General features: G+C 43.2%; 1 protein-coding gene across 1 annotated transcript; it reads left to right on the top strand.

Annotated features, from left to right (window-relative positions):
* Positions 1-35856: 35856 nt before the first annotated feature.
* On the top strand, positions 35857-65002 carry AGO1 (argonaute RISC component 1). Its single transcript, XM_036747065.1, has 19 exons — positions 35857-35956; positions 43102-43285; positions 44400-44520; positions 45090-45271; positions 45777-45913; positions 46557-46691; positions 46881-46968; positions 47665-47812; positions 51264-51383; positions 51838-51960; positions 52207-52340; positions 54046-54230; positions 57444-57603; positions 57723-57813; positions 59053-59247; positions 63036-63170; positions 63574-63675; positions 64099-64298; positions 64805-65002. Exons 1-19 carry the CDS (start codon positions 35932-35934, stop codon positions 64911-64913), a joined length of 2574 nt encoding a protein of 857 aa, XP_036602960.1. The 5' UTR covers positions 35857-35931; the 3' UTR covers positions 64914-65002.
* Positions 65003-71921: the final 6919 nt, after the last annotated feature.

The following is a 71921-nucleotide window of genomic DNA, read 5'->3' as shown; positions in this document are numbered from 1 at the left end:
GGTCCTTGTCATCTTAACCCTGGATTATTGCAGTGGCCTGCTGTTTGGTCTCCCTACCTCCAGTTTTCCACCATTCCAATCCATCCTCCACTTACCCATCCTCTTCCTAAAACAGATCAGAGCATATCACCACCCTATTCAGTAAATCTCAGTGGCTCCCTGTTACCTCCAGGATCAAATGTAAAACATTGTTTGACTTCTAAAATTCTTTATAATCTGGCCATTTCTTACCTTTTCAGTCTTCTTATACCTTACACCCCTCTGCATAGTCTGTAATCAAGTAACCCTGGTTTCCTGTGTATTCTTTGCATACAGCACTGTATTTCTTGACTCCAAGCACATTAACTGACTGTCCCCTATGTCTAGAGCTCTCTTCCTCCTCATCTTCATCCCTGGCTGCCTGCAAATGTCAGCTAAAGTCCCACCTTCTGCACAAAGTCTTTCCTACTCCTCTTTAAACAGTGCCTTTCATCTGAGACTGTCCCTAATTTGTCCTGTATCTATCTGTTTGCATATTGTCTCCCCGTTTGGACTGTGAGTTTCTTGAGGACAGGGACTGGTTATTGTTTTTGTTTTACCTTTGCATCTCCAGTGCTCAACACAGTGCCTGGCACATAGTAAACACTTAATAAATTCTAGTTGACTTAATGACTAAAGAGCTATCACTGACTGACTGGAAGAGTCCAGAGGTTCTGAAAGTGGGCAATACCGCCCTCTTGGGGGGTGCTGGAACAAGGTGGGGCAGTAGTTGCCTCAAGTACAATTGGAAGGTGTTGAATAAAAATAAGGGGGCAGTGGAAGCATAAGGAAAGAAGAAAAATTTCAAAAAAACATTCATACATGTTTCATCTGTTGTGTAAGAGACTTAAACTCATAGTGATTATATTATTTTCTAAATAAACATGTAAAATGAAAGTTATAACTGACCAGTGGTCAAGTCTGCTGACAAATCTTAACAAGCAAGTGTTGGCAGGCAAGCACATTGTCGGGAAGTCCAGCATGCATCAATATGATACTATATGGTTATATGACACAATATGGAATCATCAAAATTTCAATGCAGAAAAATCCCAAAAATTTACAATAAATTATTACATTTAAGATGCATCATTTTTAAAAAAATTATGTTTTTTAAATGATGTAATTTTTTTAAAAAAACATTAAAAGATAAAAGAAAGTAGATTTCCAGGGGGATACTTTTTTTTTAAAAGGGGCAGGAGGCCAAATAAGTTTGGGAACCTCTGATCTAGTCCTTGTGAGTTGCTCAGAAAGTATTAATGCCTTGCTTTTTCCTCACACAAGGCCCTCCATCTCCAACTCTATGCATTTTCACTGGTTGTCTCCCATGCCTGGAATTCTCTCCCTCTTCACCACCACCCATCTTTTCTGACTTCCTTCAAGTTTCAGCTGAAGTCCTACCTTCTGTAAGAAGCCTTTCCAGATCTGCCTGATTATTGGTGCCTTCCCTTTGTGAATTTATCTCCAATTTATCCTGTATACACAAAACTGTTCACATATTATCTCCCCTATTAGACTGTGAACTTCTTGACAACGGAGACTGTTTTTTGCCTTTCATTATCTCTCTAGTGCTTATCACCATGCCTGGAATGCAACAAGCACTTAATTAATGCTTAGTGGCTGACTGATTTGAAGTGAATAGCTATTCAGCAGTCCCACAAAATTGTCTTTACCTCTCAGACGAGTATAATAGGAATAATAGATAATTGATTTATATTGTACTTATTAATGCACACTTAAGACTATTTCGTGTTTTAAGTGTAGTGAATATTCTTTAGCCTACTTTCTCAGAGCCAGGATGGCATATCCTTCCCTCATTATTCTAGGATAGGCTGAGGGTTTGGAGTTCTATCTTTGATACACTTGATCAGTTACCAGCTGTATTTCCCCATTCTCAGAGGTCATGACCATCGACTTTGTTCCATTTAACCACCTACCATGAAATGAATGCTTTTACTAAGAGAGAGTTACTTCAGCAATACAGCAAAAACAGAAACACAAACAGAAGCCCCCAATACCTCAAGTACATTCTCTTCCCTATGCCACCTCAGTCACTGGGTGTAGAGTCAACTCAAAACTTAGCTTAGATCCTAGATAACATTGATCCTGCCAGATTCACATCCAAAGTCATCATCTCTGCTGGATAAGTCCTTGTCTCAGGAACCACTGGGCTGGGTTCCTGAAAAAGTCATTTCTTGCTCCTCAAAGCATTGATGCTGCACTACCTCAGAAACTCAGGCCATTGAACACCATGATGCCAGGGTATCCTCCAGATCTTTCAAATCTTACAAGGTCATGTAGGTACCAGTCTCCATCACCTAAAAGGGAAAAAATTTAAGAGACCAAGGACCAAAGCCATTTCACAGGGCCTTATAGCTTCAGAGAGGAGAAGGTCCCATGGCCAATAGTAATTGTCCCTCACCAAATTCCGCGTTTCATACGTTTGGGCTGCAAGCCTCAGGAGTCGGTGTTTCTCCGCCCATGGCATTGCGCTGCCTCTCCTCGTTACCACAGACTGCCGTCCTGTGTTGGGAGGCCTGGGGATCTCCACCGGTTTCGGGTGCCCAGCTTTCTCCCAGCCTGTCTCCCACGTGGATTTCCCGGCCAGCCGCTTCCGCTTTGGTCTGGAGTAGCTCCGCAGCCGAGCACTCTCCGAGCCTACAGATTCGTGCCTTCAGCCTTTCACACTCTCCCAGCTCGGAGATTTGCCCCACGCAGACTGCTCGGGGTTTCTGACTCTCTCAAATCTGCTCAAATTCACTTTTTTATGAGAATCTGACAGACCTTGTGAGAGAGCTCTGGTAAGACGCTGCCTTCATGCAGCCATCTTGGCTCCGCCCCGTCCCTCACCAAATTCCATGAATAAAGGTGTCACCAAATGCTTCCAAGAAGAGGTGCTTGAAACTGAAACCTTTTTGAATGCCTTTGCAGCCAATCCAAGAGCCTCATCTTCAACACATGGTTAGCCAAATGGAAACCAATTACAGAATGTCCATGCATGCTCCACAGCCTCTTGAAGGTACTTCCTTTATATGTCACCATAATTCCTCCAAAAGCAAGCTTCCCAGGTTTTCTGTGTCAGATAGTTGTATCAGCTGGGCAAGCTTATGGGTTCTATACATGTACCAGGTCCCAGTTATATGAACATTTCTTTCATTATGGAAGAAATAAATAGCTATCATATACCTAATATCTATACATTGAATGTATGTACATAAACATACAGTTCTAGATATATCTATATATGTATATCTGTTCTAGAATGGACTCTGTTAATCCTTCTGGGAGAATAATAGATATAAGCCATACTTCAGCTTTGTGACATTTTTCCCTAGAACTCTACTCCAGGATGGGAACGTAATGAGTCAGAGCATGTAAGAAAAGCCTGAATCTTTTTGTAAGGGACAGGCTGCCCCAAGGATGAATCCAGGCTCTTTGTGAGTCTGGAGCTAGAGCTACCTCTGTAGGGATTAGGTGCACCAGTAGCAAATACATTCTAGAATTTGGCCACGAATCACAGTTAAACTCACTGGCTGGTAGTTGTTTTTGTTTTTTTCAGATTCCATTCTCTTCCCTTTCTTAAATCAGAACAACATTTGCCCATCCCCAGTTATTCAGTGCCTTATTTTTTTTTCAATTAACAAAAATCAATTTCTTTTCCTCTCACCTCCCCTCCCCATTGAAAGAAAAATGAAAACCTCCTCATAACAAGTATACATAGTTAATCAAAACAAACTTTTAATTGGCTATGTTCAAACATACATATATGGATACATACATGTGTGTGTGCATGCATGAACCTGGCTACACTACTTTGAGACTTCTCTAACTGACTTGCCCACCAAGCCTCCACCTTAGGTACCTGCTAATCCCCTTCCACTCCCACAACTCTTCCGCTTCCTTTTGTGTGTTGTCTTCTTTCATTAGATCGTAAGCTCCTTGAGATCAGAGACTATCTTTTTGGTGTATTTTGTATTTGTATCCTCAGTGCTTAGCACAGTGCCTGACACACTATAGGTATGTAGTAAATGTTTATTGATTAATATGTATGTAAGTTTATGTGTATATATATGTATATAAAATTCTGCACCCAAGTCCATCACTACTCTATCAGGAGGTGGGTGATATAGTTCATCACAAGTCCTTAAGAATCATGGTTGATTTTGTATTGATCAGGGTTTTTAAGTCTTTCAAAGTTTGTATATCATTCTCCTAGTGCTGCGCACTTCACTTTGCATCAGTTTGTTCAAGTCTTCTCATGTTTCTCTGAAACCACCCCTTTCATTCTTTCTTATGGCATAATTCCTCAGCTGACACTCCATTAGTTTCCATTTCTTTGCCAGCACAAAAAGAACTACTATAAATATTTTAGTATATGTGGATAATTTTCTTTTTTCTTTTATCTCTTTGGATTATAGATCTTGGAGGGGAGTATTGCTAGGTCAAAGAGTATGAACAGTTTAGTAACTTCTGGGGTTTGCTTTTCCAGGTTGCTTTCCATAGTGACAGGACCAGCTCACAGCTTGACCATGAGTTTATCAATATGCCTATTTTCCCATAGCAACCCCTCTAACATTTTTCATGTTCCTTTTTTTGTCATTTTTGCTCATCTGAGGTTGAAATTTAGAGTAATTTTCATTTGCATTTCTCTAATTATTAGTGATATGTAACTTTTTTTATTTGACTACAGATAGTTTGGATTTCTTTGGAAAATGTCTTATTCATATCCTTTTACCAGTTATCAGTTGAGGAATGACTTATTCTTATATATTTGAATTAATTTCTTGTATATCTTAAAAAGAGACCCATATCAGAGAAACTTGCTGCAAAGATTTTTCCCCAGTTTCCTCTTCCCTTCTAATTTTAACAGTATTATTTTGCTCACACAAAAACTTCTTAATTTTATGTAATTGCTCCTCTCAGTAACACAAGGTGCAGGCACAACTCCAAAGGACTCACGATGGAGAATGCTATCTACATCCAGAGAAAGAACTATGAAGTTTGAATGCAGATTGAGGCACACTTCATGCTTGCCTTTTTCTCTTCTCTTTTGTTTTTGTTTTTGAGGGTTTTTTTTGGTTCTGTTTCTTCTTCCTCATTATTCATTCCATTGGTCGTAATTCTTCTCCGCAACTTGACTAGTGTATAAATTAATTCAATGCGAAGTCATTCGTGGTAGTTATATGAGATTCCATGCCGTCTTGGGGAGGGAGAGGGAATGGAGGGGAGAAAATCTGGAACTCAAAATTATGTAGAACCGTCTGTTGTAAACTAAAAAATAAATTAAAAAAAAAGATAAGAAAATAAAAAAATAAAAAAAGATGATGCTTTGGAAAAAAAATTTATGTAATCAAAAATTGTCCATTTTACTTCAATGGTCTACCATATCTTTTTTTTGGTCTTAAACAATTTTTCATCCATTGATATGAAAGATAATTTCTTTCTTGCTCCTCAAATGTGTTTTTGATGTCACCCTTTATGTCTAAGTCATATAGCTATTTGAAGCTTATTAGTATATAATTTGAGATGCTAGTAATATCTAGTTTCCACCAGTCTACTTTCCAGTTTTCTCAGATTTTTTTTTATTACCAAGTCTTTATCCCAGTACTTGGGGTCTTCAGGTTTCCCATACATTAGGCTACTAGGTTCATTTGTTTCAATTCAGGTAACCCTGAGGAAGGATTGATGAAGGTATATTGGATTCCTTCCCAGGCAAAAGCAAACTTTTCTTACTAGTTACAGTCACAGGAATACAGAAAAAAAGCATTGGCAAAGTTAACAGCCTCAGACTCCTTACCAATAAGTGCTACCAGATCCTTTTTGCATATTCTTGCTGTGTTAGGGCAAAGTATACCTCTCTTGTTAAATGTTCAGTGATTTTAGAGTACCTCATTTCATCACAAACCTAAACTAAAAGGCTAGTAGTGTTATCATGCCTTCAATATTTGGTAGTCTAAGCAGATTGCAAAAGCCCTCCTTGTTGTGGATTGGGAGTCCTCCTTCCTGCTCAGGCAAAGGGATTAGCTTGGTGAGTGCTGGAGGAGGCTGCCCAAGAGGGCAAAAAAAAAGTGCCAAGTCCAACTTTCCCTGGATGTCATTGACTGTACTTGAATTCTCTCTTGGACTGCTTGCAGTATTTTTTTTTTGACCTGGAAGCTCTGGATTTTGTCTGTGACTTCCTGAGAATTCATAGGTTTCTTTCCAGAGATGACTGGTGGATTCTTTCTATTTCTACTTTGCCCTCTGGTTCTAAGAGATCTGGGAAGTTTTCCTTCACAATATCTTGAAATATGATGTCAAGGCTCATTTTTTGGTTGCAGATTTCAGGTAGTTGAATGACTCAAATTATCTCTCTTTGATCTGTTTTTTAGGTCAGTTGTTTTTTTACATGACATACCCTACCATACTTTATGTAGCTCCATACACTCTAGAGAAGTATTTCAGGTCCCCTTCAACTAGTGGACTTCCTTTTCTCTGGGATGGTCCAGGGAACTCCTTCCCAGAAAAGGCTTGGGGAACCAAGTAGTGCTAATGTTGGAAGGTGGCTTGCTCTCTAATAGCATGAGAGAGGTGAAACTGGTTGCTATATAACTATGATGGGTGTATATTTAACTGAAAGAAAGAATTACCACTAAGTTGCCTCAGCGGTAATTCCAAGTCATGGCATAAGAGTGAGGAAGAATTCTTATTTGGCCACTGTGGAAGAAGGGGTAACCCCTCCAAAGAAGCCTCTAAAAGGGGTAAAGTTTTTTTTTTGTCATTCTCCTGACATGGCTCTTGGGGAGTGGGAGGTTTTAGAAGGTGGGCCAAGGATTACTGAGTGGGTGCCAGTACAAGGAGGGTCTTGGTATCAACTTAGAACCCAGGATAGATAAAATGCAGGCTGCTTACAACCTTAGCCTATTATAGGCTAATGTAAGATGCAAAATTGTTGGCTGGGCCAGAAATGTCCATGCAGTCCATGCAGTAGCCTTGGTACTCTCAGAGCTGCTCCTGTTCTTCATCACCACCTCACATCAATAGAAGTCTGAGAGACTATACTGGAGGTACATCCTCTGTGCTGTGGCTCTGGTGTTCTCGGTGCTGCTCTGGTTCATAATCGCCACCTTGCATTAGGAGACCCACCATGAATTTCAGAGATGTGGTCACACCCACCAAATGGACTAGACAGAGACTTTGGAGTAAAGGGGAAGGAAAGGCTTAGGATTTCTGGGTTTTGTACTCTGTATTTTTGTTTTGTTTGTTTCTGTTCCCCTTTTCCTTTAGCACTGCCCACATTAGGAGGATTATCCAATAAAAGACTTAAAACTTAGACTTTCTGAAGGGGTAGGAGACCTAGGATTATTGGATCTTATTCTCTTCCACATTTTCATTTTGTTTTGTTTCTGTTTTGGCTTTTTCTTTTTTGCTGCCCATTTTAGGACTTTCTAGTAAAAGACAAAGAATTTCCAAAGGGGACAGGGGAAAGAAAGGCCTAGAATTTCTCTCTTTTGTTCTCTACATTTTTGTTTTGTTTTCTTTACTTTCTTTTAATTTTTTTTACCTTTCCCCCCTTTTCCCTTTCTTAGTACTACTACCCCTGACACAAGAACTAGCCAGTAGAGACCCTGTAAACATTTAAATGGTGGAAAGTCCTCTAGAAGATCCTTGGGACCTTGCCACCAAGGGATGGTATGTGATAGGACACTCACTCAACTTCTTTCCTCCAATGCACAACATGGGGTGGCTTTACCTGAAAGTAAACAAAGCTTTTCCAGGGGCCTGATTAACCTCAGCTTCCCTTACACAGCTTCCTGGTCATCAAGGGGCATATTAAGTCCCAGCTGTATGTAATCTGGGCCTCTCACACCTGGTGGGTGCCTAAAACCATTCAAGTCATCACACCCTGATGATAATACTGACCAGACATGTTTCCAGATGAGGGAGGCCACATCCAAAGAAGCTAAATGTTCCTGTATCTTTGTTGTCTAGTCTTTCTGTGTTGGAGTAAAATACACCTTCTTTGTTAAATGTTCTATAACTTGCGAATGCTTCATTTTGTCCCAACATGGACACTGAACTAAAAGGTGCTGATTTTTTTAGCCATGCCTCCAATACTTGGACATAAAAAAGATTATGAACCCTTGCTTTATGCTATCTTGTTTAGTGACCTTATCAGCTCCCATGGTTTCAGCTACCATCTTTATACAAATGATTCCCTGGTTTGTGTGTCTAGCCCTAAACTCTTTCCTGAGCTCTAGTCCTGCATTAGCAACTGGGTCTTGGATTGGAAGTCCTCCAGGCATCTCAAACTCAACATGTCCAAAACAGAACCCACTATCTTTTCCTTAAACCCTTTCTCTCTTCCTAGCTTTCCCGTTATTGCTGAGGGTGTGACCATCCTCCCACAGACTCCCAGGCTCACAACCTAGTTTGTACTCGAATCTTGTCTTCTCTACCATCACAACATTTCTTACACATATCACATCCCCATTAATACATTTCTTCTTGACTCACTCTTCAGACTTCTTTATCTCCTTGCACCTCACCACCATGGATAAACCTCCCCTCTGAGACTTGATCTCCTGATTCGTGATTCCCTAGCCCAGGTAACCATTTTTTAAAATTCAAATTAAAGGTTTTCTACTACCAAGTATTTCAATTTTCAATTATTTATTTATTTTTCTCACTTTTTCCTTGCCACCTCCTACCCCTGGAAATGAAAAAATAAAACAAAACCCTTGTAACAAATATGCCTTGACAAGGAAAACAAATCCTGACATTGGCCATATTCAAAAACATAAGGATTATTCTGCAAATTGAGTCCATCACCTCTCTGTCAAAAGATGATCTCATTCTTCATCACTAACTAGTGGTCTAGAATTGACCATCGTATCAATCAAAGTTCATTTTTACAATGTCATCATTAAAATATAAATTGTTCTTTTGGTTCTGCTCACTGCACTTAACATCAGTTCATACAAGTCTTTCTAGGTTTCTCTAAAATCATCCCCTTCATCATTTCTTATAGCACCATAGCATTTCATTACATTCATATACCATAACTTGTTCAGTCATTTCTGAATTATCGACACTTCCTTAGTTTCCAGTTTTTTGTCACTACAAAAAGCTGCTATAATATTTTTTATACATAGATCCTTTTCCCATTTCTTTGATCTCTCTGGGGCATGGGTCTTGGGGTTTAATTTGTATTTCTTTAATATTAATGATTTAGGGCATTTTTTCATATGGCTATCGAGAGCTTGGATTTCTTCCCTTAAGAACTGGCTCTTCTTATCCTCTGACCATTTATTAATTGGAGAGCAGACCATAATTTCTTGAGATGCCCCAGCCACAAATTGAAACTTGATTAACTCTTCAGACTCTTTCCTCATCTCTTCTCACAAGTGAAGTGGCATTGGGATCCTTCTCCCTCACCCATTTGCAGCATTTTTTATGTATTCTTTTCCCCTATAGGCAGCTAGGTGGAGAGAGGCAGCTAGACACCATGGATAGAGTGCTGAGTCTGGACTCAGGAAGACCTGAGTTCAAATTCAGCCTCAGACACTTACTAGTTTTGTGATCCTGGGCAAGTGACTTAACCTCTTTCAGTCTCAATTTCCCACCTTGGTAAAATGGGGATATTGATAGTTAATTACCTCCCAGGAGTGTCGTAAGGATCAAACAAAATAACATGTACAGCAGTTTGTAAACTTTAAAGTACTACAGAAATGCTAGCAATCATTATTATTACAATATAAACTTCTTAAGGTTAAGATTGCTGTGTTTGTATTTGTATCCCTAGTGCTTAACAGTTCTTGGCACATAGCAAGCATTTAATAAATGCTCTCGGTAACTAGATAGTTTATCTTCTTTTAGGACTTATATCAAACTCCACTACCTGCATTTCCAGTCCCACCTCAACTCCCATTTCTCAGTAAATTCCCCTGCGCTTACTTTCCATTTACAGTGTGCAAGTGTGCATGTAGGTGTCTATGTGTGCATGTATGTATGTATGTATCTATCTATCTATATGTATATACATACATAAATACATATGTGTATATATACATATACATACCTATATAAGATAGATGTGTAACATATGTACACATATAGATATAGATATATACCTTCTTTGTACATAATTTTTTACATGATGTATTCCCTATTAGAATATGAGTTCCTTGAAGGCAGGTACCATGTTTTTACCTTTTTTCATATCCCCAGGGCTTGACACAGTGCTAGGTACACAGTGAGCTCTCAATAAATGCTTATTACCTTGTTGACTCACTAAAGTCTGGAAAGAATAAGCACAAAAGAGGCATAGATAGCCATGTGCTCATTGGCATATGGGGTGCAGGTGGGAGACAAAGACCATTATTTATTCTCTACCAGATTCTTCTGGTGGAGCTTGAACCATCATTCCACATTCTTAGAAACCAGAAAGGAAGAGAGAGGCAGAGGGCTTGTAAATTGTTTTATATACCTACTGAGTCATCAGTCTCTACAGCTCAGCAGCTAATTAGAGAATTCATCGTTTTTCACAGCAACCTCCTGAATCACATATATCCAGAAAAGAGGCAAAGAATACCTGTGCACACAATCTCCTAGTACACTAGCTATACTATTATATGTGTATAGACAGCTGTCTTGTATGTTGGAACTCCCTGGATGCCTAAGATTAAAGAATAGAAAGTTTGTAAATTATGTGGTATCCTCCCAGGTGTATGAGTAATTAAAGTTTCTTCTTTTAGTGGCTATCATTCTCATTCCCATTCCTAAATCGACCTCAGCTTAATGGTAGTGTTTAAAACAACAATAACAACAACCCAGCAACCTCAAAAAACACTGACTTGAAGTTATGGTTTTGTGAATGAATGGAAGGAAAGAAACTTCTGCATGTCTTTCACATCACTTGAGGCTAGTTTTTTCCAACAAAATCTAGTGTTAGATGATTATACTGAGTGTGGTTTGTTCTTAAAGATCTCATCTGGAGTGCTAGGGCGTTAATCAATTTTTTCTCTGTAATAAGCATTTTGCCTGAAACCAAAACCAAACTTACAAGAAGTCATCAGCAAAGACTTCCTGTGGATTGGTGTGTATGTGTGGAGGGGAGTGAGCAGTAGGTACTAAGGTATGGATATTCAGGTATTTTGTTGTTTAGTTGTGTGAGTCTTGTCCAACTCTTCATGCCCCGTTTGGGGTTTTCTTTTTTTTTCCTTTTTTAAAAAAAGTTAATTATTTTATTTTGTTTTATTTAGTTTGCAACACTCAGTTCCACAAGTTTTTGAGTGCCAAATTTTCTTCCCCTACCTTTTCCCCCTTTCCCCCCAAGATGGCATGTGATCTCATATAGGTTCTACATATACTTTCACATTAAACTAATTTTCCCAATAACCAAGTTGTAAAAAAGAATTATAACCAATGAAATGAACCATGAGAAAGATGAAACAAAATAAAAAATCAAATCAAATTTAATTTAATTTAAAAAAGAGAGAGAGCAAATAGTTTGCTTCAATCTGCGTTCAGACTCCTTAATTCTTTCTCTGGTTGTGGATAGTCTTTTCCATCATGAGTCTTTTGGAGCTGTCTTAGAACCTTGCATTGTTGAGATGAGCCAAGTCGATCAAAGTTAGTCATCACAGAAGCAATGTGTCTGTGATTGTTTACAATGTTCTCCTGGTTCTTTTTACTCCTTTCATTCAACATCAGATCATATAAGTTTCTCCAGGTTATAATGAAGTCCATCTCCTCCTCATTTCTTATAGCACAATAGTATTCCATTACATTCATATACCACAATTTGTTTAGCCATTCCCCAACTGATGGGCACCCCCTTGATTTCCAGTTCTTTGCCACCACAAAAAGATCTGCTATAAATATTTTTGTACATATGCTTGGCTGTATTGGCTTTGTCTGTACAAAAACTTTTCAATTTAATGTAATCAAAATTATCCATTTTGCATTTTGTAATGCTGTCTATCACTTGTTTAGTCATAAATTCTTCCCTTCTCCATAAGTCTGACAGGTAAACTATTCCCTTCTTTCCCAAATTGCTTATAGTATCATCCTTTACATTTAAATCATGAACCCATTTTCTTTTTAATTAAGATCTTTTATTTCTAGTCCACAACACTCAGCTCCACGTGATCCTGAGCTCCAGATACTCTTCCCCTCCCACCCCCGCCAAGATGGCATGGAATCTGACATATCCTCCACATATAACCTCGCGTTAAACTCATCTACACAATAGTCAAGTTGCAAAGAAAAACCATGACCAATGGAATGAACCATGAGAAAGAAGAAACAAAACCAAAAAAACAAAAACAACAAAAGAGGAGAAACAAAAACAAAAGAAGAAAAAAAAAGGAGAGCAAACAGTGTGCCTCAATCTGCATTCAGATTCCACAGTTTTCTCCCTGGATGTAGTTAGCTCCCTCCATCATGAGTCCCCTGGAGTTGTCCTTAAACCTTGTATTGCTGAGAAGAGCCAAGTCTATCAAGGCTAGTCATCACAGAATCAATATATCTGTGGTTGTGTACAATGTTCTTCCGGCTCTGCTCTGCTCACTCAGCATTCTATCATGAAGTCTGCATCTTCCCCATTTCCCACAGCACAATAGTATTCCATCACATTCATACACCACAACTTGTTTAGCCATTCCCCAATTGATGGGCATTCCTTTGATTTCCAACTCCTTACCACCACGAAAAGAGCCACTAGAAATATTTTTGTACATATGGGTCCCTCTCCCATTTGCGCGATCTCTTTGGGATACAGCCCCAGAAGTGGTAATGCTGGGTCAAAGGGCATGCACATCTCTATAGCCCTTTGGGCATAGTTCCAAACCACTCTCCAGAATGGCTGGATCAGTCCACAACTCCACCAGTAATGCAACAATGTTCCAATTTTCCCACATCCTCTCCAGCATTTAACATTTTCCTGTTTTGTCATTTTAGCCAAACTGACAGGAGAGATGTGGTACCTAAGAATTGTTTTGATTTGCATTTCTCTAATCAGTAGTGATTTAGAGCATTTCTTCATATGCCTATAGATATCTTTAATTTCTTCCTCTGAAAACTGCCTGTTCATATCCTTTGACCATTTCTCAGTTGGGGAATAACTTGTATTCTTATAAATTTGACTCGGTTCCCTGTATATTTTAGAGATGAGGCCTTTGTCAGAGACACTGTTGTAAAAATTCTTTCCCAGTTTTCTGCTTCCCTCCTAATCTTGGTTGTACTGGCTTTGTCTGTACAAAAACTTTTCAATTTAATGTAATCAAAATTATCCATCTTGCATTTTGTAATGCTGTCTATCACTTGTTTAGTCATGAATTCTTCCCTTCTTCATAAGTCTGACAGGTAAACTATTCCCTTATCTCCCAAATTGCTTATACTATCAGCCTTTATATCTAAGTCATGAGCCCATTTTTTGCTTTATTTTGGTATATGGAGTAAGATATTGGTCTATGCATAATTTCTGCCATATTATTTTCCAGTTTTACTAGCAGTTTTTGTGAGTGAGTTCTTATCCCAGAAGCTGGACTCTTTGGGTTTATCAAAGAGTAGATTCCTATATTCATAAACTACTGCATAATACTGCATAAACTACTACACCTAACATATTCCACTGATCCACCACTCTATTTCTTAGCCAGTACCAAGTAGTTTTGATGATTGCTGCTTTATAATACAGCTTAATATCTGGTATGGCTAGGCCTCCTTCCCTAGCATTTCTTTTCATTAATTCCCTTGATATTTTGGACCTTTTGTTCTTCCAGGTGAATTTTGTTATTATTTTTATCTAGCTCTATAAAATAATTCTTGGTAGTTTGATTGGTGTGGCCCTAAATAAGTAAATTAATTTAGGTAAAATTGTCATTTTTATTATATTGGCTTGGCCTAACTATGAACAACAGAGGTTTTTCCATTTATTTAGATCTGACTTTATTTGTGTGAGAAGTGTTTTGCAATTGTGTTCATATAGTTCCTGGCTTTGTCTTGGCAGGTAGACTCCCAAATATTTTATAGTGTCTACGGTAACTTTAAATGGTATTTCTCTTTCTATCTCTTGTTGGGCTTTGTTGGTATTATATAGGAATGATGCAGATTTTTGTGGGTTTATTTTATATCCTGCAACTTTGCTAAAGTTATTTGTTATTTCAAGTAGTTTTTTACTTGACTCTCTATGATTCTCTAAGTATTATCATCATATCATGGGCAAAGAGTGATAACTTAGTTTCTTCTTTGCCTATTCTAATTCCATCAATTTTTTTTCTTCTGTTATTGCTAAAGCTAACATTTCTAGTACCAAATTGAATAATAGGGGATGATAATGGACATCCTTGTTTCACCCCCAAACTTATTGGAAATCCATCTATCTTATCCCCATTATATATAATGCTTGCTGATGGTTTTAGGTAGATACTTCTTATCATTTTAAGGAAGACTCCATTTATTCCTATGCTTTCCAGTGTTTTTAATAGGAATAGGTGTTGAATTTTATGAAAAGCTTTTTCTGCATGTATTGAGACACTTGTATGGTTTCTGCTAGTTTTGCTGTTGATATGATCAATTATACTGATAGTTTTCCTAATATTGAACCAGCCTTATATTCCTGGAATAAATCCTACCTGATCATAGTGTATTATTCTTGTAATAAGTCGCTGTAATCTTTTTGCTAATATTTTATTTAAAATTTTTGCATCTATATTCATTAAGGAACTTGGTCTACAATTTTTTTTCTCTGTTTTGGCCCTTCCTGGTTTAGGGATTAGTACCATATTTGTGTCATAAAAAGAATTTGGTAGGTCTCTTTCATCACCAATTTTCCCAAATAGTCTATAAAGTTTTGGAATTAATTGTTCTTTAAATGTTTGATAGAATTCACATGTAAATCCATCTGGCCCTGGAGATTTTTTCCTAAGGAGTTCATTGATGGCTTGTCCAATTTCTTTTTCTGAGATGGGGTTATTTAAATATTTTATTTCCTCTTCTGTCAATCTGGACAGTTTATATTTTTGTAAATATTCATCCATTTCCCTAAGATTATCAAATTCATAGGCATACAATTGGGCAAAATAATTGCTAATTATTCTTTTAATTTCTTCCTCATTGGAAGTGAATTCACCCTTTTCATTTTTGATGCTGGTAATTTGGTTTTCTTTTTTTTTTAATCAAATTGACTAAAGGTTTATCAATTTTATTGGTTTTTTTTTCATAAAACCAGCTCTTAGTTTTATTTATTAGTTCAATAGTTTTCTTGATTTCAATTTTATTAATCTCTCCTCTGGTTTTCAGTATTTCTAATTTGGTATTTAATTGGGGATTTTCAATTTGTTCTTTTTCTAGCTTTTTCAGTTGCATGCCCAATTAATTGATCTCCTTCTTCTTTATTTTATTCATGTAAACATTCAGAGATATAAAACTTCCCCTAAGAACTGCTTTCACTGCAACCCATAAGTTTTGGTATGTTGTCTCATTATTATCATTCTCTTGAATGAAGTTACTGATTGTTTCTATGATTTTTTGTTTGATCCACTCATTCTTTAGGATTAGATTATTTAGTTTCCAATTAGTTTTTAGTCTATCTTTCCATGGCCCTTTATTACATATAATTTTTATTGCATCGTGATCTGAAAAAGGATGCATTGACTAGTTCTGCCTTTCTGCACTGAATTGTGAGGTTTTTATGCCCTAGTACATGGTCAGTTTTTGTGTATGTGCCATGTACTGCTGAGAAAAAGGTATATTCCTTTCTATCCTCATTGAGTTTTCTCCAGAGGTCTATCATATCTACCTTTTCTAAAATTCTATTCACCTCCTTAACTTCTTCCTTGTTTATTTTGAGGTTAGATTTATCAGATTCAGAGAGGGGGAGGTTGAGGTGTCCCACTAGTATAGTTTTGCTGCCTATTTCTTCCTGTAACTCGTTTAATTTCCCTAAGAATTTGGATGCCATATCACTTGGTGCATGTATGTTTAGAAATGATATTATTTCATTGTCTATGGTGCCTTTTCGGAGGATATAGTTTCCTTCCTTGTCTCTTTTGATTAGATCTATCTTTGCTTTTGCTTTGTCTGAGATTAGGATTGCCACCCCTGCTCTTTATTACTTCAGCTGGAGCATAATATATTCTACTACAGCCTTTTGCCTTTACCCTGTGTGTGTCCCCCTGTTTCAAATGTGTTTCTTGTAAACAACATATTGTAGGATTATGGTTTTTAATCCATTTTGCTATCCACCTCCATTTTATGAGAGATTTCATCCCATTCACATTCACAGTTATGATTACTATCTGTGTCTTTTTCTCCATCCTATTTCTTCTTCCCCCCATTTATGTTTTTATTTCTCCCTTCTCCCTTCCCCTCCTCAAAAGAGTTTTGCTTTTGACCACTGCCTCCCTCAATTTTCCCTCCCTATCCACCCCCCTCTCTTATCTTGCCCTTTTCCCTTATTACTTTTTCCTTCCCTTCTAACTACCCTCCCCCATCCTTTCCCCTTTCCCCTCCTACTGCCTGTAGGACAAGTTAGATTTCTATACTTAACAGAGTACGTTATTCCCTCCTTGAACCAAATCTGATGAGAGTAAAGCTCAAACACTGCTCTTCTCCCTCCCTTCTTTCCCTCCCCATAATATGTTTTTGTGCCTCTTCATGTGATGTAATTTACCATTTTCTACCTCCTCCTTACCTCTTCTCCCAGAACAATCCCTTTGTACTCCTTAAGTATTTGTTATCATCACATCAATTAATTTATACTCACATCCTCTGTCTATGTATATCCCTTTAAATTGCCATAATAACTATACCATTCTCAAGATCAACACACACACACTCACACACATATAACACATATAAAACAATACAATTCTCTATAAGAATGTAAACAATTTGCCCTTATTGAATAACAAATTTTTTCCCCACTTACCTTTTTATGTCTCTCTTGAGTTTTGTATTTGAAGATCAGATTTTCCATTGAGCTCTGGCCTTTTCATCAGGAAGGTCTGGAATTCCCTTATTTCATTGAATGTCCATCTCTTTGCCTGAAAAATTATGCTCAATTTTGCTGGGTAGTTGATCCTTGATTGTAGTCCAAGCTCCTTTTCCTTTCAGAATATCATATTCCAATCCCTCCGATCTTTTAATATAGAAGTTGCAAGGTCCTGTGTGATCCTGATTGTAGTTCCATAATAATTGAATTGTTTCTTTCTGGATTCTTGCAGTATTTTCTCTTTGACCTGATAATTCTGGAATTTGGCTACAATATTCCTTGGAGTTTTCAATTTGGGTTCTCTTTCAGGGGGGTGATCAGTGGATTCTTTTGATGACTATTTTACCCTCTGGTTCTAGGACCTTGGGGCAATTTTCCTTGATGATTTCTTGGAAGATACTGTCCAGGCTCTTTTTTCATCATAGCTTTCCTGTAAATCTAATTCTTAGATTATCTCTCCTGGATCTGTTTTCCAGGTAAGTTATTTTTCTGGTGAGATATTTTGTTTTCTTCTATTTTTTCATTCTTTAGATTTTGTTTGACTGATTCTTGATGCTTCATAGAGTCATTAGCTTCTACTTGACAAGTTCTAATTTGCAACAAATTATTTTCTTCATTTAGCTTCTGTACCTCTTTTTCTATTTGGCTAATTTTACTTTCCAAGGCATCATTTTACCTAATTAGGTTCTGAACCTCCTTAACCATTTCATCAATTTTACTTTTTAAAGATTTGTTCTCATCAGTGAATTTTTTTCCATTTTTTCTTTTACTTCTCTCATTTCATTTTAAAATCCTCCTTGAGCTCATCCAGGCATGCTTTTTGGGATTGAGACCAGTTCATATTCCCTTTTGAGGCTTCAGACGTGGGTATAGTGTCAATGCTGTCCTCTTCTGAATTCATATTTTGATCTTCTCTGTCTCCATAATATGACTCAATGGTGTTTTTTTTTTTTTTACTTTTCCAGCTTGCTTCTTCATGGTGGTTGCCTTTTTCCTGGCTTTTTAAGTGGATCTCTGCTTCTGGAGCACAGAGGGCTCTGTCCCAAGCTTCTTATTCTGGGGACTGGGGGCCTGGTTACTGGCTTTGTGTGCTGTGGCCTCTGGTTTTGTCAGCTAGAGGCTATATAATGCTGCTGCTCACCTGGTGCTGAGCTGGAGTTGGTTGGTGTGTGCCAAGGATGGAGGCCCAGTGAAGTCTTTGAGTTTCCCCGGGGTCACAGTGTGAAGTGTGGGGGAAGGGTGGTCTGGCTTCTGAAAATCCCCTCTTCCCCTAGGGCTGAGCTATATAGCACAGGTGGTCTCAGTCATTGGTCTGTGCTGGTGTCTGCCAGTTCCCCTGGCTGTGCAAAGGCACATCTGGGGTCCTGGTGTTGGCGCTTTCCAGCTCCACCCCCCTGGGGCTCAGGAACTTCCGCTGGTCTGCTGAGGTGGGGCCTGCTGGGATGTCTCCCTTCCTACATTGATCTCCTTCCACCACCACAAGAGGGGCCCATCTCCCCAGCCTCCAGAGCCATAAGAGTGCTGAACCCCCACTTGTGGCTCCTCTATTCTAGGGTTTTTCTCAGGGCAGTAGTCTCTGGGTAAGGAAGGGAGGGATGAGAGCTGTTTTACTCAGTCATCATGGCTCCCAGAAGAAGGTGAGTTTCATACCTTTAGACTGTGGGCTGAAAGCCTCAGGAGTAGCTGTTGCCATGGTCAGAGGCTCTGGGCTGCTATCTGGGGTTTTCTTGACAGAGATACTGGAGTGGTTTGCCATTTCCTTCTCTGGCTCATTTTACAGATGAGAAAACTGAGGCAAATAGGGTTAAGTGACTTGCCCAAGGTCACACAGTTATTAAGTGTCTGAGGCCAAATTTAAACTTAAGGAAGATGAGTCTTCCTGGCTCCAGGCCCATCACTCTATCTACTGTACTACCTAGCTTTCTCTTAATAATTACTTGATTCTGTGTCCTTGAAATGTTAATGAGGAGCCAAATTGTCCAAAGTCTGGGCCTTTTTTTGTTGGGGTGGGGTGGTAGGGCAGAGATAAGTATGTACCTAGTTACAATCAAGCATTTAATAAATAAATAGTGCTGGGCACTAGATCAGGGATTATTAACCTTTCTCATATCATATACCACTTTGTCAGTCTGGTAAGCCTATGTACCCCTTGCCAGAATCATCTTCTTGAGAGCATACAATAGAATACAAAGGATTACAAAGGAAACCCATTACATTGAATACGGTCAAAATACTTTTCTTTTAAAAATAACCTGATATGCTTAAACACCCCATGTTAAGAACCCCTGCACCAGAGAAAGGTCTGAGATCACTTACCCAAAACTGGAGGACTCAAAGCATGATCTCCAACCCTACTTGGGAACCTCAGAGTCTGAAGCATCTAAGAAAAATTTTAAATCCTTTAAACCAAATTAATTTTATTTTTAAAAATATGTGATATATAGAAATATCTTTGTGTGTATATACATATACATATACACATCTTTATATGTGTGTGTGTGTAAATTTATATATTTATATACCAATATCTAGATTAGATAGATAGATAGATAGATATCCCCTATGGCAACCCATTCATACTCAGAATCCTCAGGATAACTATCCCAGTTTCAAGGTACTATGTGGCTCCACATAAGCTTCAAAAATGTATTTCCTTGTCTCTGGTCTTTTGGAACTGGCAATTAGTTCAAAACAAAGTCATTTAATGAAATAGCATAGTGAGGAAATTTACAATAAAATATATCACCCATAAATGTAGGGCATATGCTCACAAAAATATATACAGCATCAATGGAGAGAATGAACATAGGGTTTCTTTATTTTATTTTTTTAACCTTATTTTTTTCTTCTGAATTTAACAAAAAACAGTAACACATCCATATACAAAGTAGAATAAGAAAAAGAGAATTGTATATAAAATTGTAGATCTCTATTACACATAGCTTTGGAGCAAGTTGGCTTCATTTTATTTTCTTTTTGTCTTTTCTTTGTATCCCCAGCATTTAGCACAGTAGCAGGTACATAGTAGGTACTTAATAAATGTCTGTTGACTTGTTTTTAAGGTATATAGTATATGGAACATGTTACTGTCAAAGCTATCCTTATCTATATTTCCTTCTCAGCTTCCTTCAGTTTTCTTCTATATATTTTATAAATACTTCAATAGTTCTCCTTCTACTTATCTGACCCCTCCTCAATATTCTTTGCTTGATCTTCATTCAGGTCACACGCACTATCCATGGGCATCCCCCAAGGTTCTGTCCTGGACCTTCTTCTCTCCTCCTCCATACTATCTCCCTTAGTAAATCCATCAGCTTCCAAGGCTTCAATTATCACCTTTATACAAATAGTTCTCAGATGTATTTAGCCAACCCTAACCACTTTTCTGACTTCTAGTCTTTAATTGACTATTGGATGTCTTGAATGGAATGTTCTATAGACATCTTAAATTCAACATGTCCAAGAAAGAACTCATTATCTTTCCTCCCAAATGCTCTCCTCATCCATTTTCCTAACTTTCTTTTGAAGAAACCACCATTCTTCCCATCACCTGGGCCTCCAACCTTGGTTTCATCCTTAACTACTCACTCTCATTCAACCCAAATATACAATATGTTGCCAAGGCCTGTCAACTTTACCTTCATAACATCTCTTACACTGCCACCACTCTGGTGCAGGCCCTCATCACCTCACACCTGGACTATTGAAATAGCCTGCTACTTGATCTCTCTGCCACAAATCTCCCCCCACTAACCTTAAATAATTTGTCCCTAGGATGGGAGTTTAATGAGTTGAAGAGTGTAAGAAGAGAGAGCCTAACCCCACTCTTATTGGAAGCCCAGGTTCCCCAGGACTCAGCCAGGTCTAGCCCATATGCCTGGGTCCAGAGAAGAAGTACCTTTTAGTAGAGAAGGAAGTGGACACAGTATATATATTTATATATATAAAATGTGTATGTGCAAGTATATGTATATAGGTATATATACATACATGCACACACATATACATGCATACATACATGTATATTATACTCTGTCAATATATGTCTATTTGGCCCCTACTCCTAATATACCCACTATCTGTCCAGCCCCTTCCAAGTGATAGTGAAATGCCAAGGTACGGGGAATAAACTGTAGGAAGAGTTCCATGAGTAAAAAGAAAAATAACTGATAACTTTCATTTTGGACAAATGCAAGATCCTATTTAATTTATATAGTCTTTAGAAAATAAACAGAGGTGGACTATATCTATGTAACCCAGCTAAGACCCAGGAAGACTCAGGAGGAATAGATCAGGTGTGTGGGCATACATTTTCCAAAGTTACTGGTTTTCACTTCCTTAGGGCTTGAAGGGATTTGGGAGCTTGAGTAAAGAGAGCGAAATGGATAAAGAAGAGGGAGCAACCACTCTGGAGCTGTTGTGTGACAAAAAATGTGGTACCATCCTGGTGGCTGCAAGCAGGGCGAAGTGGAGGAAAGAATACTGAAAGCATGCACAAAAGTAATGGGAGACATGAATTACATGAAAGTGTCAATATAGCTATGTCACCCAGATTTTCAGGCCTGGTACATTTTGCGCCTATGGTACCATATAGAAAGAAGGAAACTCCTAATTGGAGAAGAGAATGCTGATGTGATGCTGCATGCCAAACATAGGTGCAGAGTTGGTATAAGTGTTTTTGAGGAGACACATTTTTAAAGAGATTTACATGTGGTTCCAGACATTCTTTGAGACTTACTCCAGTGGGGAGAAAGACTTTGGAAGCTGTAGACATGTAGGAGAGTCCAAATCCCCAATATATCCCTGATTTCTATCTTTCCTCCTTTAGACTTTGGAGACAAAATTTCCCCCTGGGTGAGATCAAGATCTCTCTTGGTTCAACTTGAGGTCCTATCACACGCTCATCAATTCATTTGCTCCTATGTATTTTATGGTGTATTTCATTCTGTTTAATTTCTCTATTTCAGTTTGCTTTTTGATTGGATAAATGGGATTACTTGATATTTCTTATTTGTGATAGCATTTTATATAACTACAAATAGTTAAAATGGTGGGAAAGAGTCAAACTAGTGAGAGTAAGCTAAGATTTAGAGACCAGGGAAGTGGCTCTTGTTTCAAATCTACTGTATCCCTAGACCAGCAATATATAGAGTACACAGATATAATTCTAGTTCCCTACTCTCAGAGACTAGAGAAAAGAATGTCCAGTCTTGTGGCCCTTCTCCTGTTCTCCTCAAGGCAGGAATAGCACTCTCCTTGCAAAAGGATTGGGCAAGATTCCAGAGATACCTATCAACGCCTCTCACAAGCTACATTTATATGTAAATACATATCCTACATTGGTATACACATGCACACACACACTCCTTAAGCCTAATGGTATTACTGTAGTTAGAAGGACACCAGAAGAATATGAAGAGAGATTGATGAAAATATTGGATTGCCTAAAGAGGCTATCAATTACCAAGTGGGTTCTCCAGAGCCTCTGTCAAATGCATGGGCCATATTCCATGTGTGTGAGTACCACCTCCCTCTCCAGAAAAGGCAGAAGTGTTCTTTAATTGGCCACAAGCATACAACCTAAGAATTTTCTAGGATTTGATATCACAAATTAGTAAAGAGCTATGCTGCTAACCTGCTAAATCAGTGAATGATCTCATTTGTGGATATGTGATAGAAGAGAACTATATGCATTAGGGCAAGAAAGATTTTTTTTTCTCCTGAATTCTCTGAAGCCATTCAAAGATTGTTGGATAGAGCAGCATGACAAGCTTTCAAAGGTTTGGTCACCATCTATCAGAGTTGATCAACATCTATGCAGATCTGAGAAAGTCTTTTATGTTGCATATCTATTCCAACCTGGAGGAATAGTCTTGTACCAAGAGAGAAATCAATAAGCAGAAATTGGTTGCATTCACTAGCAGAGGATTTGTTGACCATGAGATTACTGTCCCATACACAACCTAGAGCTCTTGGCTTTGGTGCAGGTTGTCATTAAATAGTTCAAATCCCATGTATATAAAACTAAATTTGAACTAAAAACTAAACTGAACTAAAAACATTAGGCTGACATATTTTGACTTGTACCAGGTTAGATACTATTTTCCAGAACAGGACTGTAGCACTGAGTATAATTTCAGCCTACACTTAGGCTTAGAGAAGAGTAATGTGGACACAAATGCTCTCCCTTGAAGATTATATAATACGAAAATATGATAATAACTACAGAAGTAATGAAAGCTGTATGTGATGCCCAGGAAGTCAGGTCTAAATCACATGGAAGTACAGTTGATATTTTTAGACTTTTGCCAGACAGCATTTTAGTAGTACATGGGAACTTTATTCCAGTTGTTCATGGATGACTGAGCAAGTGAGAGCAAATGGCTGGTGAAGATCTGTGAGAAGAGATACAAGACAAGAAGCAAAAGAAGAGAAGCTAAAGGACTAAAGTTCCATTACCCAAAAGGCACTTACTGTTTAGACAGAGCAGAGATTGGAGCTATGCAGCAGCATACTGGTCTCATACATGGTACCAGAAAGAGATTGGTGTTACTCATGTGCATATCATTCTATGGTCATGAAAATATTCCATGATGACAATACACATGTGGGTCAAGAAAGAACCCTAGAGATAATAAGAAACAAATGTTATTGACCCAAGATGGCAGCAGAAATCACAAAGAAGTATGAGATCTGTGCCTGATATGTTGGAACAAAAGCACTACCTGTTTGTGCTTCATGTTTAGGGAATGTAAGTCCTAGAAGTTGTTTGCATTGACTTTTTAATTTTCAATTGTTTTAAGGGAGAGGAAGAAAGAAAGAGAATAAGCATTTATATAGCACCTACCATGTGTCAAGCACTATGCTAAGTGCTTTACAAATATTATCTAATTTTATCCTCACAACAATCTCCCCCCTCCCCAAGTAGGCATTGTTATTATCCCATTTTACAGTTGAAGAAACAAGCAGAGGTCACACACCTGGTATGTGTCTGAAGCTAGATTTGAACTCAAGGTTTCCTGACTCCACATTCAACTATCTATCCATTGTGCCACCTTGCTATAGGAAGAAAATAAGCCCTGTCTTAGTGGCATACTAGAGACTTCCATGAACTAGAAGAGGAACTCAGTAGAAGGACTTTGAGAACAGCATAAGGGGCAGCTAGGTGGCACAGTGAGTACAGCATCAGCCCTGGAGTCAGGAGGACCCGAGTCCAAATCTGACCTCGACACTTGACATGCTGGCTGTGTGACCTTGGGCAAGTCACTTAACTCCAATTGCCTTGACTTCCCCCCTCCTAAACAAACACAAACAAACAAAACAAGAGTACAGCACAAATCTAGTATAGAAACATAGGAAGAAACTCCCATGTCTATACATTTTCTGATGCACATGCTTTCTCTGATTCTCTCTCTCTCTCTGTTTGTCTCTGTTTCTCTCTGTCTCTCTCTCTGCCTCCCCCAAAGCAAAGCAGCTGATAAATTTTTGACTTGTTTTGATCATATAATCATCCATCTAAGGGCATAGGAATTGACAAGGGAAACTGATATTCTGGGACCTAATTCTGTCAAAGAGAAAACTGGTGGATGAAGTTGAAAGGACCACTCCATCATAGAATTTCTAATAGAAAAATGAGAGGAAAGTCATATATAGTTTGGCATGAACCCTTGTTTAGGGGAATGTAGATATCAAAGGGTTCTGAAGAATAGCAAGATCCAATGGCTTAATATTTTGAAGGGGAAGTTATTCAGTAGAGATGAGAAGCTCTCTCAGACATAAAATTTTGAAAATACCAATTATTCCAACGAAGGAAAAGAAAAAAGGGAAATTGTTGAAGAACAATGAGGGTGCCATCATAAAGAAGCTCCGATTTTTAAAAAGATGTGAGTACTGAGCTGATAATGAAGAGTACCAGGAGGTGAAGCCCAGTTGTAACCAGTCTGCAGCTTCCAGCATTATAAAAACCTTACAAATTCCCAGGACCCCAAGCAGTATGAGGAAGCAGAGACAGAAGTGACCCTGAAGACCTGCAGAGCAGCAGGACTCAGACTCTGCTTCTATCACTGTCTCCCTGCCCCCCAGCCATCACCGCCATGGCCAAGAGAAGGATTAAAGAAGATTGTCATGGGAGATAAGACCAATGTTAAGGATGAACCATGAAGGAGATTGTCAGGGTTATCTACTGAATTTGCACCATCTGAAGCCAGAAATGAAACCCAAAAAGATAACTGCAAAGAAGGGAGAGAAGTTAACCAAATTGGGGGGACAGGGAGGAGGTTGATGCTTGTGAAAATGTGAACAACATTGCAGAAAATGGACCAGGTACATGTAACATAGAATGATCTGGCCCCATTCTCTCAGGACCAGACTTCTATATCATCCTCTCAGGATTCTAAGATACCCTAAAGGGGTTGTCTCTCTTCTCTAAATGCCATTGGCTCAAGCCTCCATCAGTTGTCTCATTGGTAAGGGGCCAATGACCAGGGCCCCAGTTCCTTTTAACCATTAATATCATTAACTTTACCAAAGTGTATTTATTTCAAAGACATAGCCAGAACACACATACAAACATTTTCCCTCATACCTGTAGGACACCAAGTATACTCAGCTTAATTCCTTGGTAGCACTGATTCCACCTGGTACATATCCAAAGGCAGCATCTTTGCTATATAGTCTTCTTCTCAGCTTCTGCTGGGTTGGGAACCCAAAGGTCCTACTAAAGATTATTCCTAGCTCCTCTGAGCTTCTGTGTTAGACTGGATTCAATACTAGGCCTGGGCTCCTACTTCTAGATCTCTGTGGCTTGCACTTTTTTGGTGACTTTCTCTGTGGCTTTTCACCTTTTGAAACTCCCAAAGTCAGACACTTCACTCCCTTCACCAAAGGAGACCCCATGATCTCACAGAAGGTAATAAGACTTAAAGGGATCATTGAATGAAGCCAAAAAGCCTTTTTGAATTCCTCTGCAGCAATGAGGTTCTTCTTCAAAACATGATTAGCTGCGGAATGTCTATGTATGCTCCACAGTATATCTCTCTCTAAGGCACTTCCTTTACACGTCATTACACAGGCTTCCCAAGTTTTCCACGTGGAGAGAGTCTGTCCTAGGCTTTCTGTTTGTGCACCAGAACCCTGTAACACACATAAAGCTGAAGATGCTGACAATGCCAATGGATTTGTATGAATTTTTGATAAATATGTACTTCTGGTGACTGTTGAGTTTAAAATACTGTTTTAATCAAGTTTTATAAAAACACAGAATTTGATTTTCCTTTTTTGTTAAGCCATGTTGTTAGCCCACAAAATGCTTTGTTGTTTTGGTGGAAGGGGCAAATATCACTAATAGGAATGCTCAGAAGCTGGGCTGAAATGGAAGGGGATTTGTTCTCCCTGTAGTTTTTGAGAGTGCTTCTCTTGAATTGCAGGGCGGGGAGGGGGGGAGGGAGGGTTCCAATACTGTCATATAAACACATCAGATGCATTGGTATAAACACTGATTCTTCCAGCTTTTCTGGTGGGAATAGGAGAAGGAAAGTTTACAAATTTGTACTTCTCCTTTCCCATCTGCCATCAGCACCATCTTTAGTTTTTCACACACGGGGCCTATTAGGGCCTGCCCCCCACCACCCCATTCCCCTCTCTCTTCTCACCTCCTAAATCAATTATATGTATGTGTGTGTTTATATATATACCCACATATAATATAGACATACATATGTATATGTGTATATATATACATATATATGAATATTTCAAATGAGATAATATTTATAAGGCACTTTGCCTGGCATATAGTAGATGCTATGTAAATGCTTATTCCTTTGCCTTCCCCTTACAGGCAATCTGGACTTCAACAATGGCCCTGAGATGGGCACAAGAGACACAATTCCTTTTATTGTGGAGTCTTTTTTTTCCAATGAAGACTTCTGTACTCTTCATTTTTCCCCCTCAAAGTCAGGGGTAGTCTTGTGAAAAGTTGGGAAACAACATATCTTCCTTGTGAAAGCATCCACCTTCACTCGAAACTTTTCCCATTTGAAGTATAAAACGCTCTTCGTTGAGTTTCATAGTAGCTTCGCATGGTAGTCCGTGGAGGAAAGGAGTTTGAGAGTTATTGTATCCTGTTGTTGCCAATTGTAACCCAGGTCCTGCCTGAATTACTGTGTTTATAAAAAGTATCTTTAATAAAGGAGGATACGTCTGGCTTAAGGAATAAAAAGACATTGTTGCTCTTTTCCCCACCTCAAAACAGGCGCAGCTGCCGTTCTGATGGACAGGGAGGAAACCTCAAGAGCCAGCTTCCAATCACTATTCATTCATCCATTGAGTTCCTTAACTGGTTGCTGAGCTGGAAAAGCTGATGACTGAGGGTGTGACAACTGATGAAAGAGGGGGCTTCTGACCAGCAGCCTTCTTGCCTGCGGCCCTCCAAGTGACAAGATGTGATTTCATAAAGGGGTATCATTAGTGCAACACAGTAGCAACAGGCACCATACTCCCTACTCGGGAGGGAGACTTAATAATAGCTAACATTTCTATGGTGTTCCTTAAAGCATACTCCTGAGTTTACAAAGTGCTTTATATATTAACTCATTTGATATTCACAACCATCCTGGGAGGTAAGTGCTATTATTATCCCCATTTTACAGATGAGGAAACTGAGGCACAAAGAATTTAAATGATTTGCCTAGGACTGCACAACTAATAATTGTCTGAGGTAGGATTTGAATTCAGTTCTTCCTGACTCTAAGTGCTGCACTCATTCCACTGTGTCAACTATATGTCCACAACTACTTAGGTTTATATAGGGGCCTTTGGTTGCCTTTGCCTGTCTAGTATATTTCTTTTCTGTAGCATCTATAGACCTTAGGGAAGTCAAATGGGTTAATATATAAATTGGAAGGCTTGCAAAAAACTGTTTGATGTCCCAACAAAGCTTGAATATTAGCCTCCCAGCTTGCTATACTACTAGTAAGAGGTTAATACACTGAATCCTATTTAAATTGTCCTGTTAATAAGGCACATTGTGATTCTCTTATGCTTACTGTTGCTTTCTAAATGATTCCACCTTTGCCTGATTTATATTATATATTGGGTACTGTTTTTACTTACACTCTTTTGGGGGGAAACCCTAGAATAGAGACAAAATTAGTAAATTTTTTCAGTCAGAAAACTGGGGTGGGAGTGATGAGCCAATAAAAATGAGAATGGAAAGCCTACTTTATCTGTTGGGAAGTCAGTCTCCCCCAGCAATGAAACCAAATAAATTATGACTAGATAAACAGGTACTGATGCAGGTCACTAGCCCTGGGGCCTGAGGTCAGTGGTGTTTTAGCTTCTATATATGGAAGATAGAATGCACAGAAGATGGAAACAATCCCAAGTAACAGCACAAATTCAAAAGAAAATGCAGATATGACCCTTTATGGATTGTGTTGGGAATGCAGAAATCCCATAAGGAGCTAAAGCTGGTGACGAAAACAACAAACATTTCAGAATTTTTTTGCAAAAAGGAAAGAGTTGTTTTTGTTTTGTAGCTATGTTGGAAGCAAAAGAAGGAAAAAAATATTGGCTAACAGCTGCTCCAAATGGATGTAATGATGTTATCAGATGATGGTGAGATATAGCTGAACTACTGAACTCTGATTTTAAGTCCATTTTCTCTGCCAAAGAGAATCTTTGAATTGGAAAGAACAAGACAAGAAAGATTAGCAAACAGTGAAACCTAAGGTAAGTGAGGAATTCGTTTGTCACCAGGCCTAGATAAAGAGTACTGAGAATATTAGCCAATGTGGTTTCTGAATAGCATCACTGGTGAATTTTGAAAGATTTTGGAGAATGGGGAAAGTACTCTGGGACAAGAGAAGGGCACAGCATGTGAGCCCTTAAAAAGTAAAACAAAACTCACTAAAAGCTAGCTAGGCTATTCATGAAGAACAGGCTGTCCACTAATGCAATGTAAAGAAAACAGATCTACAATAACAGTATGCACAGTGACCACAACAACATACACAACCACCACAACAAAGCCCAGGGGGAAAAAACCCACTAAAATACACTAGAATTCAGATGTGTGTAATGACCAATCTTGACTCCAGGGGACTGATGGTAAATCATATAATCCCTCCTCTCAACAGAGGTAGTTAGATGGTACAATGGATAGAGCTCTGGATCTGTGGTCAGGAAGACCTCAGTTTGAATCCAGGCTCATACACTTACTACCTGTGACTCTAGGCAAGTTAGTTAACATCTGGCTGTCTCGATTTCCTCATCTGTAAAATGGGAATAATAATATAATAATAATAGCTATCTTCCATGGTTGTTATGAGGAGCAAATGAGATAATATGTGTAAAATGCTTTGCGGACCTTAAAGCACTAGCAGCTGTTATTATCAATGAAGAGTTGTATTACCAGTGAGAAATGTTGCATGCGCTATCAGAAATGGTTCCTGAATTGATTTGTTTTGTTTAACACTTTGTTGTTGTTACATGGCATAGTTCTATAGGGGAAGGGGTTATGGAGAAATGATGATGATATTTTAAAATGAGAGATATCAATAACACCATTTAAAAGAAAAAACAGGTCATACCAGAAGAAAATCGATTCATTTCATCACACACTCACACACACACACACACACACACACACACACACACACACACACACACACCTTTTTTATCCTGAGTTTAACCATCATAGACATTTCCATATACATATAACAGAAGAGAGGATTTTTAAAAATAAATTTTTATTGAAATATTTTGCTTTCACATCACCTAAATTTCTCTCCCTTTCCATCCCAGGAAGCTTTCTCATATAACAAAGAATATTTTTAAAAGGAAAAAGAGGAAGAAAAAAATCAGTAGAACTATTTGATACATTGAAAAAGTCTGAAAATATATGCAATGTTTCATGCCCATGGACCTTTCACCTCTGCGAAGGAGAGGAGGGAGTGATAGAAGTCTTTTTCTATCTCTTCTTTGGAGTCAGTCTTGTTTTTGCTATTTTTCCACATTTACCTTTGATCGATTTGTGGCTGTTCTGTCTTCAAGGTTGTAGTCCTCGTGTATGTTGCTTCTTTTTGTCTGATTACTTTGCTCCATATTTCTTATAAGTCCTTTTTTGTATATTCATCATATTTTTAGGCATCCAAGTGGGGATAGAGTAATGGAATTGGAGTTTAGGAAGACTTAAATACAAATTCTGCCTCAGACATTAGTTTGTTTGCTGTTTAGTCATGTCCAGTCCTCTCTGACTCTTGTGACCCTGTTTGGGGTTTTCCTGGCAAAGGTACTGGAGTGGTTTGCCATTTCCTTCTCTAGCTCATTTTACAGATGAGGAAACTGAGGCAAACAGTTACGTGACTTGCCCATGTCCACACAGCTAGTAAGTGTCTGAGGCCACATTTGAACTCAGGATGATGAATCTTCCTGATTCCAGGCCTTAGTGCACTCTATCCACAGTGCCACCTAGCTACCCTGGAAAAGAGGTGCTATGATTATCCTCATTTACAGATGAGGAAACTGAGGCCAGAAGAAGTTAAGTGACTTGTCAAGAGCACCCTGCTAGTAAGTATCTGAGGCCAGATTTGAACTCAGGGAAATGAGTCTTCCTGACTCCAGGCCCAGAGCTCTAGGAGTTTACCCCTGGGCAAGTCACTAACCTTTCTGTGTCCTAGTTTTCTCATCTGCAAAGTGGGAATAACAATAATACTTATCTCCTAGGGTTGTTAGGAGGATCAAATGAGTTAACACGTGTAAAGTGCTTTGCAAATCTTAGAGTGTAACATAAAAGCTAGCTATTATTACAGTCATAGTTTAATAGAGCACAATAAGAAGTAAGCACAGAAAAAAGGTTGTATAAGAAACCGTGAGCTTTTAAAAAAAAAAATAAAGAAGTATAGATATGTTAAATTACATCATGAAATTATAAAATTGCTTTATTTGTTACCCTTTCTGCATTTCTTTTTATTTTTTAATTTTTATTTTCAGTTCCAAATTCTCTCCCTTCTCTCCCTTCCTCCACTCTCTTTCCCATCCATTGAGAAGCAATACCCTTTATACATATGAAGTCACCCACATTTCTTTTAGAATAACATCATTTCCTTCAAAAAATTGTATTGACATAGTTTGATTCAATACATCTTATAACTAATTTTTGATAGGACAACTAAACCAGTAGGTCAGGGGAGTACTATAAACAAAGTATACTTTAGCAAAGGGTAGAAGTCTGCATTGTATTTCATCACCGTGGCAGCTGGAGGTACACTGAGGATTTTCACTGGGGAAGTAAAGTCTGAAAGATATTGGAAATGGTAGTATCCAAGTGTATGCTTGGGGGTAAGGATGAAGCTGTGTAAGAGGTGAGGAAGACGCGCTGAGATTGTGCATGCTTATCACATTTGCATGCTAGTGGTTAGCTTGGCCCTTTGCCTTTGCCTTTTCTTTCATTAGCCTTTAAGAAGACCTTCCAGTCTGTTATTCAATTCTGTTGTCAGGCAAAGAGGAGAGAGAGACAGCTTCTACCGGCCAGGTAGCTGCTGACAGGCTGCTGTTTGCTGCTGTCGCTGTAACTGATTACCGCTGCAGCCTGAGCTCAGAGTGGCGGGAGAGCTGGGACTGTTCCTGGAGAGCAGCGCTGTAGGGGTTCCTGGGATAGAGATGAGAAGACATCTTGGAAGTGAGATAGACCGACCAGCCCGGAGAGGTGAGCACATAGGGAGAAATGGACTGGGATCTGTTATGAAACCTTATTGGCTGGTGGGAAGGCCAGGCGACCAATCCTAATCCAAGCCTCCCCACTCCCCTCTGCTTCCCTGCTTTCTCTGTTCCAGTTTAGAACCTGGAGCCAGGGCCTAGACAGCAGCATCACAACGCACCTTCATTCCTTTTCTACAACCTGTGGCTGAGGGATGAGGGATTAGGAAACAAATGGGCCAAGTGTTTCAGTATAGGAGCATTTAATAGTTTCCTTTGCAATTTTATAAATATCTACTACATTATGTGGCCATGTAAAACTGTTTTCTCATGTAATATAAAGGTTAGAAACTGAGCTTTTCCCAGTAATTTGTATGCTATGTTTCCCCAATTTCTGGTCTAGATTTGGAACCTAGTTAATGAAGGTTTCCTTCTTATTTGGCCCCATGAAACACATGATTTGCTTGGCAGGGTGGGTAGTTGGCATAAACTAAAAGATATTAGTATATGTCTCTGTTCTTCAGTGCATGGATTACAGATACCTTGAAAAGTTCACTGGGCTGGTAGTTTGGTACAACACCAAGTGATGGGGAAATTCTGAACTCTCTTATTTTATAGCTAATAGCAAACTGGCACTTTGTTTTCCTGAGGGTCCAAGGAAGGAAGGCCACAGCTGATGTAGGCTGCTGTGGCAACAGTAGCATCTCAAGCCTCATCTGGAATACCCGTCAAAAACTGCTATGTAACTCAACATTTTTGTCAGTGACTTAGAAGAAAACATAGACGGAAGGCTTAGCAAACTTGCAGAAAACAGGAAGCTTTGTGGGCCAGCCAACATAGTGGATGACAGAGTATCAATCCAAATCTCTGAACAGGCTAGATCAAGGGTCTGTATCAAACAAGGTGAAAGTTAAAAGCACATAAAGTCCACACCACTGTTAGAAAAGCATTTGACAAAATCTCCTATGTTAGACATACAGATAAGGTGGAGATATTTGGTTTGGATATCATTATGGTTGGGAGAATTTGAAACTGGACAAATGATTGGCCCCAAAGAATTGTAACGTATGGCTTGAAGTTAACTTGGAGGAAGTATGGCCAAAAGAAGGTGGCAGGGTGGTGAAAAGTCTGCTAATGACAAAGAACTGGAAAAAAAAGAAATAGGAGATAAAAGCTGTCTTCAAGTATCTGAAGGGCTGTTACCTAGAAGAGGCATATTTAGGCTTAATGTAGGAAGAAGCTTCTTAATTAAGAATGAACTTCCTTGGAAGGTAAAGAATTTTATCTCTGTTCAAGAAAAGTCTAAATGACCATTTGTTGGCCATGTTATAAGTGATTCTTATTCAGATATCTGTTAGATGGACTCTGAGATCCCTTTCAAGACTGGGATTCTAATCACTCAGACTCAAAGGGGCTAAGTCACTTGCTCACTATGGAAGTGACTGTGCCAGTTAGTAGCAGAACCTTGACCCAGGTATTTTGGCTTCTAAACACCAAACAAACTGGTCTGTTTGGTGTTTTTTTCTTTTCATGTCAATGTTAAAAAAAAAAAAGATTCTGCCAAATAGAAAGCAATGTGTATGAAGAATTCAGAGAAGCATGAGAAGACATGAACAGATGCCAGGGGAAGTAAGCAAGGTTAGGAAAGCAATATGCATAATGATTGAAAAATCAATGAAAGGAAAAACAAAAATGAAATGGAAGTGTGATTGTACTTTCCTTCTCTATAGATATGGAGGACTCAGTGCAGAACTTTGGATGTACTCTCAGAGTTGGTGAATATGTTAGTCATCATCTTGCTGAGCTGCTTTTTTCTCTGGCTTTCTCGTTTTTTTTGTTTTTTTTTTTACAAGGGACAACTTTCTGGGGAGGCAAGAGGAGAGGGATAGAATATATTTGGAGGCAAAGATAATGTAAAAAAAGATATCAAAAAAAATTTAAGGTTCTGTTAAAGCTCAAACTGGGCTTAGGAAAGGAAGGCTTTTTGGGTGACATGCCCAATCCAGCGGTTGTGCCCCTTAGTGTGTTCATTGCAAATACCATGTTACCTGGGATGGTTCTAGCTTCCTTTTCTCAGACTACTGGTGGTACTAATACCTATATTCCTTCTGGCATTTTTGAATCAGTATCTTTTCATCTATAATATTTTAGTCATTGTTAGTTTTTCTTTTATTTGCCAATTTCTTAGATTTTACTTTTTCTGAAAAATAATTTTCTTTGAGTAGAGCCATGAGTTAGCCATAGCTAACTTTTTTTTTTTAATGCTGAGGCAAACATCACAAAACATGCCCTGACGTCAGCCTTTTGGACAAACACAAGTGGTGGCTAGGTGTCAAAAACCCTAGGACAAAATCCTGGGATATGGCAAGGAAGCTCTACCACAGGTTGAGCTTGCCATCTGGTAGCTTTACATTTTAATTAATTCTTGTTAACTAGGTGCTAAGCTAAGTATTTTCTAGCTGTTAAAGTAACGTAAGTGCTGTTAGCAACTGGGACTAAGTCCCAGCCACCCCACCCTAGTTATAGCTCTGCTTTTCTGCTAATCCTGCCTCTTTTTACTGGCATTTCTACTGCAGTTTCTGAGGGGATATTTAGGAGCAAAGCTTTCTCTTGTATGACTTATCACTTTGCCATCTTCAGTGAAGTCCTAATTAATTGCCTTTCTCATTTTGCTTCTTGGGGTTTGCAGAAGTCTAGTTCTTCTGTAAAGAACCTCAGTGAATATCTGGTCTAACCTTCTTTACTTCTACAGATAGGGAAAGTACTGAGAGAGGTAATTTGCCTAAAGTACAGCTAATGAGTAGCTGTTCTGACCATTTCACTTCCCTGCTCAAGAAACTTCAATGGCTTACTATTTCATATATGATAAAATAAATGCACGCATTTGATATTTAAAGCTATCTAGCTACAGCCTACCTTTCTAGACTGCCTTCATATTACTCCTCAGGTATTCTGCATTCCAACTAGAGTGGCCCACTGGATGTTCCTCATACAGGACACCTCTATTTTCCATGCCCCTGCCTTTGCAGAGAATAATCTCCCCCCCCCCCTTCTTGGAATGTTCTCCTTCCCCTCTGCCTCTTGGAATCCCTACCTCCCTCCAAGGCTCAGCTCAAGTACCACCTGCTACAAGAGCTCTTGTCTAATTTCTCCAGTCGTTAGTTTCACTAAGTAACTTTGTATTTATTTTTATATATTTTGTATTCACTCATGTGTGCGTATGTTTCACATCCAATAACAGTAAACTTCTTGAAGGCAAGAACTATTTTTTTTTGCCTTTGTGTCCCTAGACCTATGAATACAGTAGGTGCTCAATAAAGACATTAAATTTAATTGATTTAGTAGAACTCAGCTCTCCTTCCTCCATAGTTCCGTACTCATTTCACTCCATTGCATTGTTTGGTGTTGTAATAATGATAACTAATCATAATAATACATTTCTCTTGTGCTTTAAGGTTAAGAAGTGCTTTTATCACTGCAAAATAACCCCCGGGGAACAGGCAGTGTTAATACTATCTCTGATTTGCAGATCAAGAAATTGAGGCTCAGAGACTAGTTGACTTGCCTCACTTAATAAAGTTCCACTTAAGATCAGGCTCGGCGCAACTGCGTAAGTCTGTAGCATCCCTTGGGTGGGTGGGAGTGCTGGAGGTACAGTTGCCCCAGGCTGCCTCCGTCAGACAAAAGATTCTGGGCTACAGAGCCAGGGAGAATCCTGGCCCCGGGCCAGTGTTACGCTCTCGGCTTCCAGACTCCCCCTCCCCCATGCTAGTCTAGCAGGGCCCCTCCCTCGATGGGAGAGCCCTGGGGTGCAGATGCAATCCCACCTGCTCAGCTGCGGAGCCTGAAGCCCAGAGCCCAGAGCCCAGAGCCGCGAGCCTGGCAGTGGGCTCGGCGTGTAGCGCCACCGACTGGGCAGTAGGGGGCGCGGCCACTCGGAGAGCCTTCGCTCCCTCCTTGCTCCACTGGCCTTTGTTGCTGTAGGAGAGACGGGCTTGACTTGTTCCCGTCCACCCTCTCGGCCCCGGGGCGGGCGCGCCTGCGCACTTAGGGCTGGCCGGCTGCTTGCAGGGAGAGCTTGCAGCAGCGGCGGCGGCGGGCGGGAGCAGCCGGGGTGGGGGGGGGGGAGCGGAGCCCGGCCCGGGAGCGGGAACCACGGGAGCGACGGAGGCCCGGGCCCCCCCACGCCGTGCACCAGACTCTCTCCCAGCCGCTTGACCTACACACGGGTATATGGGATGGAAGCGGGACCCTCGGGAGCAGGTAATGGCCTGTTTGAGGGGAGGCCTGGGTGCCACGGGGGGGCGGGGGCGCTGTATGTGGGTGAGTGGGGGTCTGTGTTACTAGAGAAGGGGAGGAGGACTTGTGGGCATGGATGTGTACATGGCTGGGGGGTTAGGGGAGAAAAGGCCTGTGCACCTGCGTGGGGGGCTGTGTGCATGGGGGGCAGTACGTCTGCAATCTGAGGAGGGGGTCTTGTGTGCCTGGAGGTGTCGGGGGAGGCTTCCGTGCACCTGCGGAGGAGAGGAAATGCTTGGATTTATGGGGAAAGGGTTTTTTGAGGTTCTGAGACGTGTGTTCGTGGAGGTAGGGGGAGGATCGAGGCCCGGGGTTCCCGAGATGAGGGTATCTCCTGGCTGCAGGGGAAACCCTGTGTGCACATCATGGGGAGGGCTATAATTATGGGTTTTGGTGGTACCTGAGGATTGTTGGGGTTTCCAGGCCCGGGGAAATGGGGGACACCGAGGTGGAATGGGGGACATCACTCGGGCTCAGGAGAATTTGTTCGTAGTGCTGGGGCGGGGGATCAGAGAACTACGGGCTCAGTCTGAGCAGAGGGATGAGCCTTCGGGGAGGGGGGATGCTCCTGGTGTTTGGGCTGCGTTGGGGGAAGGGAAGGGAGGCCGCGATTGAGGCTGGGGGTTTGGATGGAGAGCGGGCTCAGGATCTTGTGAGAGAAGGAGGCTCTTGTGTTCCACAGTTGAAAAAAGTGGAATTGGGGGAGGGGGCCTGAGGTCTGGGGGCGGTGGAGAGAAGTGGTGAGGGGTGAGGAGGGCCCCCCCAGGCGCTGAGCATGCGCAGACCTAGGTTGCGTTGAGTAGGTTTGGGGTCCGGGTGGGGTGGGGGCGGGGGCGGCAGGGGGAGGAGACCCTGTCTCCGAGATTCCATAGGCTGTGGGATTTGGGGGAGTTTCCCCCTTCCTGGATCCTAGGGACGCCTTACGTTTGGGGTGGCCAGCATAGCTCCTTTCTCTGCTGCATAGGAGGAATTGGAGGGGCAGAAATGTGAGAGTTTCAAGGCCTAGAAGCTGATGTTGATTTCAGTCCCTGGAGACAGATGTGAGGGTTCAGCGGCCTGGAAATTGACATTGATTGGGTGGGGGCGAGCACTAATAGATGCTGACACTGGTTTGGGGAGGGTCCCTGAGATAGAAGGAACCTAGCCCTGGAATATTGATGGGAAGGTGGAGTGTGAGGTTGGGAACCGAGGAGAGAGAGCCTGTCTGGCCCCCGGTTTGCCTTTAACATCAGGACTGATATTCCCTGCTGGGTTTGATTTGTTGGAAGATTTGGAGAATGCCCAGGTCCAACCCCCTCCCCTCCCATTGAGGAGGTGTGTGAGGTTTTGGGTTCTTCCCCACCCCCCACCCCCTTTTGGTATGTGGGGGAGAATCAGGAATTTAAATCCGTGCACAAAGCCTGGTACGTTTGGAACGTCTTTGGGTGTCAAGATTTCAGAACATTAAAAAAAAAATCCCTTTTCCAGCCCTGCCTTCACTAAGGGTCTGTGGAGTGAGCCAGCCGGCGTTCTCCCCTCCCCCACCCAGAGCAGCTGTCAGGGGCCTGGACACAAAACAATCCAGGCCCCTGCTGCCTGCTGCCTCCCACTATACACACTTTGGGGGACTAGGGGAGGATGGGGCTGTGGGCCAGAGATGGGGAGTGTTGCTACTAAGTTAGCCCCATTGTGGGTCAGTTTTTGTTGGGGTGGTGGAGATCAGCTTCACCAGCTAATTTTTCATGATTAAGAAGAAATGGAGGAAACAAGAAATGGAGGGAAACTGAGGCAAGTCAATCCAGAAGTTGAAAATGCTGGAGTCTAGATACCCAGTGAGGTTTGGAGGCTATCCAGTTTTTTTCTGTTCCCCAAACTAGGTGGCCATCAGGGGATTAATTTGGGGTGGGAGAGGGATTAAGGTTCACATATAATATTTCATTTAGTCCTCACAACCACCCTACTTGTTGAGGTAGGTGCTACTATCATCCCCATTTTATAGATGAGGAAATTGAGGTTGAGAGAGATTAAGCGACTTCCCCAGGATCACACATAGGGCTAGTCAATAGTAACTCCATCTCTCTATCCCTAAAGTACTTTCTCAGCAACAGCCTTATGGATCAGGATAAATCATTTCTTACCACAACCCCCTACAGTTTCTGTAGCAGCTACCATGTGAGGAGACTAAAAATGATGACTACTGCCACCGTGGCTCCTTGGGTGCTTGTTTCAAGGGAGCTTTAAGCAGATACCTGACAGGGCGGACTGCAGGCTGTTGATGGGGATTTTCCCCCCTCTAGCCGCATGTTCCCCATGTAATAATAGGTGACATTTATGTAGCACTTTTAGGCCTGTCGTAATAGTAATAGTTGATATTTATGTTAATGCTTTAAAGTACACTACACAAATTATCTGAGATTCATGAGAACCTGTGAGCTCCATGTTAAAGTATCATTACCCTATTTGGCAGATGAGAAAGCTGAGGTTCATAGAGGTGAAAGTGACTTGCCCGTGATCACAGGGCTATTAAGTACCCAAGGTAGGATATGAACTTGGGTCTTTCTTGACTCCTGCATTGCTACATTGCTGCCCGTATTACTGAATTTTAAGCAATTTTGTAACACTGACAGTTTCAACTTAAGTGGCCATTTTTGGGGGGGCAGTATAAGTTTTGTATCTATTTTACAGATGAAGTTGAGGCTCAAAGGAGTTAAGTGACTTGCTGGAGATTGCACAGCTAGAACTATCAAACAGCAAAGGCCGATATTTACCTTAGGTCTCTTATTTCAGATCCTGGGACTCTGTTTACTGTGCCCCACTACCTTTACTCCAGAGAACCATGACTCTTAGTTGGTCCTGGTGGCCAACTGATTTGCAACAGGCTAAATGATGTACAGAGTAGATGCTTAATGTTTGCCTTGTGGAATTGAAGAGGGGACCTAGAGCAAAGGGCCAGTGACCTAGACCTCTTTCTTCTCTTGGTGTAAAGTATTTGTTTTTTCACCTGGCTAGTGAAGTCAGGTGGAGTGCCCTTTGGAGGTAGCTGGACCTATGAACAGTTGTCTCAAATACTTATCCTTCCTTAGAGCAGTATTGAAATCAATTGATATCCAATCTGGGTAGGGCTTCTGATTTTTCCCCTAAGTTGTTACTTGGAAAAGCATCCTAGACAAGTTGTCAATGAGGTTCTGTTTGAAGAACCCCAACTTATGAGGGAACCACTTAGTCTAAATGCCCCAGATTGGGGAGAGCTAGAGCTTGATCCTCACCCATTCAGCCCCAAGGACTTTTCTTTCCTGTTTGGGAGGAAAGGATGGGTAACTGAAGCACCCTTTGTGGCACAAGTTTGCTTTGTCTCCTTACTCCAGGGTTTCTTTTCCTTCTGGGGGGGAAGAGAATCAATGCTTTCAGGTTCTTGGGCCTCTGCATGTCTGTTTCTCTTTGGGCCTATGTCTGTACCCAGGCATGTTTGTGCATGTGCCCATACATGTCTGTGTCTTTATACATGTATGCACACATCTGTGTTTATGGATGTGTGTCTGTTGGGGGAGGTGTCTTAGAGTAGGCACTTGATTTATGATTGTTGGTTGATAGATCAATTTGTGCAAGGTGATTCTTCTTCAGGCTTCAGCATGATCTTATTCAAACTGTCATTCCCAAGAAACCCACATCTAACAAATGTCTCTAGTGTACATAACCAACATTTGATTTTCTTTCTTCTCAAAATCTCTAAGCACTAATTCTGGCCCCCATCTTCACTCAGATATATTGCTCATATCAGGAGGCAGGACTGGAGGTGGGAGAGTGAAATTCTGGGTCTTTCAGAGATCTGGGAAGCAACCCCAGGGCCCCTGAGCCAGGGTTCTGCCCACCCAGGAGCATGTGGCCAGGAGGAGTACCACAAGAGAGTAGAAAACAGGTGTTTGGGGGTTATATCTCCCCTGATCCTGTCTGCTGTGCCACCACCACCCCCTTTGTGTGACTGGCCGTTCCCCCTCCCCCCAGCTCTGAGACCCAGGGTTCCAGTCCCTCATCTGCATCACAAAGTCCCGTCTGTCGGCCCCAGGGAGAGAGGAGAAGGTGGGGGTGGAGGGCACCCCTTGGAGACAGCCTGCTTGCCCTTTCTCTGTCTCCTAGGCTGCTGTGACTCCCCTCCTCCCAGATACTCAGATGAATTCTAGGACCTTGAAATGCATTTTTTTGTTGCTGTTTTTTTTTTTGTTTTGGGGGGGTTTTGTGGGAGTGGAGTAAGCTTATGGTTGTCTTGCCTTAGATTAAAATTGAACCAGGATGGCTGCTCTAGCCACCCCTGGGAGCTGGATTCTTCCCCAAGGATTATATGCCTTGAGGCTCTTCAACCTGGACAGCCCCTCCCTAACCCAGAGGTTAGCCTGTAGGGAGGAAGAAATCTTTGTTCCTGTATTCTGAGGCTTCCCATCCATAGCCCTTATAGCAGCAGGTTCTAGGGCTGGGATTCTTCATCTTATGAGGGGCCATGGACCCCACCCCCACCCCCAGCAGTCAGGTAAATCCTATGGACCCTTTCTCAGAAAAAGGTTTTTTTAATGCAGAAAATAAAACATGTAGCATTATAAGGGCAATCAATTCTATTGAAATACAGTTATCAAAATATTAGCAAACAAATTCATGGGCCCCAGATTATGAACCCCTGTTCTAGATCTTGCTATGAGTGGTAGGGAGGAGGTCCCTCTAATGGGAGAGGGCTTTGCAAGCAGGTGTGTTCTATGCTTTGTGAATGCGAGACAAGAAAGGAGGCTGTCTCTCCTTTGATCTCTGAAGCCCACAATTTTGAGACTAGGAGGGGACAGTGAGGATGTAGGAGCTGTAGTGCCCCCATTGTCCCTCCTTTACCCTGAACTCTCCCTGACCTCACCCCCCACCCCCCCACCCCCTGGAAGGGATAGGGTAGTAGTTTCTGGTGTCAGGACTTGGGGGAAGGGCCCTGCTATCCTCTCCTTAGAGGGTGGACTGAAGACGAGCAGGGCACTCTCCCACTTAGGCTGCTGGAAAAACCAGCAGATTATGAAACCTCTAGGTGGCTGTAGAAGGACCAGGGCCCTCCCTGTGCATTTTTGTCTGCAGTGTCTATGTGCTGCTGCTGGTGTGTGTGTGTGTGTGTGTGTGTGTGTGTGTGTGTGTGTGTGTGTGTGTGTTTGTTTACATGTGCATCTGTTTAGCCTGGTATACTGGAGAGATCAGGTCAGAAGAGCAGGTTTTGAGTACCAGCTTTGCAGTTGTGTAACCTTGGGCCCTTCTCCTTTCTGAGCTGGGGTTTCTTCATCCATCAAATGAAAGGGGTTGGGCTAGATGTTCTCAGAGGCCCCTTCCAGCTCCAACAGCCTGTGATTCTCTCTGTCTGAATCTACAGAGCCCTATCTGGACCTGGGTTTATATGGCTCTTTGTCATTGTTCAGTCATATAGTCAACAAACCTTTATTGATTGTCTACTGTGTGTCAGGCACCATGTCTGCTTCTGTGTGGCTGTCAAATTCTACAGCTGGGTCTGTAGCATTTGATATCTAGTGCACGTCTGCACATGTGGCTGTCCTAGCCTGTGCTTGACAGGAAAAGCTGGAGGTAGGGGCCACCAGGCAGGAGGGAGAGGGAGCAAACTTCTCCCTGGCCTGGGGAGGTAGGGAGGTAGCACTTTAGTCACCTGGAAGCCAGCCTGGAAGCTGGGCTCTGAGTACCCTAAGGGAGCCATGGGGATTAAGGGGATTGGGGAAAGTAGGGGTTTAGCATTGGGGGCCTTCCCAGGTTCCAAAATGGTATCCAGTTAAGGAACTGATGGGAGAGGGCTTCGAAAGCAGGTGGATTTTGGAGGAGGAAGGAGGTTATCTCTCTTTTGGTCTCTGAAACTAGGAAGGGACAGTGAGAATGTGGGAGATGTTAGTGCCCCCATTATCCCTCCTTTACGCTGAACTCTCCCTGACCTATACCCCCCCCCAGAAGAGATAGGACAGTAGTTTGTGGTGTTGGGGCTGGGGGGAGGGGCCCTGCTGTCCAGACAGTGAAAGCTGAGCCTGGGGGGAGGTGTCTTGTCTGTCTCCCTGTGTCTGATCTGGGCTGGTTTTATTACCCCACCCTCCCCCAGGCCCTGGGACCCCAGTGAGATTAAACAATAACAGAGGGAAGACAAAGCAGGCTCAGAGCCTGACAGTGACCCCCTTCCCCCCAGCTGGAGAATGGGGTTGGGGGGGGCGGTGTTCTGTGGAAGGGAGAAAGAAAAGCAGACCAAATAGGCAGCCTTGGAAACCCAGGGGGATCAGAGAGGCCAAAGCTGGCCCCGCCCCTAGGGCCCCTTCTGTCTGTCGGCAGGAATCGATTCTGGAGGGAGGGAGAGGAAGGGAAGGAAAGAGGAGAAGGTGTGGAGCTTTCGCTATAGAGAGCTGGGGGGGGGGGGAGGGGGAGGCAGAAAGCAGACTTTAGGTCCTGATTGAAGTAGGGAAAATTAGACAATTAGCTGAGAGGGAGGGGTTGGAGGAGGGGGATGTGGGTTAAAGCATCTTACAAAGAATATCTTTCCCTCCTACCTCCCAGACTCCTGTGCTCTCTTCCTTTGAAAGTCCCAGGAGCTCTGTGTCCCAGGGGCTCCTCTGGCAGCTTTCCTGGGTGACACTTTTGGCACAGAATGCTAGTCCTCTGAAGCCCCAAGGTTGGGTTAAGGGGTAGGCTGGGTCTGTGAATACAGTAGTAGGTAAATTGTTTGAATTTGCACTAAGATGTTATCTAGTAGGAAGACCTTTCTCCAATGGTCAGACATATAAAACCCTTCAAATGGCAATTGAGGGAAACCTGGTCTGTCTGGAGAAGACTAGGCCTCTTGCACTCGATGGAGGCTCGGTTAGAGGAGGTCAGGGCTTAGTAATTACAGTCACCTCCTTGGTACAGACTGGGCCAGGTTTCCCCCAGGATACTTGGTTGCTTGGGGAGAGCCCCTTTCTTCAGGCCCCTAAACTTTCCTGGAGCCTTTCCTAACAAACCCTGCTCCCTCAAACTCAAAGGGATTTCTCCCTGATCTGGCCCTTAATGTTTGGTGAACTGAACTGAATTGAGTTGACAGGATGATGGTGGCTTCTTTGCCTGAGCTCCTTTGCTCTGTTCTTCTGTAGCTGCAGGCACCTACCTGCCCCCCCTGCAGCAGGTGTTCCAGGCCCCGAGACGGCCTGGGATAGGCACCGTAGGCAAGCCCATCAAGCTCTTGGCCAACTATTTCGAGGTAGACATCCCCAAGATCGACGTCTACCACTATGAAGTGGACATCAAACCGGACAAGTGTCCCCGCAGAGTCAACAGGTAAGGCAAGTATTGCAGCCCCTTGAAGCCCCAACCCTTTTCCTAATTTGGAACACCCCCCCCCACACACACACACACAAACAAACATCCTCTTCTCTCTGACTTAGAACCCCATGTCCTTCCCTTCTCCAATTCATAACTCAGTCCTTCCCCTCCCTGACTCAGAACCCCTTGTCCCCTTGTCCCTCTCCTGTCCAACTTGGAAGTCTTTGTCCCTCTCCTCTCTTGCTCAGAATCCCCTGTCATTTCCTTCCCTAGCTTGGAATCCCTTGTTCTTCTCTTTTTTGACTTGGAATCCCTCTGTCTCCTCTCTCTGACTTGAAACTCCCTGTCCCTCCTCTTCCTGACTAAGGCAAGACCTTGAGGTCCATATTCCTTGTCCTCATTCTCCTTCCTTCTCTTCCCTCTCCCAACCACATTGTGGGCAAACTGTGTATTTTGTCCCTACCTTTCCTCCCCTGCCCCTGACCAATTCTGAAGAATGAGATGAGAAAGCATAGGCACTAAGGAGAAGCTCCCAGGGATGGAGGGGGTGGGTGTTGTCTTACAGTCCTCTATCTTATCATGACCCTCTTGGTGTTTCTTCTTTCACTGAGATCAAATTCTGACCTTTAGAAGGAGTTGTGGGGTGAAATCCCAAACCCTGGTCACCTACATACTCATGGGTATATTCATAATCCACATACTCTTCGAGTTGAAGGAACCCCTCAGAATTGAGGGTGAGAGAAACAGTTGAAGTGGCTACATGATCTAGAGGGACAGAGTATCTGTGGTTCTTGGAAGGAGAAGATTTAAAATCCAGCTCTGACACTGTCTAGCTGTGTGATCCTGAGAAAATTACTTGACCCCTTGAGCCTCAATTTCTTCATCTATAAAATGGGGCCAGTAATTCCTGGATAGTAATTGTTTCTCACGGGGTTATTAAGGGGCAGGGAAAGTGCTTTGTAAATTGTGAAGCACTCTATCATCATGAAATATTATTGTTAAGTGCATTTGTGGCCCTGAGGTGCATTTTCCCCTTGAGTACTGGAGGTTTAGGGACAGTGGTAGGTGGTTTCTCAAGACTTTCTGGAACTAATGACTCTATGAGCTTCTCTCTTCTCTCCCCCTACAGAGAGGTGGTGGAGTATATGGTTCAGCACTTCAAGCCACAGATTTTTGGTGACCGGAAACCTGTCTATGATGGGAAGAAGAACATCTACACAGTTACTGCCTTGCCCATTGGCAATGAAAGGGTAAGGGGACAGAAATTGTATGAGATGGATGTGTTTCCGTGGCACAATGGGAGTGGGGTGGGAAGATATGTAGCCGACAGCATGGGCTTAGGTCTTAGCACAAAGCCTCTGTCCTCTTACTCGACTCAGCCTAAAGCCCATTGCCTGAAACAAGGGGACCTCGGTTCCCAGTGGATGGGACTACAACTAGATTTAAAGGACTTCTTTTGGGAGATCGTTTGGCAACTTCCTCTTCCTACCTCAGGTCCCAAAGACTGACTGAGCTTGGACTAAAGGCAGGATTGAATAGGATGGCCTGTTTATACAGATACCTGCTAGCTGAAGGAGTTGTTTTTCAGATGAGTTGGGAATCCAGGAGCAAAAGGGCTTTGATTCATTCACTCTTTAAACACAGCTATCAGGTTTCTCCTGTCTGCATAATCCTGTGTTGGGCTCTGGGAAGATAGAAAGTTTAGGTAAAATGTGACTCCTGCCCTTATGGACTTCATAGTCTAGTAGGAGTCAGTAGGGATAGGGGTATGAGTGCTAGCAATCTCTGTTCCCTTCCTTCACCCTATTTTCAACCAAAGGTGGACTTCGAGGTGACAATCCCTGGTGAAGGGAAGGATCGGATCTTCAAGGTCTCCATCAAATGGATGGCCATTGTCAGCTGGCGTATGCTTCACGAGGCCCTGGTCAGTGGCCAGATCCCTGTCCCCCTGGAGTCTGTGCAGGCCCTGGATGTGGCCATGAGGCATCTGGCATCTATGAGGTACTCAGACAAGGGAACTTCCTGGAACTCTGAGCTGATGACCGCTGCTTAGTTTGTGGAGAAGATCATAGTGGGACAGGGAAAGGAGACACCCAGGTTGGGTGGAAACGGTATTTTGGATGTTGTGGTAACAAGTAGTAAGGGCCTTGAGTAAGAATTATTAGCCCTCTGCCTAACTCCCAGGGTTTCATTCTTATCCCCCAGACATAGGAGGATAAGTGCAAATGAGACATTGTATCTCCATCATCTCTCCCTTCCAAAGGGTTCTCAGTCTTTCCCCATGTTTTATCTTCTTGTTACTCTCTCAATCCATCCCGCCTGGAAAGGGAAAAGGAAAGCTGGCAAGGGACAGATGCTCTCTCCCTTGGACACAAATGTGGGAGGAGGCAGAGTTTGAATTAGAACCTGGGAGTCCAATCTCTTGGTCCAGGGTTTTTCCTTAATGGGTGGGGAGGGAGTTGATTGTGTTATGCTAGAGGGACAGGTCTCTACCAATCTCTCCTAGGTACACCCCTGTTGGCCGTTCCTTCTTCTCTCCCCCTGAGGGATACTACCACCCTCTGGGGGGTGGGCGTGAAGTCTGGTTTGGCTTTCACCAGTCTGTACGGCCAGCCATGTGGAAAATGATGTTGAATATTGATGGTGAGTAATGGGGAGGGCAGGGGGCACCTTCCTACCTCTGTAGTCAGTGTCAATGTTTCTCCACCCTTCCACCTTATTCCACCCTCTGCTCTGGAGGAGCCAGAAGTCTTTTTATCTCTAAAATCATGGAATTGGACTAAATCCATGGTTCCAAACCTTTTTAAGTATGGAGGAACCCTTTGTAACTTCAGCACAGACCTCCCCCACCCCATTGTAGTTATTGTATCCACTGAGGAAGGAAATACAAAATGACAAGCTACCTTTAATTCAGTAATACTTTCAATGAGTTTGTACTTCATCATAACAGCATCCATGTTTGAAAAGTAATAATACATAGAAGTGTAAGATATAATATTTATTTAATCCATAGAAGGCATGTTTGCCTAAAGTTATGATGCACATTTTCGTTGGAGCTAAATAAAGATCAAAATAATAATGGTAAGTGCCATGGTGCGTGGCTTCTCGGACCCCTTGAAATAACTCTAGATTCCAATACGGGAACCAACTGGACATGAGGAGTGCTGAATTTAAGCTTTAAATCCTGGGATTCTAAGACATAGGAGCCTCTCTCCCTTGGAATAGATGTGTCTCCTAAGTCAGACTTTCAGCTTTCTCTGAGTTGTCCCCTGCCCTATCCCTGCAGTTTCGGCCACAGCTTTCTACAAAGCACAGCCAGTAATTGAGTTCATGTGTGAGGTGCTTGACATAAGAAACATCGATGAGCAGCCCAAGCCACTCACTGACTCCCAAAGAGTTCGATTCACCAAGGAAATCAAAGGTGAGTACTACTGCAATTGAGGTTGGGGACAGAGTGGGTTCCACCACAGGAAGAGGAGTGTGTTGAGGTGTAAAAATTGGTCTTTGTGATGTTGGATAGATTTGAGGGATGGCGGCAGCTGAGCCCATTCCTGGTGGGATTCCTTCCTTAAAATTTCTTCTATTTCTTTGCCTTCCCCCTTTCCCCCAGGCCTGAAGGTGGAGGTGACCCATTGTGGGCAGATGAAGAGGAAATACCGAGTGTGTAACGTCACCCGCCGGCCTGCCAGCCACCAGACGTAAGTGGGCAGGGTTGCTGGCTCACATCCAGGAGCGGATGCTGAGTGATTACCCAGCTGCTAGGATGGGGGCATGAGGGAAGTGGTAGAGGGCCCAGAAACCTGATAGCCCTTCTTCTAGAGATGAGCCCTGGGATTTGGCCCATCTGCCTGTCCCGGGGTGATTGTGTGATCTTGTATTCCTATGGCCTTCCCACCTGCCATACACACACAAACAGAAACAGCCCCTTGTCTCATCACAGACATCTTTCCACTTCCTGGTTCCAGACCTTTCAGTAACTGCTGGGATTTTTCCTGAAGCTGGGGCAAAGGACTCTGAAACTTTCCTGGCCACTTGTGGCTGGGAGAAGCAGGGATAGTGAGTGCTTGGAATAGAAGGGGCAAGACATTTGGCCCTCAGTCCAACCTTATTAGCCTATCTCATTTAGGGGCACTTAGGTATGCTGAATTCCCTCCATATCTTTGGAGCTTAATGCTATGCCTGGCTTGTGTGTCTTCTCATGAGGCTCCAAGTCTGCCTGGCTCTTCTCTCCTCTGTCTCTACCCTAAACCTCACCTGCTTTAGCTCTTCCCTTTACATTTGAGAAGGTAGTGATATTCAGAGAAAGGGAGAAGAGCCTGGTATTTCTAGAGATAGGGGGAGTAGGGATATAGTTCAGGGGGAATAACTTGTTAACATGCTTCCTTCCCCCATAGGTTTCCCTTGCAGTTGGAGAGTGGACAGACAGTAGAGTGCACTGTGGCTCAGTATTTCAAGCAGAAGTACAACCTACAACTTAAGTACCCCCACCTGCCATGCCTGCAGGTTGGCCAGGAACAAAAACATACCTACCTGCCTTTGGAGGTGAGGCACTCCTTTCCACTGAACCTCTCTGCCATACCTTCTCAGCCATCCTCAAAGCTCTTGCCACCCTCTTGCCTTCTTTTTCTCATGTCTCCCGTTTTGCAGATTGGGAAACCGAGGAGTCTGAGTGGCTTCTCCAGAGACATTAGGTGGATTAGGGTAAATGGAACCCAGTCCTTCTGTCATCTCTACCTGCCCTCAGATCACAAAGCTGCCATATTTTTCATCCCTGCCCCAAATCAGTAGAATAGGCTGGGTAATTTGGTGCTCAATAGGACTTGTTGGATGGTTTTTTCAGGGCTGAGGTGTCAGAGACCTACACCCTTCCTTCTCATACTTTTATTCCCTCCTTTCTGTAGTTGGGATCCCCACAGGACCTAAAACCTTTTGGTCACACAGGTGTGCCTTACTCTGTAGAAGAGATGTGCTCCCAAAATGTTAACCTATAAACTGAATTCCCTTTTCCTAATGGCTTTTACCAAAAGATGGATGTATTCCTTTTGAAAAATGTTTAGGTCACAAGCTATAATTACATCTTGCTTTAAAATAGCAAACATCTAAAAATCATATGGTTACAAAAGAAAAACAGTTGTCCTTTATATGTAATACTCAGTATTTCAACATTAATGTATAAGTTACAAAACATCCCCAGAGACAAAGACAGAGAAGGTGAGCTGACTTTGCTTCAGTGCAGCCTCCCTCCCTACCTTAATGGTCTACAAAAGCAAATGACAGTGATCTAAAGGTCTCATGTGCTTTTCTTTACTGGATCTTCCAGCAAGAGTCTGGACCAGCTCCCTTGCGTGTCTGAGGCTTTTTTCTTGCTGTTTCGGGAAGAGCTGTGAGATCTGGAAAAGAGCAAAACTGCCAAAGGGAAGGGAGCAAATTGGCTCTAAGGCCACTTCCAAGGTCAAATAATCTAGTCATCCCCCCAAAGGGACAAAGAAACACCAAAGGGAGTGAGATTCCAGAGATAACAGGAAAGGAACCAAGAAATGGGATAGAAATAAAGTGCTCAGGGGGCACATTTATTGAAAAATTGGTGAAACTGAGATAGGAGTAATTGGGGAGCACAGTCAGTGATATGGGCTCCTAGAAATCTGCAAAGTGGAATTTTAGGGAATACAGAGCCTTAATGTCAGCTCTAGAGAATAAAGATTGCCAAGTTAATTCTGTTTTTTGTTTACATTGTTACTCCCAAAGAATGTCATTTGAAAGCCTCTGCCTTCTTTTTTGACTGCTTGTGCCTGCTCATTACAACTGCAACTTTTTGGATTTCCATGCCAGAAAGCTAAATATCATCAACATCTCTAGACCAGTGTTGTGCAGTGGAAACCCTGGACTCCAAAGGCCTGGGTTCGAGTCCCAGTACTGACACTCATTTCTTGGGTGTCCTTGGGCACATAACAGTGTCTTTAAGCCTCAGTTTGCTCACCTGTAAAATGAGGAGAGCAGAGCTTGAATTATGGGCTTCACAGGCTTGTTGTGAGGGTAGCACTTTGTAGGTCTTAGAGCTGTGGTTTTTTCTGTTCTCTCCTTTAAGGGGTGGTCATGAGAATCAAATGAGATCATCGATATGAAGGTACTTTGTCAACCATAAAGCTGTAAAATTGTAATTTGTCATTATCCAGGCCCCCAAAGCTTTGCTTTCCTCAGACATTTAACCAGGACCATAAGAGTGTAAATAAAAGTATAATTTATTATCATTTTTTTCAATTCTTCCCTGTTTGAGCCAGTAGCATGGTTGGTTGTTGTCCTCCATTCTCCAAGAGGACCAAAATGGCATCAGTATGTTGGGGTCAAGTTACAGTGTGTCTACTGTGGCTGATCAGACCAGTATGAGGTTGGAAGGCTCTCCCATGGGTTAGGCACAAATAGCCCATATGAACATTTGGAGTGGAGATGTCTCTAAATGTGCACATTTCACCTTTCTTTCGAGCTATAGCAATTCTGCTTTGCTCATGGAGCACAATGCCTTCTTTGATCAGGGCATACCATGCTGGGCGGTCCTGTGCCAGCATCTCCCATGTCCAGAGATCAATTCCAAAGTCCTTCAGGGAGACCTTGAGGGTGTCCTTGTATGACTTCTTCTGACCTCCTTGTGAGCACTTGCCTTGTGTGAGTTCTCTGTAAAATAGTCTTTTAGGCAATCATGCATTTGGCATTCAAACAGCATGGACAGCCCATTGGAATTGTCCTCTCTGCAGTAGTGCTTTACAGTTGCAGAATTTACCTGTTGTCAGGGCTGCTAAGTGTATAGAGTCTCAAATATTCCCTGTCTTGCTGATTAGCTAGGCGTGGATTAATCACTCTGTGGATTCTTTCATAGCAAACGATTGATCTCTGGTTGATGAGTCTCCATCTCTCTTCCTCCCCCTCTTCTCAGCAAGCTCTGGGGCCTTGTTATATCTCATTCTTCCCCCCTCCCCCTCCCATCCTCCCATCAGTGTTTGAGCCCAGGCAGTGCTATTAGCCACCTGAGCCCAGTGAGTGTTGCTCAACTCAACATGTTCATTAAGTGCCTACTGTATGCTGGGTTCTGTGCTTGGTGTTAGAGGCAACAGAGAGACCCATGGGGCTCCCTGGGTAGTCAGGAAATATCCCTCAGAAACAGTAACTGAGTCCCAATCTCCCCCCATAGAGAACTGTCAAGAGAGTTAAAATTCCTAATCCTTACAGAGCTTACACAGACTGTTTCTTTGATCCAAGTACAAGCCGTGTGGGGCAGACAATAGTAGCATTCCCATTCAATGGATAAGGTAACAGAGTCTGAGAAGAGGACTGGCTTGCCTAAAATTACAGTCAGGACAGGGACTTGAACCTTCTGAACTCTCTGTCAAGTCTAGCTCTCTATCTGAAGTCATCCCACAGTGGAATAAGAATGTTAAAAGCAGACCAAAAAGGACAGTGAGCAACTGTTTATATCCTTTTGAGATGAGTGCATTCTGAAGCCTCTGAGGTAGGATGGTCACTTTGGGGATTATGCTTATCCCTCCCATTTCATTAATGTCTAGAAAGAAGTGTTGACTAAATATAATTCCACCTCAAAGCTGAGTGTAAATCCAACTTCTGTAATGTGCTAAGGGAGTGGATATTTAGAGAAATCCTTTTGTGAACCCTTTGGTGTAAGTGAAGAATTCTTTTCTAATACAAATAGCATCTCTTGTTGTGTAAGTTTTGATTTTCATACATTTGCCATTTTCTTAAAGTGGGGCATACCTGCATGCCAAAGTGGGCTGCTCATATATAAAGCTAATCTTCTGTCCCTTCTTGGGGCTGAGGGGTTGAAATCAGGTCTGAGGTCTGGGATCTTATCCTTCTTTGGGAGCTCTCAGAAAAAGATGAGATGTGGGTACAGGGGTGTGAAAGGTCCCAGAGCCTTATGTAAGCATGTGTGTGTGTGTGTGTGTGTGTGTGTGTGTGTGTGTGTGTACATGTCCATGTTCTCCAGGTCTGTAACATTGTGGCTGGACAGCGCTGTATCAAGAAGCTGACGGACAATCAGACTTCAACCATGATCAAAGCTACTGCAAGGTCAGCCCCGGACAGGCAGGAGGAGATTAGCCGCCTGGTAAGAGGGCTCTCTAAAGAGGACAGCTAGATTCTGCTGCTCCTGAAGAAAATCCTTTAGGGGCTGGTAAAGATGGGGTTAGGTCTTGGCATCTTTGCTCCATTGCTTTAGAGCTTACTCTCCAAGGTACCCATGTGAGCTTGGCAAAAGAGAATATGGGAGACTGTTATTCCTATTTGCTTTAGTTCTTCAGGCTGAGGTCTCCTTGTCTTCTCCCCTGTGCTGACCCCAGCCTGTTCTTTCCCACATCAAAACTGCTCTGAGCCCCTAGCCCTAGCTCTAGACATCCTCCACAACACCTTAGTTCAAAGGCAGAAGAGAGGGCAGAATCTTCGGTTTCCTTGATGCTCTGCTGCCTGGTTCTAATTAGACTTCTTCCCTAATTTCCTTCACACACACCCCAGGCCACTATTATTCTCACCTTTCCCTTTCCTTGCTCTTGTTTTCTAAACAGATGAAGAATGCCAGCTACAATCTAGACCCCTACATACAGGAGTTTGGGATCAAAGTGAGAGACGACATGACAGAAGTGACCGGCCGAGTGCTCCCAGCTCCAATCCTGCAGTATGGCGGACGGGTGAGCGAGGGCAAGAGTCGGTGAACTACATAGTGTCCATCTGGCCCCAGCTTAATAACAGAGAAGCCTTTGGGCTAGGATCATGTTTGGGGGCAGGGGATGGGAAGCACAGGCTCTTCCAGTGATCTGGCTTACTTAATAGGGTGGGGAGGAGGAGGGAGGAACAGCATCCTGGAAGGCTTGGGGTTTGGTTGGGATATCCCAGGCAGTAAATAACCACTGGTTGTCTTTTACCCATGCTCTCAGAACCGAGCCATCGCCACACCCAACCAAGGTGTATGGGACATGCGAGGAAAGCAGTTCTACAATGGAATTGAGATCAAAGTCTGGGCCATTGCCTGCTTTGCACCCCAAAAGCAGTGTCGGGAGGAGGTGCTGAAGTAAGGAGCCCAGGGTGGGCTAGGCTCTCTGCCCCACTAAGCCCAGGCCAATTTCCATAGCATTCCGCCTTGTCCCCCCTTGTCTATAAGCTGACTTTGGTTTCTGGGTTAGATCTTGTTTAGATATTGCCCAGAGCTCCCCAGGAAAGACAGAGCAACAGGAGTGGGAGGGGAAGGCTCTTTATTTAACATCCCTTTCTCTTCTCAAACACATCCTTGGGGGCAACTTCCCTCCAACCCCCGCCCCCCCCCCACATACATACATACACACGTATACTTCCCACTTCCCATGGGAATTCCCTTATGACCTTACAGGAAGAAATTCTGAAGTAGATTAGTTCTAGCCCAGGCCTAGGACAAGAGATTGTCTACAAGGCTCATTTAGGAAAAAGGGGTAGAACTTGGTGTGTATGAGTGACTGACACACCAAGAGGATTGTTCTGCCTCTTGATGGAATCCTCTATATTCCAGTCCACTTTGGGCTTGGGCCTCTGCTGCTTGGATGCCCCGCCTCAATCCCCTGGGGCCCTTGTTATGAAAAAAGTTCTTCCTTAGATTGAGCCAAAGTCAGCCTCCCTGTGACTCTTCCCTCCTTCTCCTTCCCCTCCCCATTGCTCCTAGTTCTGCTCTCTCGGGCTCAGAAGAACAAGTCCAATATCTTTTTGCATAACAGCTGTCACTGATATTTGATGACAGCTATCGTGTCTTCCAGAAGTCTTCTCTTCTGTAGCCTCAACATCCTTTATTCTTTCAAACTATTCCCTCATATCACGTGATTTCTGGCATCCTCTGTCCTCCTTGCCTTCATGCTCACACTCATCCTTAAAGTGTTTCCAAAATACAACACAATGAGGGCTACCCGGGAAAGGCAGCCCAACTGTTGCTTCCTTATTTTGGAGCCTCAATTAGATATCTGTTAAAGCAGCCCAAGCTCCATTTAGATTTTTTTTTTTAGCAGCCATATTATACTCTTGTCTCAGGTTGAGCCTGCAGTAGCTCAAACTCCTACTGAGAACCTGTGTCCACTGAATCAAGTCCACTTTTCAAGTGATCGAGCATGTTGTTGTCTATTCTCCAGCACCCCTGCCCCCACCCCACACTTGAGGCCAGGCTTCATGTTTATCACTGTTTGGTTCCATCTTACTGGCTTTAGCCCATTTAGCCTTTCCATGCTTTCAGGTCCCAATTCTGTCATCTGGCCTGTTAGCCATCTCAGTGTGATCCTTAGCTGTCTGAACCTTCCCAGAGGTGTTTGAATTTGTACAGTAATCATAGGATTTGGATCATGGATTTAGATAGAACTGAAAGGGATCTTAGAAGTTATCTATTCCATTTCCCTCCTTTTACATACAAAGAGGTCCCCGAGCCATAAAGAATTGTCCAGGGTCACATAGCAGAGCAAGGGGCAGAAGCAGGGTTTGAATACCAGTCTTCCTCTTCCAAATCCAGGGCTCTTTCCACTATGTTACACTGCTTCTTGAAGCCTTAAACCACATGAATGAAGCTCTAGTTAGGGAGTTTGAGGGGGGAGATGATTCTTTGACATCTCAGCCCAATGGCCACCTCCTAGAGGGAAGCCAGGGCTCACCTTCCCTCAGATGCGAGGGGCTCTGAGCCCTGAGGATGCACTTGGCTGTTCTTCTAGGCTGGCAGGCTCTTAGTGCTTCCCTCCCACCCCCCACCCCCTCTCTCCAATGCCCTGCAGGAACTTCACAGACCAGCTCCGTAAGATTTCCAAGGATGCAGGGATGCCCATCCAGGGCCAGCCTTGTTTCTGCAAATACGCGCAGGGTGCAGACAGCGTGGAGCCCATGTTCCGGCATCTCAAGAACACCTACTCGGGACTGCAGCTCATCATTGTTATCCTGCCCGGGAAGACGCCTGTGTATGGTGCGGCTCCTCCTGGGGGAGGACATGGAGATAGGGGTTTTGAGTTTGAGAGACCGGCCCCCTTGGCTGAGAGGTGTGAGGGCAGAATCCAGGCCCTGGAGAGGGCTCCCACCCTGAGAGGTTGAGGAAAGTCAGGGCATGGGGAAAGAGCCCTTGGTTTTCTACTTTGGCAAACTCAAGAGTGGGGAGGGAGCCAGGACACACATGGAGCCTCAGGGCTGGGAGATGAGCTGCCTGGATCTGCTCCCTTGGGTTAGTTCTCAACTTTGGGGTTACAGGCAGCAGCCTGCCCAAATTCCTCCTGAAGAGCACCCCTGGCCTGATCTTTCACTTACTTGGGAGAGGACCCATTACCATGAGACAAGGCAAAGGAGGGCAAAAAGTTGGTAATGTTGCTGTCAGCTCTGTTATCAGCAAATGACCAGTCTGCTTAGTAGACTATCTCCATTGTTTTCCTTCCTCTTTACCTCACAATTGGTATCATTTTCCCATCCTTTTCTCCATTGCGGCTCTTGAGTCTCTCTCTTTTCCAGGCCCTGATTCCATCAGTTATTCAACTAACATTAATTGTCTATTTTGACTGAGACCCTGGGCTCATCTCTGAATCACGAACGAATGAAAGATGAGTCAAAACATAGTCCTTGTTCTCAAGTAGCTTACAGTCTAATAATGTGGGATAAGATATGTATAACAAATAGCTTTGTTATCAACCACAACGCGGCAAGTTCAAAAAAAGAGGTTCTGTGAGAGATTTGAGGAAGGAGAGGTCATTTCCTACCTCTCTTCAGATCCCTTCCCAGTGCCTGTGATCTACCTCAGGTCTCCCCAGTCCTAAGAAAAAAAGTTTAAAAGAAAAGCCCTCCCCTCAACCCTCCTACCTTTGACTGGCCATCCTAGCTCCCTCCTCCCTTTTACTAGCAAACCTATCTTAAGAGTCATCGGTGCTCAGCCCTGCACTTGAAGCCCTTGCTTCACCACCCACCTGCTCCTTAACCTTCACTCCCAAGTCTGCATTCTCTTCTCCTAGCTGCTGGAAAGCCTCTTGGCCATGGCCTCCTCTCTTTGCAAGGTTACCGGTGAACTTCCTCATCACCAAACACCATCTTCTCCAGCCTCATCCTCATTAACATCTGCTTTTGGTGTTTCCCATTCTCTCTTGGCTTCTCTTCTTTTGACATTGTGCTCCTGTTTTTCCTACCTCTCTGACCATTCCTCCTTTGACTCCTTCACTCGTTTCAATCCCTAAACACAGGCATTTTCCAGTGTTCTGTCATCTCACTCTTCTTTCTTTTCCTACACCCTCTTGGCAATCTCATTCACTGCCATCGTATTCATTGCCACTTCTATTTAAATTGTTCACATATATGCATATGTATTTCATATAGATAGATAGATAGATAAAATTTCCACTTCAACCTCTCTCCTCCTCTCCTCTCCCCCTTTCCTCTCCCCTCACTTTCCCTTTCCCCTCTTCTCCCTTCTTCTTCCCTTCTCCCCTCTCTTCTCTTCCCCTCCCTTCCATTCTCCTCTCTTTTCTTCCTCTCTCTCTTCCCATCTTCATTCCCTCCCCTCACTTCTCCCCCCTCCTCTCCACACTCCTCTCCTCCTTTCCCCTTCCTTCTCCTATCCTTTCCTCTTCTCTCTTCCCCTTTCTCTTTCCATCTTCTCTCCTTTCTTCCCTCCCCTTCTTTTCCCACCCCTTGCCTTCCTTCCTTTCTCCTCCCCTCTCTTCTCCTTTCTTCTTCCATCCTCCCCTCCTCCCCTCCCTTATCCTCCCCTCCTTCCTCCTCTCCTCTCTTTCCCTCTTCTCTCCACTTCTAGCTACCTGCTACAAATTCAAGATTTAAAACATCTCATCCTTCCTCCCACCACCACTCCTGACTTTTCCTTTCCATTTTCTGTCCCACTGTCTTGAACCTCAGTCATCTTTTACTCTTCTCTCTCTCCCTCACCATATATTCCCTCTCATTTGCCAAACTCGATTGATTTTTCCATCTAAGTATTTCCCTTATATTCCTCTTTCTCCTTTTCTATTCCCTCTGAACCCATTCTAATCCAGACCCTTAATGCCATACACCTTGATTACTAAGTAGTTTTCTAATCAGCTTCCCATCTCCAGGTTCTCTACTCACCAAATGGCCCTGTCTCCCCTCCCCCCATATTGATCTCCCTAAACCACTGTCTCACTCCTTTTCTTGAAAACTGTCATTCATTCTCCAGCCCCTCATAAGTAAAGGCTCAACTACTTAGGATATCATTCTAGGTCCTTCACACTGTATCCATCATAAATATTCCTAGGCTTGTCCTACCTGAAACATTGGAGAAGTATTCCCTCTTTCTCAGGTATAGCCCCACCCCTAGTTTCTGCCTATTGAAATCTCAATTATATTTTATTAGATAGTTACATAATTATATTTCTGTTTGTACAGACCCTAAATGCTGATAAAATGCTTCCTTAGCCCTTTGAGGTAGGAATACAAATATCCCTATTTTACAGAAAAGATAATTGACTTTAACTGGTTAACGTGAAAGATGGAGAAGTCTACTTTTTAATAATGAAATAGCCAACAAATATGCCTCTTTGTGACAGGGACAGGTTGAACCCAGGGTTTGTAGAGACCTTGTCCTCAAGATATTTCCATCCCCTGCTCTCAGGAAGGTTGACCCTTCTCCATTAGTGACCCCTGGTTAGCATTCGCTCGCCCTCTACACCCTTCTCTACTTTCATTTCCTTACTTAGGCTATAGGAGAGATACATTTCTGGGCAGAAACTCCTCGAGTGGTGTTTTGAAGACAGGCTAACTGACATGTAAGGAAAGAACCCAAGAAGAACTTAGATTTGTAGAATTAAATCTTTAGAACTGTCAGGGACCTCAGAGAACACCTAGTCTTAACTATTACTTAGGCCGAGGGATGGGAAACAGTTGTCTAAGGTCACTTGGTTAAGAAGTAGAAGAAGCTGTGTACATGAAAGCTGACTTCTAAGAAACTGAATATTTATTCCTTTGCTGACTGCCTATGTTACTAGGGGGAAATTGAGGAACTTTGCAGAGAGAAGCAGTATTTAGCAGTGGTCTCAGTTTCACATCACTACCTCATAGAAGGGTCATACCAGCAACTGAAATGTAGGCATCTTGCCTTCCTAGGTGGGTACTGAAGCTCACAGCCTCTTTTCTTTCCTCCCTTGTGTCTCTTTCTTTCCTTGGCCCTCAGCGGAGGTAAAGCGTGTAGGGGACACCCTGCTAGGCATGGCCACTCAGTGTGTGCAAGTGAAGAATGTGGTGAAGACATCTCCCCAGACTCTGTCCAATCTCTGTCTCAAAATCAACGTCAAGCTTGGAGGAATCAACAACATCCTAGTCCCTCATCAGCGGTATGAGTGGGGTGGGGGGGGAGGGGCGTGGGAGAGATGGCCTCAACTTGGAATGTGGCCAAGTTGGGGAATGGGAATGAAAGAGTTATACTCCTGACTTCTATATTTTTCCTCCTTAGCTCAGCTGTCTTTCAGCAGCCTGTCATATTCCTGGGAGCAGATGTCACACATCCTCCAGCCGGGGATGGGAAAAAGCCCTCCATCACAGCTGTGAGTGACTCCTTCTTCTGGCTTTCCTATGTGCAGTCTCCTTCCTCCTCCCTACCACACATATACAATAAACCCTAGCAGCTGCCCACCCCCAACATCACCAAGACATTGCCGATCCTCCTCTCCACATCTGCTGTCAGCGTCTTCCCTCCCCCTGCCAATTCTTAACCTTCTGAAACCCAACCCCCATTAGGGGATGTCTTCATGGGGGGGAGGGGTAATCCCTTCATACATATAAAATCTTGCATATGCTCATACAAACTCTTTCTCCACTCATGTTACATGATGCATGGTGTATCCTTCCCTGTACTCCTGGAAAGGGAACCAGGTAGGAAAGATAAGAGTCTGATAAGGATTAGATAAAAGAAATTCCCCCTGCTTTGGAAGCTGCAGGCAGGTGGGGCATTTGTTCCAAACACTGGCCTAATTTGCCCTCAGCAGGGAGTGAGGGATGAGCAAGTCATTCCGGGCAAAGGTGGGTGTCTCAGTCAATCTCCCTCCTTGGGTTGACACCTCCCTTCTACCTAGAAAAGCACTGGATTAGGGTAAGTGCTTTCCTATATAAGCCTCCTCTTCCCCTCCCATTCCCTAGCTCAGGACTAGGTTTCTGAAAAATCAGAGAGACTCTTGGTTCCCTGCTCGAGGCCATGGAGTACTTTGGTCTATTTCCAACATTAAGCCTTGGTCCTAACCCTCCACTCCCCCATAACACGTTGCCTCGTTGAGGAGAAGAAAGTTTTCAGACTTTCTGAGCTGATATTCTCTTGCTCTGATCCTGGTGTTTCTTATATAAGGAAGGGAAGGAACAAGGCTTCATTTCTAACTTTTTCCAGCTTTCTCTATGTCCAGCCCTTCCCTCCTGCCCACCATGGTAGGTGCCTTTAGCAGGGACCTTTTTCTGTATCCCTTGTATCCCTCCTATAATTTTTCGAGGGCAGTGGTCTTCACATAGAGTACTCTCCATGCCCCCATCCCACTTGCTCCCTTTTGTCACATCAGACTCCACCTCAGCAAGGTAACTGAAAGAAGCAGCAGCATTTTGATGCCCATGGAAAGCCCAGACCATGTTCAGAAGCCAAATTATAAGTAGTGAGTGACCCATTCCAGATGAGAAGAGGCCAGCCCACATACTGTACTTTGAGAGCATGTTCACAAGAGCCCTTAAGTCGTGACACAGAGTTGAAGAGAAGAATGGGGCTAAGCTGGGCTCTCTCCTTCTCCCTGGTCACCCTCTCTCAGGTGGTCGGCAGCATGGATGCTCACCCAAGTCGTTACTGTGCGACAGTTCGAGTCCAGCGACCCAGACAGGAGATCATCGAGGATCTGTCGTACATGGTGCGGGAGCTGCTCATACAGTTCTACAAATCCACCCGATTTAAACCCACCCGCATTATCTTCTACCGAGATGGTGTCCCTGAGGGTCAGCTCCCACAGGTGAGGGGTCCCTGGGGTGGGGGCAGACCAGGGTAGGCCTCAGATGAAGTGAGCTACAAAGAAAGAATTGGCCTAATGGAAAATTCTTGAAGAACTTTTCTCCCCTTATCCCCAGTCTCTACTCTGTAGATGAGGAAACTGAGGCATAGGTTAAGGCCGATGAAGACAAACCTAACTTACAACAACAAGGATAGAAAATCCAAGTGTTTAAATTCCTCCATCCCAATCTGCAGGAATATTGTTGGCAGGTACTACCAAGCCAAGTGGTAGAGCTTATGCTGGGGATAGGTATAATATTGTTGTATCAAAGGTTGTGTGCAGCTTAGTGACTTTTAGTGTATCATTCCAAATTGGAGAAGGGTGCTTATAGATTTGCTGCCTAGTCCTTAGTAGATTTTATTATCTGAACCCTAATTACCCCTAGTCCCTCTGCCATTGACCCATTTTCTTGTGTCCTTCCCTCTCCCACTTCTTCCCTTCATTCCCTATCACTGTGTATTCTGGGGTACAGGTACATTTTCTAGACTTTCAAAGGGGAAATTAAAATATACAAAAAGATAATACCAGAGAATAAGACTGCTTGAACTTGCATTTTCAAGAATTGTACAACACATAAATCGTGAATGTAAATCTGAGATTCTGTGGTCTTAAACTTAAAACTTTTTCCTTTACTAGAGTTTAGCAGTCCCCCTGTCTCTGCTTATTTGTCTCCCTGGACTGACCTCATCTATCCTTCCAATTTCAGGCTCCTTCTTAGTCCATCCAATAGCATTATAGTAATAATAAGCTTGTGAAAATTACAAAATGAAGCCAATCGCACTCTATGAATTTGGGATACAACCTCAGCTGAGCTCTCACAGCTATTCAACAATCTTTCTTCTCTTGTCTTATTACCTTCTTATCTCTTTCTCCACTTGGTCTGTTGCAAACTTTTTCTTCACCCTTGACACCCTTCAGCTCCACCCATGATGTTTCATACTTGCAGTAGATGACCTAGCATAGCTGAAAAGATTTAGAATGACTCCCCCCAGTTTTCCTTTGCACACCCCCCAATTTAGCATCACCCTCTTTCCTTTTTTTCTCCCTTAGGAAAAAATGTTTAATTTTTTCCAATTACATGTAAAAACAATTTTTAACCTTCATTTTTTATAATTTTGGGTTCTAAATTCTTTGCTCCCCTTCTCTCCCTCTTCCCCCAAATTGAGGAGGCAAGTAATTTGATAAGGGTTAAACATGTGCAGTCATGCAAAACATATTTCCATATTAGTTATGTTGTGAAAGAAAACAGATAAAAGAAGATCAAGAAAAATAAAGTTAAAAAAACTATCTCCATTCAGACTTTATCAATTCTTTCTCTGGAGATGGATAACATTTTTCACCATAAATCCTTCAGAATTGTCTTAGATCTTTGTATTGTAAGAATAGCTAAGTCATTCGCAGTCAATCATTGTATAATATTGCTATTACTATATACAGTGTTCTCCTGGTTCTGTTCACTTCACTTTGCATCAGTTCATGTAAATTTTTCTGGGCTTTTCTGAAAGCATTCTGCTCATCAATACAATAATATTCCATCACAATCATATACCAGAACTTGTTCAGCCATTCCCCAGTTGATGGGCACTCCCTTAATTTCCAATTCTATGCCACCACAAAAAGGGCTGCTATAAATATCCTTGTATATGTAGGTCCTTTTTTAAAAATTTTTTTGGGATACAGATGTAGGAGTGTTATAGCCCTTTGGGCATAGTTCCAAATTGCTCTTTAGAATGGTTGGATTACCCTCTCTCTTTCCTGTGGTGATAGAAGTAAGGAGATGCCCTATTCCTTGCTCATGCTATTCCATCTACCTACATCCTTTATCTGATTTCCTCCAGCAATCTGCTCTGACAGTCATCCCTTTTCTCTCTCTCACATCTTCAGTTTCTCTCTTGTAATCTGGTTCTTTCCTGTGTGCCAAAAAAAACATAGACAGGCCTTCTCAGCTCACAAAAAATCCTTCCCTTGACTCTTCTACCATGCCTTCATACTGTTGTACGCCGCTGTTCTCCTTCAATACTGATCTTATTTAAAAAAAAAGTATACCCACCTGAAGTGTCTGCTTACTCGTTTACTCATCCTTTCCTCAGCTCCTCATAAACTGGCTTTTGGTCCTCTCACTCTATTGATCTACTCCCACAGGTCACTAAACTCCTAATTGTCAAAACCTCTTCTTAGTCTTCATGCTTTGACCCCTTTGTGGCTTTTAACGTTGTTGTCCACTTGCTCCCCCAGATACTTTTTCCCGGTTTCTGAGATACCACACACACTTGCCTGGTGTTTTCTTCCTCCATCTTCATGTTTTCATTCTCCATTGTTGACTTCTCATCCTCCTCCTGATCCCTTTTTTCTCTCCCTTAGGATTTCATTCATTTCCATAGCTTCAGTTGCCACCTCTGTGAGGAGGATTCTGAAATCTCTCTCTAAGTCACACTTTCCTGTGCTCCAGACCCACATCTTCAACTGCCTACAAGGACATCTCCATTTGGTTATACCATTGACACCTCAAACTGAACATATCCAAAGTTAAGCTGATTATTTTCCCTCCCAAACTTCTTTTTCCTTTTGACCTCATTCTTTTTGTCTGCTATACACCTTTAGTTGGTCTCCCAAGTTTGTAACCTTGGTGTTTACTTGGATCTTTTCCTCTCCCTCGTCTTATATCTAATCACTTACTAAGTCTGTTGATTCCAGCATCTCCAGCATCCGTTTCATCTTCTCTGTTGCCACTGCCACAACTCTGGGTAGATTTTCATCAATTGGGCTAGATGTGATGATCACCTATTTGGACTTACCATGGTTGCCTCCTAACATCTTTCTGCATCTACTCCCAATCTGTCTTTTGCTCTACTGCTGGAATACTCTTTTATACGTAGATGTCGTCATGTCACTGCTCAAAAAGCATGAACTGCTGGCATCCTCTCAGCTTCTGAGTTTTAGCTTTTCTTTGCTTGACATACAAGGTCTTCCAGAACCTGAAGCCAACTCTCTCTCTCTCCAGATCTATCAAATGCATATCCCTGAGCTGCACCTAACTTGGTCCCCTCTCTGTCTCCCAAACCTGTCCTGCCCTTTCTTTCTGTGTCTTTGCTAATGCTGTTCCTAGTGCCTGGAATGCCCTCGTGCCTTCCCTCTCCAATGCTGCCTGTTTCACTCATCTGCTGCTTCCTCTAGGAAACCTTCACAGATCCCCTGGCCTGTAACAAACTCCCTTGCTCTTGAACTTAACAGAGCAATTTGTTGTGCACATGTCCTTCTCTTATAAGATACTTTAATTGCATAAGAACAGGGACCGTGGCTTAACTAAGCATTGTATATTATATTTTCCTTTCACCTAGCTTAGGACCTTTGAGCAGAGGTTGATGCTTATTGAATGTTAAATGACAATGCTCTGATTGACTACCCTTATTGTTACACATGTAGCTAATAAGATCCACTAGCCTTTCTAGAGCTCTCCAAGGTCTGGGCGTGTTATGCAAATAGGATCTCACCTGATCCTCACAAATGTCCCAGGATGGAGGTACCGTTATTATCCTGATTTTACAGATGAGGAAACTGAAGTTGATAGAAAAGAGGTTAACTAACATGCCATGTGTATTAACTAATACATAGTAAGTGTCTAGGACAGGATTACAAGTCAGCCTGACTCCAAGTCTAGCACAATGTCCACTGTGCCACCTAGAGCCCAACACATGGGTCACCCCCAAGGTTAACAGCAGTCAAGACATTCTTTAATTCTGCTGCTCCAGATCCTCCACTATGAGCTGCTGGCCATCCGTGATGCCTGCATCAAGCTGGAGAAGGACTATCAACCTGGGATCACTTATATTGTGGTCCAGAAGCGCCACCACACTCGCCTTTTCTGTGCTGACAAGAATGAAAGAGTAAGATCCACATAGCCCAGTTTTCTCTCCTTCCTCTGTGTGGCACAAAGCTGTTTGCCTGCTTGCCTGATGAAAAGTTTACTTTCTGTCATGTGGAGAAGTGTTTGAGAACATAAAGGAAATAGTGTAGGAGTAAAATCTTGTGATAATTCAGCCTTGGAGATAAAAATCAGACATTTTCTTAGCCCTCTATTCCTCCCCAGCCACCATCCCCCTAGTGTCTAGCCTTTGCCTTTCAAGGCTCTTTGTATTAGCTTTCTAGGCTTGGCCCTAGGCTACAAAGAACCAAGAGCTCTCAACAGGACTGCCTTGGCCTACTTCAGGACCATATAGGATTCAGCTGGAACAGGCTAGGGACCAGGCTCAATTTCTAAGAAATTACTTGTGTTTTTCCTCCATGCAGATTGGAAAGAGTGGAAATATCCCAGCAGGTACCACCGTGGACACCAACATCACTCATCCATTTGAATTTGACTTCTACCTGTGTAGCCATGCAGGCATCCAGGTAGTCAGGCTGATCTCTGGGGACTTCAGGTTCTTGGTGGTGGTAGTGGTCAGGGGAATGATGATGATGGGGTGAGCTAAGAATGGATTAAAACCCTACTAAGTTCATTGATTAGCATTTATTTGTGTGAATCTCCTATTTTAGATTTGTGGACAACTCAGTTTTAATCCTATGCCATCAATTACAAATTTAATGTGAGATTTGAATACAGTGAGGTTAAAATGTGACAGTTTTCTAGAAGTGATGGATTTTAATCCCTGGGCAGGCTTATTTATAATTTATGTGTCTGCCAGCTCTGAGGGAGGGAGATATGCTGGCTGTTCCTTCTTAGAAGCCTTTTTTTGATTGCCCTTCTCTTATTCCCTGGGCCCCCTCCCAGGGACCACGTGGTACACAGACCTCTTCACCCCTTCATCTCTATAGGGCACAAGCCGACCATCCCACTACTATGTCCTCTGGGATGACAACCGATTCACAGCAGATGAGCTGCAGATCCTGACCTACCAGCTATGTCACACTTACGTGCGCTGTACACGCTCCGTCTCCATCCCAGCACCTGCCTACTATGCTCGCCTCGTGGCTTTCCGGGCACGCTATCACCTGGTGGATAAAGAGCATGACAGGTGAGGTCCATGGTTGGAAAGGAGGGCTGGCTTAGTGATGGAGGGGTAGCTTTGGGAACTTGGCAGAGTGCTTTTTGAAGGATGGTCAGCAGGATGGATGAGAGAGTCTCAGCAAAGGGAGAGGGCTTCTTAAGTTTGCACACTAACAGAACTGGAAGGGACTTTCTAGTCTAACCTTTAACTCCTTTTGAATAGGAAACAGGCCCAGAAAGAGCAATTGATTCGCCTAAAGTCAGACAGGAAATAATGCTGGGCCTAGAACTGAGGTTCTCTGTTGTCCCAGGCCAGCAGTGTTCTATTCAGGGAGAGGACTAGGAGGGGAGGGAAAGAGAAGTAGGGAAAGCATCTCTCCTATATCATAACCCTGTACAACTTTGTGCCCATAAATCCTCTGCCTGGGCTGTAGGGAATGAGGAGGAAGGGATGCCATGGGGCATAGGAGAACAATGTTACCAGCATCTCCCATAACTATCTGAGGGGGTGCTCATCTGCCTCCCTTTTTCTAGCGGCGAGGGGAGCCACATATCGGGACAGAGCAATGGACGGGATCCCCAGGCCCTGGCCAAGGCTGTGCAGGTTCACCAGGACACTTTGCGCACCATGTACTTTGCTTGAAAGGCAGAACGCTGTTACCTCACTGGAAAGAAGAAAGCTTTCAGAGCCCAAGGAGCCATACAGATGGAAGGAATCCCAAGGAAGAGGAATCCGGGGGAGTGGGAGGGGAATGGGGGCAGGCTGGGGGGAGGGGGGGATGGGGGGAAGGAGAGCTTGTTTCCCCACTGCAGAGCAGAAGCTGCATCACTAGGGGGTGGGGGGATGGGGGGCAGGGCTGGCAAAGAGGGACCACCAGCCAGAGGCCCCTGACTCTTCCCTTGCTCTGCCACATCTGACCCGACCCCAGTGGACCAAGAGAGAGGCAGCATCGTCGCTCACAGGTGCCCATTTTAAAATGCAATACTAAAGACTTGTGACTGGGAGGGCTCCATAAGGTCGGCTCTACAGCTGCGGCTCGAGGGACAGAAGCTGGTAGGTTTGGGTTCACTTCTTTTAGAGGGACAAGTGTTGGCTTGGAAAAGAGGGTGGGAGGAGGAGGAGGGAAGGATTTTTAGGAGCCTTAATCAAAAAGGTATAGATTCATTTAAGAAAAAAAAAATCCCAATCCAATATTTTAGGATAGTAGAGGTTTTAATGGGTTTGAAATCCAGTTTGTAGGGAAATTCTACCACCAGTAGTTTTGGTTGCTCCTCCCCCTAGCTGTCACCCCTCCCCTCTGCGGCACACCTTCCCCCTGTGGCACCTTCCTCCCTCCCCGCTCCCCATCAGATGTAAGGCACTATGGCACTTAGTCCGAATTGACACAGCCCTGTCTTCCTTCTGCCCCACTGGTGGGTGACCAGTGCCTTCACTGTAATGCTGCAGAACTGCAACCTTTTTGTACCTTTTTTTTGTGTGTGGGAGGGGGAGAAGGGGGATATGGGAAGCAGGGGAGAAATACCCCAAGCCTCACAGGCCTCCTGTAGGTGACGCTGCCAGCTGTCTGCATCAGAAGGAGTTGACTATGACATTCACAGAGTGAACCCATTGCTTTGAGATCACAACCTCAAGATGGTTAAAATCCATTGAAGACATTTGCACTTTCAAACATGACAAGTTTCTTAGCTGCTGAAATAACTGACCCTTGCCCTCCCCCCACTCCCACCCCTCTGTCCCCAGGTTCCCAGAGCGTTATTTCAATGGCATCCTTTCCTCCATGACAGTTGAGTCTCCCATGTTTCAACATTTCTTTGCTGGGCTATCTTAGAACAAAAGATGCTTAGGTCTAAAAGAAGAAAAAAAGAGAAAACTAAATGTTATTTTTATACAGTATCTTGAGTCTGTTGCCAAAACTTGCAGGTGACTCTCACGTCCTCTGAGTTTACATCCCAGACACACTGAGCCGTCCGTCCGTCTGTCCATAGAAGGGTCATGCACCTGGGTCATTGTTCTGCCCAGTAGGCAGGGGCTGGGGTTGGAGCCCTGTTGTTTCTTGGCTTCCTCCCCCACTCTGTGCATTATCCACCATTCCCTTGCGCCCCCTCCCCAGAGGATCCTTTTGTCTCCTCTATTCTTAGTCAGAGATCAGGCTCTCTGACTCCAGCATGGCCTGTAACACACTTTTTGATAGCTTCTGCTGCTTGCTTTTGCTGCTGTTTACACAAAATACTTTTAGTTCTGTGCGCAAGGGGCAGATGGGGAAGTGTATGCATGTGTGCATATAGTCCTCCCTCTTTCTGCAGTCAGTGAAGGGGTCTGGCTGGAGTAGGGTCAGAAGGGTATAGTTGGTCTGTCACTTTGGGGAGAACATGGGCACCAGATTGTCCAAGGCCTTTTTAGGCTATTATGTGCCTAGGGTGTTAGTGGTTAGGCCCCTTCTTCTGGCATGGGTAAGCATAGGGACTGTTTATTTGTTTTTGCCCATCTGGTGAGGACAAGGAACCTCAGCTCATTGTGGGAATTTCTCTGTACGCTTTAAGGGATTAGACACTAGGCAGCCTAGTCTGTCATCTCTTCTACTGGGCTTTAGTTTGGTTGTTTTGCAACCACAGACCTTGAGAGCCACACCCTTAGATGAAGCCCACGTGGAAAGCCTTGGCCCTTAGGCCTCGTAGCTAGTAAAGCAGACACAGGCCTGGAGGCTGGCTTGAAACCAAGTCTCTGTCCTTGTCTGCTCAGGGAAAGGTGGGCAGGTGTTGGAACTGGCTCTTCCCCCTTCCCAGCAGAAGAGTTGCCAGACCATGATTTGCTATGCAAAACAATCTACCCCAATCTCTATTTTTGTTGACCATATTGTTCAAAGATATCAGCAAAACTTAGCACAAACAGTAGTTGTGGAATAGGGCATTGGGACAGTTTGGTAATTCCTTCCATTCCTTCCTTCCTTCCCTTCTTTCCTTCCTTCCTAGCTGGTAGTATTGCCTACCCTGCTGTCCATGGCTTGGATGGCTGGGAAAGCCAGTGGCTCTCCCCTAGCTGTGGGTGGCAGGGTGGGGAGGGGCTCTGGGAAGGGCTGAGCTCACCTAGGAGCCTACATTCCTTACACAAGTGCCTATATCGTGATGTCAACACTCTGCCCGCCTCTGTCCATCTTCATATCCTTGCCTCTAGTTTGTGTCCATTCATACCTCTGGGTGGGGCTCCAGCCATTTGAAGCTCCCCCAGGACCAGTGGCTTTGCATGTTTTCTCCGCATGTGTCTTGGGGTTGGGGTTCAGGGCAGTTTTCCTGGGAGGGTACAATCATTCACCAGCATTTATCCATGCCCGTGGCAGGTGGCAGCCACAGGGCCCGGTTTGTGTTCCTCCTCTTCTCTCTCCGCCTCCCTCCTGTTGAGTTTTGAGCTGGGGTCTGAATTGCTTTTTTTAGACATGTTGGCATTACATATGCCATTTGTAAAATAAATGAATGAAAGTTCGAGGAGCAGCTTGGGCATTGGTAAAAAACGAACAAAAAAACAACAAACAAAAACAAAATAGCTTTGTTGCTCTTGTGGTTTTTTTTTTTTTTAGCCTTTGAGACTTGAAATATAAACTTGATCTTAGAATTTGCACTTGTGTGTGAGGTGCCGTGTGCAGGATGAGAAGGTGGTCCTGGCAGCGAGCTCTCAGCTCTGTGGGCTTTCTTGTCCAGGTGTTGGGGGCACCCAGAGTGCCCCAGCCAGTCTCTTAACTGTCTGTTGCTTCCCCCACCTTTCTCAGTGCCCCCATTCTGCTTCTATGCCTTTTTGAGATCAAGCCTCTGCAGAGTCCCAGTGTCAATAGTTAAGCTCTATTGTGAAGCCATTGCTTCTTTGCTTCTGAGCACCTGGAATTCCATTTTTTTTCTATAGGTCTGACTCATAGTGTAGAGCCCACCTGGCATCTGGTGCTGCATGAGTGTCCATGTGAGCCTCTTGCTGTGTCTCTGTCCCAAGGCCTCAGCTGATGCAGACTCAACAGGCATGCCAAGCTGGGGTGACAATAGGAGGCTTTGCTTCTCCTTAGGCCCATCCCCAACCACCACAAGGTGCTATTCCTGCTGTAATACTGAGCACCCTGTATGCTTCTGGTCCTGGTTACCCCAGTAGCTGCCTCTCTTTCTGGGCCACATCTCTGAGTAGCCTCCTTTGAGGAGGCCTGGAATTCAATGCCTTAGGTGGCCAAATATTTTAAGCTAGGTGGGCAGGGGGAGCAGAGAGAACAAATTCTTGCCTTCTGTTCCTTCATGGGTGCATGGGGTTAGACTGGATGAAAGATCCATCCCTTCCACTGTTTTGACTAGAGTGTTGAGGTGTCAAGCCAGTGGCTAAACAGAGAAAGGGGAGGGATTCCTTCTGAACACTGCAAAAGCTGCCCAGGTTGGATTGAATTGATTCTCACTTGATGTGCTAGTCGGGCATTCCCTTCTACCTAGGATCAATGCCACAGGACCCTTGGGGTCCAGAGAAGCAGTGTTGGTGATGGAGATGAGACCCTCAGACAGGAAGGGCAGCTTGGGAAATACTTTTTCTCCTTGCCTGTGCCAACAGTTATGTACAAAGCTGTTGGAGGCTTTTTTCTGGAGCTGGGACCTGGCAGGGTGGGCCATTTGGCAATAGGATGTGGGGAGAGCTACCTCTGTGTAGCAAAAAAGGGGCTTTGGAAATAGCATCCAAGGGTAGATGTGCTTTATTTATTAATCTGGTATCTGTGCCAGGATGAGTACTGGGTTACCCTCTTCTCCCAAAAGCTTGGACATCAAGCAGATGTGCCAAGTCTGTGGAGGGCACTCAAGGCATTCTGTACCCTCTCTGCTCTGTTTGGCCCTCTGCAGCTGGGGAGGTGCTCTTATCTTTTAATCTCTTCAATTTTTAAGGACTTGCCTTCTCCCTGGGCTGATGCAGGACCCAAAATGGTATTCTACAGCCGTTCCACTCTCTTCAGACTCTGAGCTTCAGACTGCTGCAGAGGGAGAGGGAGGTTGGGGACACATTACTGGAGCACCCAAGGCTCGTGGAGAAGCACTAAAGAGGGGCAGGGTTCATCTCCCTTTTGAAAATGAATCTTCAAAACTTTGTGCAAATAAAGAGAATCTATTGAGTCTAATGACAGTCCAATGGCTGAACAGCAATAAGAAAACGCTGGAGGACATTATTTTGTGTATTTGGTGTTGTTGCACTTAGCGGAGGTATGGTGGACAGAGGGTTCAGAGCACTCCTGGGGTTTAGTTTCAGTTCAGTTTCTAAACTTTCACACCTCCCTGAGCCCAGTGAGGGCGGAGCTGTCCTTGGGGCCCCACACCCAGAGTCTTTGTTTGCTTTTGGTTTTCTCTTTGACCTGTGTTAGTGTCCTGCTTCTGACTGTATGCTGGATGGTCCATTTGTGAAACTGCCCAAGCGGTTGTAACGGACATTTATTTCTGAAACAAGCAGCCGCATGATATTGTGTTTTATAAAGATAACAATGGCTTATGTTTTAAAAGTGCAGCATCATTTTTCTTTTTTTTTTTTTTTGCCGTGGGAAGGGCGGGGGAGGGTGGGGTATAGATCTGAACAAAGCTGCCAAGAGCAATTACATTGATTTTAGGCCAAAATAATAAAGAGAATATTATAAGAGTAGAACACTATTGCTTTTTAAGGGGAAAAAAGAATCAAGAATTAAATAACCTCCAGATCATTGTAGCTACATGTGGCTTCCTTGCTTATGACAGGTGACTTGGGCCCTGGTGCTTATGTCTTTGCTCCAGAGGGCGAGGGGCTACCTTTCCCCAGGGAGGCTCTGAGAGCCTTTATTTTGGGGTAGAAGGTCAAAGGTAGGGGAAGCATTTCATTGGTTTCTGCCTTTTCTCAAAGGAAAGAGAGCTATAACTCCATACAAATGAAGGAACCCACATTAAACCTTCCTAGGTCTCTGTCCCTCTTATCCTATTGAAATATCTCCTGGAGGGCTAGAGGCTGGTAGTTCATATTAATGGACAATCCATTGAGGATACTTCAGAATTCATTCAATGGTACTTCCACCATAGAATGAGTATGAAGGCCTTTCAAAACTTCTGGGGCCCTGGAAGTAGATCCTGATTCTGTCATTGTCTTAGGGCCCTAATCAGCTTCACTACTGTATTGGCTTCTGTCCAAACTAAGGCAACCACAGGCCTTGTCTTCAATTCAGTAAACATTAAATGCTTACTTTGTGCAAAGGTCAGGTGCCATAAAGAAAGAAGGGACAGCTAGAGGTTATATCATACACTTGGTTTAGTGTCAGAAGACCTGGGTTCAAGTTCTGACTTTGTAGCCTAAGTTAATTCATCTATGAAAAGGGGAATAATAATGTATCCACTCTCTACCTCACAGGGCTCTGATGTAAGGATCAGAGGAGATCATGTATGTGAAAGTACTTTGTTACTGTAAGAAGCTACATAAACGCAAGCTATTATTAGGATAGAATATCTTATAAGGGTAGCACAAATACTTTAGAAAAAGCATCAAAAGAGTGGATGTCATTTAAGCTAGGTCTTAAAGGATGGGTAGAATTTCAACTATTAAGAGATCTCCAGGTTTGGGATGGTAATGAGGAGATCATTCAAGGTAGAAGCGCTTCGGATCTAAGTATCAAAGAAGTCATGGAGATGGACTACTGTATACACATTGAATCAGAACATTTGGCCTGGCCCACTGGCTGAGCCTAATATTCCTGGAGCTTTGCAGGGTTCTTCCCTGGATGGTCTGGCCCTAGACCCCAGTTGGGTCTTCAAAGTGGTCTTTTACGAGTGGACAGGGCTGTATCATCCTGAGCCACATCTGGGCTCATCCTCAGCATGGGAGACTTGCCTATGCCCAGGAAGGTTTCAAACAATTGGACAGTAGCTTACTATTGCTGACCTTTTCTCCTAACTAATAGCAAGTAATTAGATTGTGTCTTTTCCTATTTGCCTTTTCATTCCACCTCCTCCCTTGGGGGCAAGTGTCTATATATCTTGGAAAAGCATAGGAGTGGCTCTCAGACCTTCCCCAATATTTCCTTTAATTTAGAATGTCAGAACCACATCTAAATAAAGCCAAGGCCTGCACTTCCAAAGTGTTTTCTTAGCCTCTTGCCACCCTTCCCCCCGCCCCCATACTTCAGAGATAGAAGTAAAAAACCAGCTTTCTTTTTTAGTTTCCTGGCCTCTTTGTGGAGGGACTAGGGCTGGGCATTCTGGGGCACCTGCAGTTTGGTTTGGGAGAGACTGGTCCTGTTGGTGGAGTGGAAAATGCACTAGAGGCAGAAGACCTGGGTTTCAGATCCATCCTTAGTACTTCCTGGGTAGGCAAGGGCTTAACCTTTCTGAGCCTCAGTTTCTTCCCCTGTAAAGTGGAGATATTATTACTTGCACTACCTACCTCACAGGGCTGTTGTGAGGAAAGCACTCAAAAATGGGAGTGATTATTATGTGACAACACCACTTTCTTTCCTAAGGTAAAACCACTTCCTTAACTATCAGGTAAAGATAGACTGCCAGCATCCTTCATCATGTCCTTTCCCCAAATAAAATAAATAAAAATGGTCCAACAGTTGACTAGGTCACATGGCTACCGTAAATTGTTCACCAAATAGTGCTTAACTCTATAAAGTCTTATTGAACATCATTCTCT

The sequence above is a fragment of the Trichosurus vulpecula genome, chromosome 2 (assembly GCF_011100635.1).
Source record: "Trichosurus vulpecula isolate mTriVul1 chromosome 2, mTriVul1.pri, whole genome shotgun sequence".
Lineage (NCBI taxonomy): Eukaryota > Metazoa > Chordata > Mammalia > Diprotodontia > Phalangeridae > Trichosurus > Trichosurus vulpecula.
The sequence above is the reverse complement of the archived record's forward strand: the minus strand, read 5'-3'. Positions and strand labels throughout refer to the sequence as shown.

Bases quoted from the DNA above. Each gene is read 5' to 3' on its own strand.
- AGO1 (XM_036747065.1), top strand. From the start codon at position 35,932: ATGGAAGCGGGACCCTCGGGAGCAG. The intron at 44,521-45,089 runs GTAAGGGGACAG...TTTCAACCAAAG, and splicing joins TGCCCATTGGCAATGAAAGG to GTGGACTTCGAGGTGACAAT. The intron at 46,692-46,880 runs GTGAGTACTACT...CCTTTCCCCCAG, and splicing joins ATTCACCAAGGAAATCAAAG to GCCTGAAGGTGGAGGTGACC.